The 62233-nt window shown below is 43.2% G+C and overlaps 2 protein-coding genes across 4 annotated transcripts; one reads left to right on the forward strand and one right to left on the reverse strand.

The window, feature by feature from the left end:
- Positions 1–7845: 7845 nt before the first annotated feature.
- On the forward strand, positions 7846–31810 carry LOC139374264 (placenta growth factor-like). Its single transcript, XM_071115294.1, has 7 exons — positions 7846–8464; positions 27343–27379; positions 28818–29014; positions 29171–29250; positions 29390–29419; positions 29611–29673; positions 29801–31810. The coding sequence occupies exons 1-7, from the start codon at positions 8396–8398 to the stop codon at positions 29820–29822; spliced, it is 498 nt and encodes a 165-aa protein (XP_070971395.1). The 5' UTR covers positions 7846–8395; the 3' UTR covers positions 29823–31810.
- Positions 31811–39138: 7328 nt separating this feature from the next.
- Positions 39139–60678, reverse strand: LOC139375208 (NACHT, LRR and PYD domains-containing protein 3-like). 3 transcript variants are annotated; one of them, XM_071116791.1, is made up of 18 exons: positions 60489–60659; positions 57831–57967; positions 57568–57684; positions 57336–57449; positions 57104–57217; positions 56878–56991; positions 56646–56759; positions 56414–56527; positions 56182–56295; positions 55950–56063; positions 55724–55831; positions 50015–50099; positions 49267–49495; positions 41579–43385; positions 41112–41285; positions 40805–40978; positions 40573–40619; positions 39141–40417 (listed from the first exon to the last, which is right to left on the reverse strand). In XM_071116791.1, exons 2-18 carry the CDS (start codon positions 57932–57934, stop codon positions 39879–39881), a joined length of 4182 nt encoding a protein of 1393 aa, XP_070972892.1. In that variant the 5' UTR covers positions 57935–57967; positions 60489–60659; the 3' UTR covers positions 39141–39878. The 3 variants fall into 3 exon arrangements, 2 of the variants coding, with proteins under 2 accessions (XP_070972893.1, XP_070972892.1); XR_011627764.1 differs by having other exon boundaries at positions 40338–40417; positions 40797–40978; XM_071116792.1 differs by lacking the exon at positions 55950–56063 and having other exon boundaries at positions 39139–40417; positions 60489–60678.
- Between the last annotated feature and the right edge of the window lie 1555 nt (positions 60679–62233).

Here is a 62233-nt window from a genome sequence, read left to right on the forward strand (position 1 = left end):
TAAGGTCGGGGTGTGACTAGGGTGGGTCATCTAGGTGATTATATTTCTACGTTGGCCTAGTATAGTTCCCAATCAGAGGCAGCTGTTTATCGTTGCCTCTGATTAGGGATCATATCTAGGCAGCCCCTTTGTGGTTTGTGGGATCTTGTTTTTGTGTAGTGCCTGTTTACACTTCAATTACTTCACAGTTCGTTTGTTTTCTGTATTTGTTTTGGTGATTTTTTTTTTATTAAAACATGTGGAACTCTATGCATGCTGCGCCTTGGTCAAATCATTCTAACAATCGTGACAAGAGTTGAAGTCGGAAGTTTACATACACCTTAGCCAAATACATTTAAACTCAGTTTTTCACAATTCCTGACATTTAATCCTAGTAAAAATGCCATGTCTTACGTCAGTTAGAATCACCACTTTATTTTTTTTTTAAGTGAAATGTCAGAATAATGGTAGAGAGAATGATTTATTTCAGCTTTTCTTTCTTTCGTTCATCACATTTTCAGTGGGTCAGAACATTACATACACTCAATTAGTATTTGGTAGCATTGCCTTTAAATCGTTTAACTTGGGTCAAACGTTTCGGGTAGTCTTCCACAAGCTTCCCACAATAAGTTGGATGAATTTTGGCCCGTTCCTCCTGACAGAGCTGGTGTAACTGAGTCAGGTTTGAAGGCCTCCTTGCTCGCACACGCTTCTTCAGTTCTGCCCACATATTTTCTATAGGATTGAGGTCAGGGCCTGGTAATGGCCACTCCAATACTTTGACTTTGTTGTTCTTTAGCCATTTCGCCACAACTTTGGAAGTATGCTTGGGGTCATTGTCCATTTGGAAGACCCATTTGCGACCAAGCTTTAACTTCCTGACTGATGTCTTGAGATGTTGCTTCAATATATCCACATAATTTCCTACCTCATGATGCCATCTATTTTGTGAAGTGCACCAGCCCCTCCTGCAGCAAAGCACCCCCACAACATGATGCTGTCACCCTTGTGCTTCACAGTTGGGATAGTGGTCTTAAGCTTGCAAGCCTCCCACTTTTTCCTCCAAACATAAAGATGGCCACACAGTTGGCCACACACATTATGGCCACACAGTTCTATTTTTGTTTCATCAGACCAGAGGACATTTCTCCAAAAAGTACGATCTTTGACCCCATGTGCAGTTGCAAACCTGTAGTCTGGCTTTTTTATGGCGGTTTTGGAGCAGTGGCTTCTTCCTTGCTGAGCGGTCTTTCAGGTTATGTCGATATAGGACTTGTTTTACTGTGGACATAGATACTTTTGTTCCTGTTTCCTCCAGCATCTTCACAAGGACCTTTGCTGTTGTTCTGGGATTGATTTGCACTTTTCGCATCAAAGTACGTTCATCACTATGAGACAGAACGAGTCTCCTTCCTGAGCAGGTTTAAATTTATCCCCAGGGGGAGGATAAACTCATTTGAGGTAAACCCAATTGCTGCCCAGGAAAAATAAACATCAGTGGTCTAGTGGGGCTGCGGTCTACTAAATCTAACTGCTCCTTGATTCCATGTTTTTTTAAGTGTCTCTCACATTTAGAAATAAAACTAATCTCATAGACAATCAACGCAAATATAATCACCCGTACCAAAAATATCACTCCCTCATCTCAAGACATTCAAAAGCTACTGCCAAAAAAACATACCTCCATTTAAGTTATGGAGCTCATATTCTATATTCCTCAGTACACCTGGTGTTGTACAAACAACACTGTATATACAGTTGAAGTTGGAAGTTTACATACACTTAGGTTGGAGTAATTAAAACTTGTTTTTCAACCACTCCATAAATATCTTGCTAACAAACTATAGTTTTGGCAAGTCGGTTAGAACATCTACTTTGTGCATGACATAAGTCATTTTTCCAACAATTTTTTACAGACAGATTATTTCATTTATAATTCACTGTATCACTATTCCATAGCTTGGAAATTCCAGAAAATGATGTAATGGCTTTAGAAGCTTCTGATAGGATAATTGACACAATTTGAGTCAATTGGAGGTGTACCTGTGGATGTATTTCAAGGCCTAGCTTCAAACTCAGTGCCTCTTTTCTTGACATCATGGGAAAATCAAATGAAATCAGCCAAGGCCTCAGAAAGAAAATTGTAGACCTCCATAAGTCTGGTTCATCCTTGGAATCAATTTCCAAATGCCTGAAGGTAGCACGTTCATCTGTACAAACAACAGTACACAAGTATAAACACCATGGGACCACGCAGCCGTCATACCGCTCAGGAAGGAGACGAGTTCTGTCTCCTAGAGATGAACATATTTTGGTGCGAAAAGTGCAAATCAATCCCAGAACAACCCCAAACGACCTTGTGAAGATGCTGGTGGAAACAGGTACAAGGGTATCTATATCTACAGTAAAACAAGTCCAATATTGACATAACCTGAACGGCCACTCACCAACAATCTCAAGACACCAGTTAAAGCTTGGTCGCAAATGAGTCTTCCAAATTGACAATGACCCCAAGCACACTTCCAAAGTTGTGGCAAAATGGCTTAAGGACAACAAAGTCAAGGTATTGGAGTGGCCATCACAAAGCCCTGACCTCAAGCCTATAGAACATTTGAGGGCAGAACTGAAAAAGTGTGTGCGAGCAAGGAGGCCTACAAACCTGACTCAGTTACACCAGCTCTGTCAGGAGGAATGGACCAAAATTCACCCAACTTTTTGTAGGAAGCTTGGGGAAGGCTACCCGAAACGTTTGACCCAAGTTAAACAATTTAAAGGCAATACTACCAAATAATAATTGTGTATGTAAACTTCTGACCCACTGGGAATGTGATGAAATAAATAAAAGCTGAAATAAATCATTCTCTCTACTATTATTCTAACATTTCACATTCTTAAAATGAAGTGGTGATCCTAACTGACCTAAGGCAAGGAATTTTACTAGGATTAAATGTCAGGAATTGTGAAAAACTGAGTTTAAATGTACTTAGCTAAGGTGTACGTAAACGTCCGACTTCAACTGTACAACGTCTATATATTTTGCACCTGGTGTTTTATTACTCCACACCCTGATCTTTTTCACCTGTCCTTGTGATTGTCTCCACCCCCCTCCAGATGTCACCCATCTTCCCCATTATCCCCTGTGTGTTTATATCTGTGTTCTCTGTTTGTCCATTGCCAGTTCGTCTTGTTTGTCGAGTCAACCAGCGTTTTTGTTCTCAGCTCCTGCTTTTCCCAGTCTCTCTTTTTCTCACTCTCCTGGTTTTGACCCTTGCCTGTCCTGACTCTGAGCCTGCCTGCCTGACCACTCTGCCTGCACCTGACCCTGAGCCTGCCTACTGACCTGTACCTTTGTTCCACCTCTGGATTATTGAAACAGAAGAATGATGTTAAGAACATCTCATTTACTCAGCAGCGGCCCCTGCCCAGTCTGTTCTGGACATGTGTTACCTCTTAATGGAGTTGAGCATATCATCATGGCCGTGATGAGTTATAACCTGCTTTTTGACTGTGGGAGACTAGGATTGCTTCCACAACTATTCACCACTGGCTCCTCATTTACAAACGGCTTTTACCACTCGCATCAACACAATCCAAGATAACTCACTTTTAATGCTGTTTTTCCTACTCTGGCTGACCAACCGCATGCTGCTTCCTTCCCCATGGCTGGCTGGTGCAGGTCATGAAACTATATCTTAGAAAAACACTTGGGATTCCCTCTGAAAGTGTCTCTGCTACGCTGCAGCTCCTCATCAAGCGTAGCTTGAGAGAACAGCCTCGTGAGGAGAGAAGGGCCTGCTGGAGAGGAGAGGGCTATCTGAGGAAATGCTCATATTGGACTATATGATTGTTGCCAGCGTCCCCCACCAGTAGTGGTAGTTCAGCAAAGACATTGCACTCTGCTGCAGGTCACTAGAATAACTTCTCAGATGAACAATGAACAGAGACAATACTTCTATGGACATTTCCAGAATTACTGAACATTTCCCCTCTTGGCTTGTGTGGACTGTGGATGATTGGATCAGTGTTGTCCAATTCAGAGCTAACAATCCTCATGTTAAAGTTTATCCCGGTTTGTATTTTTCTATTCGGACATAACAATAACACTGTATAACACCTTATGACTAAAATAGCTTCCTACTGACTGTACAAGTGTTGTGCCGGACTTCCTTATGAAGGCAACAATGCTCAGACAGAACAGACCACTAATGAAAACAGGATGACACCTGACAACCTTGAAGACGTGACAATGTCGGTCTCTGCTGAGACAAAAGTGGGACAATGTGTGGCGCGGAAGTGTAAAGAGGATTTGACGTGGTTCAAATGAAAGAGCTAATTGTGATATAATGGTAATCACATAAAGCAACAATAAGCAGCGTTTTACTCAGGACTGGAGCATTTCCCTCCTGCCACTATTTATCATGGTTTACCAACAGTGTGTGGGGGACAAAATATGTCAAGAGTGTCTGGGCCAATTAATGACAGGAAGATGGCATCTGGTGATGGCATGATGTCACATCCTGTTGAGGTGCTGTCCAGGTGGTCAAGTGTTTGCCCGTTCAGGTAACTCAAGCCATAGAAATATGATACAACTCTGAATCATCAGTCTTGTGTAACCATTCCCCTGATTGTGCTTCTCTTTATAATTCATAATTTGTACTGAAGAACACATTTACCCAGAACTTCAGTGCACCATACTATAATATGGGATTCCTCAACCTTTTGTTATCATCAACAAAAGGCCACAATCTACCATACCATAGAAGTTACTGTAATGACTTACCAATAATTGATCCCATATCTCAGGAGCGGAGGAGCTCTCTGTACTCTTAATCAATCCCCTGAAATGGCAGTAGGGGTTTCTCTGGCTAACTCCCCCCTAAAGGGCCCACCGTGGAGGAAACCAGATCTGCCCACAATGATGAATGGACATCATTAATGTTGTTCATCTGTTTACCTTTTTCTCTGCAATCTGGGAAAATGAGGGGTCACCAGCGAGAGGGAAATGTGCTTACTTTGGCACCCCAGTTCCTGCGAGCCACCCATTTGGTCCTCAGAACATCAATAGCCACTGTGGAGTGTGCTGGGGACTCATTTACTACAAGTTGACCTGACGACCTTCCGCACTACTTTCTACTGGAGCACTCTTCACAACGGCCATTGTTTTGGCGTTTTGGTTAGGATTGTTTTGTATCACTATTCCAAATTCCTTCACAAAATAAACATGGACTTATTACATTGGCTTTCTGCTCTTAATGGTCTCCTAGATTATCTATCACTCATCCACACAGAATGGAGGAACCAGCTCATTTTCCACTCACTACTCCGCTTAAATGTCATGTGATGGAAAAGGTCATTGGGACAGTGTTCTTAATGAAGGAATAATGTAACATTAAGCCAAGGGCACTTACCAATACTGGCACATATTAGGTAATGAGCAAAATAATTATAAAACGGTTTGGATGGTTATAGATTCAGTAAGATGTTTTAGGTCCATTGTGGCAATTTTACAGGTTTATCACCGAAATCTAACATTTGAATGTTTATTACTTGAAATGTAAACGTGGCTTAATAAATGTTTTGTCCTAACAGATAATCCTTGAATTCTATTCATTCTTTGAATCGTTTTTGGAACAAAAAAACAGTTCTATCTTACTTAAACGAAACATGTGATCAGAGCAGGAATTTGACTTCCTCTTGTCTAAACACATGGACAAGCGTCAGAATATTTGACATGGGACTAGAGAGCACAAGGATAACATTGAACCTCCAGCACTACGGTTTGAGCAAAATCACTGCAGGACCCAGGGTTGTTTCAGGGGACGACCGACAGTGCAAAGATTCATCTGCCTTTAGAGCCCAGTCACTCTCAACAGGTTTGCTTGACCTGTTAGCATATATTTATACTGCAAACTGATTGAGGGAGCTAATTAGCTCTTATCAGACAGTGCACCTTTAAAAACAGACCTAAATCACTGGACAGATGGTGAGGCAGCAGAGGCATAGCTCTGTACTGAGTGTCTGCGTCGGTCCTCTGAACAAACACAGCCCATGGCCACTGTTGTTGTCATAGGGGATGACCACTGTTGGTTTTAGCCCTCCATTTTCACAAGTTTTTACTTATTTTTCTTTCCGTTTATGCAAAACTGTGAAAACACACAACGTCCACAGTCATGGCTGATGATGCTGATATGTGTCAGTGTGATTGCCTTGGATGACTTTAGGACGTTGATGAGTTATATATTTGTTCCCATCCCTCCACACGTTGTCTGGAATACACTTTATCAAATTTGTCACCAATATGACATTCATGCTTCAAATTTTGAATGCATGAATAGTTAGTTTACCTTTATTTAACTAGGCAAGTCAGTTAAGAACAAATTCTTATTTTCAATGACGGCCTAGGAACAGTGGGTTAACTGCCTGTTCAGGGGCAGAACGACAGATTTGTACCTTGTCAGCTCGGGGATTTGAACTTGCAACCTTTCGGTTACTAGCCCAACACTCTAACCACTAGGCTACCCTGCCACCCCCAATAATAGAGAAGCACAAAGAATCTTTGAGTTAAACCGTTCCATAGTCGTGTTTTGGCTGAAGTGTACGTGTGATGTAGGACACTGGGGATATATCCTGTCCAGTGTGCTGTTTTGGTAAAAAAAGTGAGGATATTTGGATGACTAGATATAAAGATGAATATTGCTATGAAGAAAGAATCTGACAGCCCAAACAGGAGTGGCTCGTGGTGGTCCTTAGGGTGGACATGATTATATACATCTGTGTTGTAATTCTATGGCATTCTTTGAGGAGGAGTTGTTTATCATCCATGTCCATTTGCACTGACCCATGGTCCGTTGAGCTGGGGTGGGCATGTAGGTGGTGGTAGGGTGGGATTGCTGGGTCTCCTCAGAGTGTCTAAAATGTTTACAAACACCATCATCCTAAGTGTGGTCTGTACAATAGCGGACAGCGGTGGAATCATTCAGCGCTGCTGGAGGAATGTGTGGAAGACAAGTGAAGAATCTTTGCATTCCTGTGCTACTGCAAACACAGGAGTCCCATACAGAAGATTAACTCTTTGTGTCAACAGTCAAGGAATCTCCCTCTCCCAGACCCAACTAAATATAAAAGCCCATCTCTCTTAAAGAGAAAATCTCCATGCATCCTGGATCCTGAACCCATGGAGAAGGGTATTAAATGTTCCTGTTAAAAGGGAATATACATGTTTGCTTTGCTCCAATGAATCTGTACATCCTGAGTACTTTCAGTGACACTTTCTCAGCCAGAGGATGTCATGGTTGGAAACAAGAACCTTCTGTATCTCACAGAAGTACCAGGATTCTCATACCCAAGAGACTGAAAATGGAAACATCAACAATAACATACTCTCACAAAAGCTGCCTTGGTGGTACACTATTTCTTTTTTGTTGCATTGTGGGACTAATCAGTCTCCATGAAATCAGACTATGGAGTGGGTTGGGGTGGGGAGAGAGGATATATAGTTTGACAGTGACATAGAACATGGTGTCCTTTCTAATGAAAATGTGACACTCATTCTGTATGTTGGCAAATTTGTAATGTCTACATCCTAACAGCCTGACAATTAGGGATCATTTTAGTCTTCCTAAACAGTGACATATGGTTGAGAAGAGCCTGAACTCTCCAACAAATGTCAAAGGTTTCATACAATTATCAAGAAGTTGGGGCTATGAATGGAAAACTCTACCCCATAAGAAAACAGCATATACTGTACCTTCACAAGTTCTATTAAGTATTTCCAAGGAGGAGAGAAGGAGGAGTGTATCAAGGCTAGAGGGAGATGGAGGGAAACTGGAGGGGAGGGGATTTCAATGGGCAACATGTTGAGAGGCAGTGAGAGGCAATTAATAGCAAGTATGTCACTTTACCAGGAAATGAACAGAGCAAGAAGACAGTTCAAATTGACCAGGTTACAAAGTGTGACAGCTGGCTCATCGTGCACTTTTTGAATGTATATATAATTGCAACTTTTGGAAAGATATTTATAGATTGTTGGACTTGCTGATTTGGTAGACAGTTCTGCTTAACATATATTTTGTTTTTGTAAGCTACTTTAAAAAGGCAACAATATTACTGTATTTTTTTTTGTGTCCATTAGTTTTTTGTTTTTGCATATTAAATTACACAAATGCATATCAACTTACTTTCTGAGAGCATTTTTCTGTAGCCTGGTCAACTCGTCAGGTTACACTTATCCCGCATGACGACGCGCTCATTGCCTCACGATTATTGAAGAAGGAACGAGCGAGAAGTGTCTCCTCTGCAATTTCTTCTCTGGACTGGAGGGTCATTACCAGAATATCTACGCGGCTTATATGCACTTTGGTGGATTTCGCTTGCATTGTAAAACTTCATCATCTTGCCTTCTGACAAGAAACACGAAATGAAACCCTTTGCTTCGTTCGTCATCCAGATTGCGGTGACGTTCCAACTTCAGCTTTCACCTGCTCAGGTATGTTATGCTTCAATATGCTGTACAGAACTCAAAACAAATGTTATAATCATTTTAATTTTTATTCAAGATACGATTCATAGCCCAGGCTATCCAGTTTATTGCGATATATCAATGCGGCACATGATTGGCCCATATATTTGAGGATAGGCCTAATAAATTATTATTTGTATGATTATAATGACAATTATGATTATAGTTTTTCATACTATTAACAGGATAATATTAAAAATGTCTATATATGTTTTTATTACACTGGTATTGACATATCAGATTAGCCTATCTATGAACTTGACGAACACTTCTTTCTAACAGGCTCAGCAGAAGCCTTTCAGACCACTATGTGTGATGGCTCATTGTGTCTTGATACTATGATCCCTTTTTGAACGCGTGCCATGCTGAAACAGTTGAGTCATGAGGTGGAACGTGACAAACTGCATCCCTCTCTGCCTCAGACATTAGAGGTTTTCACAGGGGTTCCAGGCTAATTGAAAGACTTTATGAATGATATGCAGTAATGGATATCTTCAGTATGTTCACTGATTTCTTTATGAACGGTTCAGATGAAACTCTGCCTGCCTCTGACCACTCTCTCTGTCCCTCAGCCTAATTAATTTCATCTACCAATTTCAGAGTTAGAAAAGAAAACCATTGTCTTCAAATGTCCACCTCCAGGAAGGCAGGGGAGGTATGAGTATCAGAGCCTGGTATTTCTGTTAGATGTTTAGAGACTTGGCAATGTCACTCTGGTCAAAATGGCATGAAAGTGCAGTAACAAGAAATTCACCTCTCTGCACTTTTCACCTCACCTGCTACAAGCTGTAATTGTCTCTCCATCTTTCCTCTCAGCTTGATAACCGGAGAATGCACAATAATGTCTTCTGTGACTATACAGTATACTTATTATCACATACTGTGTTTTCTGCCTTGGCGTTGCCCGACTTTAGCCTTAGTCCCAAAATGTATGGCAATACATTTTCCCGGAACTGATAGTGAGGCCCCATTCAAAGTCTTGTGCCATGCTGCAATAACACTTATAAGTGGACGTGCCACCGGACATTGGCAGATGTGTTCCTGCATCAGAGAGCCCATTCAGTCTCTCTCTTCCTCTTAAGGTGAGCAATTGCTGGCTCTGTCTACACTGGCCTCTCATGTTTAATGCAGAGCAGGCCCATTCACTACCATTGTCTCACTGTTCATAGACTGACTCTGCCTATTGGTCTGAATGGCACTGCAGTGGCTGCCCTGTGCCAGCAGGCGTTGTGTGAATGAGGATACTTGAGTTTCATTGCACTGAGACTCAGCTGCGCTTGAAGCATCGGGCGACCAGAGCTGCACGTCCCTCTGGGTTTTCCATGCAGAACAGAGCCCTGGGTCAGAACTCAGAGGGAGAGACTGGCTGGCTGGCTACTACAGTAACAGGAGTCAGTAGGAGAGTGGGAGTCTGGGAGGCAAGAAGAGAGGCAGAGGCAGGGGCAGAGGAGAGACAGAGGAGAGGCAGGGGCAGAGGAGAGGCAGGGGCAGAGGAGAGACAGAGGAGAGACAGAGGAGAGGCAGAGGAGAGGCAGGGGCAGAGGAGAGGCAGATGAGAGGCAGGGGCAGAGGAGAGGCAGGGGCAGGGGAGAGGCAGGGGCAGAGGAGAGGCAGAGGAGAGACAGGGGCAGAGGAGAGGCAGGGGCAGAGGAAAGGAAGAGGCAGAAGAGAGGCAGGGGCACAGGCAGAGGAGAGGCAGAGGCAGAGACAGAAGAGAGGCAGAGGCAGGTGCACCGGAGAGGCAGAGGCAGGGGCAGAGGAGAGGCAGGGGCAGAGGAGAGGCAGAGGAGAGACAGGGGCAGAGGAGAGGCAGGGGCAGAGGAAAGGAAGAGGCAGAAGAGAGGCAGGGGCACAGGCAGAGGAGAGGCAGAGGCAGGGACAGAAGAGAGGCAGAGGCAGGTGCACCGGAGAGGCAGGGGCAGAGGAGAGGCAGGGGCAGAGGCAGAAGAGAGGCAGGGGCACAGGCAGAGGAGAAGCAGAGGCAGGGGCAGAAGAGAGGCAGAGGCAGGTGCACCGGAGAGGCAGGGGCAGAGGAGAGGCAGGGGCTTGCGGGGAGGCAGGGACAGGGGCAAAGGCAGGGACCGCCACATCATAAATACTAATCCACATGGTCAGCTCATGGCCTGCTTAGTCAAAACATGAGGGGTGAGAAAATCCAGCTCTCTTAACATGTATCAGGTTAAGCTGGTGTCCCCAGTTTGGAAACAGATGGGGAATGTAAACTACACAACCATGAGATACAACATACAGTAAAGGAAGCCTTTAGAATAAACACTGAAAACATATATAAATGCAACATGTAAGGTGTTGGTCCCATGTTTCATTAGCTGAAATAAAAGTTCCCAGAAATGTTCCATATGCACAAAAATATTATTTCTCTCAAATTTTGCGAACAAATTTGTTTACATCCCTGTTAATGAGCATTTATACTTTGCCAAGATAATCCATCCACCTGTCAGAAGTGGCATATCAAGAAGCTGATTAAACAGCATGATCATTACACTGGTGTATCTTATGCTGGGGACAATTAAAGGCCACTCTAAAAGGTGCAGTTTTGTCACACAGCACAATGCCACATATATCTAAAGTTTTGAGGGAGCGTGGAATTGGCATGCTGACCACAGAAATATCCACCAGAGCTGTTGCCAGAGGATTGAATGTTAATTTCTCTACCATAAGCCGCCTCAAACAGCGTTTTAGAGAATTTGGCAGTACGTTCAACTGGCCTCACAGCAGTTTGCTGATGTCAACGTAGTGAACAGAGTGCCCCATGGTGGAGGTGGGGTTATGTTTTGGGCAGGCATAAGCTCTGGACAACGAACACAATTGGATTTTATCTATGGCAATTTGAATGCGAAGAGATAGCGTGACGAGATCCTGAGGCCCATTGTCGTGCCATTCATCTGCCACCATCACCTCATGTTTCAGTATGATTCATTATGTTGCGTTTATATTTTTGTTCAGTGTATACTGTATCTCACTTCTCAATGTCACCTTGCTACACTGTACTACATTAAAACAGTGCTTTTCTGGGAGAGGGCCTGGCTGGAATGCTTGTGTTAAACTTCTGCCCTGCTAATGCTGAATACAGTCAATGCTGTTATAGGGACTTCCGGGTAAATCCTGAGTGTTTATCCACAGTGCTGTAGTGTTGGTCCAGTTTATGTTTCCAGATTACCGCAAAATTGTCAGATGAGTGTAAAACCGTCTTCCTGCAGTTATTCCAAGATAAGGCATTTTACTTACCCTTTTAGGAGTTGTGATATGCTGCTTTGACATGTAGCAATAAATTATTTCCAGACGTCTCACACAGTAGCCAAAGGAGGATTATCAGGATTTTCTCCTTCTTCCCCATCCCACACACTTCATGATGAATTCATCATATGCAGCATTCCTGGGGAACTCCCTGCGTTAATCTCTGAGGATAACAATCAGATCATAATGTGTCTTTTTGCACGTCTTCATCTAACCAGAAACATTAAATCTTACTGAATGTGACGTGTCACTTGAGTACCATGTCTGGATGGACTCTGGGTAATGGCCTATTTGAGCAAGCTTAAACAAGGTACCGAAACTTAAACAAAGTGCTTATGCTTTGGACACAGTGTGCTGTTTGAGGTCATCCTCAATAGGGTTAGCCTAGGATACACTGAGTGGACAGAGTCATTCTGCTTATGTGAAGAGGAGGTCTGGGATGTAGGTATCTACCCTGCTGGGCCCACAGTAAACCATTCTTCAGGCAGGCCAACTAAAATGGAAAAGCAAACATTGGCCATGTGGTTGGGGAGACCATGTATAAATGTCCCTCTCCTGCTCTGGCTCTTTCAGGCTGGAGTGTTTCTCCTCTCTGAAAAATACACTCTTAATTGATGATGATGGTTTCTCGTCAGTGTCGTGGCTGCCACTGTTGACAAAGTTTTTTTTATGACACTCACTGTGACTCCTGTCCAATATGAGAGTTCAGGCTGACTGGGCCATGAAGAGAAGTGTTTACAAACCTGGGCCGATTACTCATCCTGCTCCTTTCATATGAACAAAGGTGCACCTAAAAAGGAACTTGTGCCATGCTTGACTGTGTAAACGGTATGAAATGGCTAGCTAGTTAGCAGTACTTGCTAGTAGCGTTCAATCGGTGACGTCACTCGATCTGAGACCTTGTAGTAATTTTTTCCTTCGCTTTTGTGGAGTGATCATTAATGATGCTTCGTGGAGGACCATTGTTGATGTGTTCAGAGCGGGGCAAAGAGAGGGACTGAAGCAAACCTCTCACAGGTGCTGGTGTGAATGAATGTGTGTCTGTCTGTGCTTCTCTGTGTGTGCATATGTTTAAGTGTGTACTTTTGTCAGCGATCCATTTATTAGAGCCAGTCAGAGTTGTAGATGGGTTATCTCAATACAGTCCGGGTGTGTTTCCCTTTTGAACAGTGGTGGCCTGGCTGTCTCACTGTCTGATGATCATCCAGTCATCAACCCCCTCTTTCATAAGGTATACATTCCCCATGTTTGCCATCTACCAGTTGTGTTGCTCACATTCCATATATTTCCTGCTCTGTCTTTCCTGTTGTATGCATTATTAGCACTTACTGCCCTGGGCACAGAGATGGAGGGTACTGACTGTGGTGAGTGTAAAATAACAACAGCAGCGCTGTGTGTGTACCAGCACTGACATCCTGTCTGCACTAGCTGCATTCACACTAAGGGCCAATGACTGCACTCCAATCGGCCCGCTGCCCTGACAGTAAAGACAGTTTTCAACACCTGCTAACAAAACCATGGGAATGGTCTCAATGATGTTGCTTTCCTTATAGCAGATTCTCTATGAGGATGGTTGGATGTGGATGAGGAAGTAAGAATTTCATGACAGCGCTTGCTTTTTCATAATGTTCTCCTCTATAGTGGATTATCTGTGCATTAAAAGCCTCTATGATGAAGGAACGGGTGCAAGACAGTTCCACTGTCTCCATTCCAAGAAGAGGGTTTGTGTTAGATGATCATTTTCCTCCTTGTTTACCTCATTTGACTCTGTGAGAGAGTGCAATCCTCTGATTTGGGGGAAGGTTTTTATCATAACATTTCACAGTTGATTCATTTCCCGAGCGTCCCTGAGCTGGAGCACAGAGGAAAGCATGGCCTCCAGTGCCCGGTGCTGTTAGTGTGTGTGAGTGAGTGAGTGAGTGAGTGAGTGAGGAGAATATTTTGTACAGGTGTTTCCTTTACATCAACACTCGGAGCAAAACAATACTTGAGTCTGACCATCTGTGTCACATACAGCCAATTACCCCGGCCGATACTGAAGAGATGCAGCCATTTATACACTGGCACTGTGGTAGCCGACACAGCCAGGCCACAAAGTAAACACCTGAGACTTCAGATTACACAGCAGACAACTCTCTCTAGGATCACAAACTCAAAATCATGCACGCAGGCATGCACATACAGTGGTGGCACACACACACACACGCAGATCAATTCCACCTTACTCTAACTCCCTCCTCATGTGATCCAGACTAAGTGAATGAGCATGCCAGACTGTTTGGACATGCAATGGCAGGGAGCTGCTGGCTGTCATGGCTGTTGTAGTTGCTACGTTGTTATAGTGACAAAGAGCCCCCCTTTACTCCTCTTTAGTTATAAATACCCGTCCCAGGGGAGAAGTGCAATCACAATCAGGAAATATGGATTTCTCCTTCCTCCTACGGAGGGGGGGGGGGGGGGGGGGGGGAGCAGTGGTGCTCAGGGCAGCAGTCCCCTCACCAGACTTTAATCTCCCATCTGGTTGTAATTTACTATGGTTTACACAGGGTGTACACCATTTACTGTAATAAGGACCAAAATTACCGCTGGTCAGCCTTATCTGAAGATGTGTGTGTGTGTGTGTGTGTGTGTGTGTGTGTGTGTGTGTGTGTGTGTGTGTGTGTGTGTGTGTGTGTGTGTGTGTGTGTGTGTGTGTGTGTGTGTGTGTGTGTGTGTGTGTGTGTGTGTTCTAGCGTAAATATGGAATGTATGGGGGAAATGAGCTCTAAAACATCATTTAATACGTTTAAATAGGCCTTTACAGCATTTAACACATTTAAATAGGCATTTACAGATGTAGGATCTTAATGTTAGCCAGTATGCTACAGCAAGAAAAACAATCCTGCAGCAACAGGAAATGTGAATTATATTATTATTATATAATTAATGGACAATTTTCTAGAGGTTGATACATTTTTCAAGGGAAACTCAAGTCTGAAATTTCAAAGTGGAAATTACAAACTTCGGAAGCCTCTTTAAACCTCAAATACTTTGCAAAACCTCCCTCCTGCAACAGGGTGATCAAATTAAGATCCTACCTTGTACCTATAGAGCTAATTGTCTTGTATGTTGCACAGAGTAAAGTACTGTACTACTGGTAAATTCCATTTGAAAGCTTTTGGTTTTCAGAGCAGTGTTCTTCCAGACAGTAATCCCACCCTTCATCAAATTAATACAAACCCATTAGCAAAACATATAGTAGGGTTTTAGGATTCTCCCTACAGATGTAGGATCTTAATTTGAGCCAGTTTGCCACAGCAGAAAAGAATCCAACAGCAACAGGAAATGTTAATTATGTGGATATGCATCATTTTTGTACGGGTTGATACATTTTACGTTCAAGTTTGGAAAGAGGAAATTACAAACTTTAGAAGACTTTTTAAATCTTGAACACACTACAAGTTTGCATTTCCTGCATAGCAGGAAAAATCTCACCAACAAAAGAGTGATCAAATGAAGATCCTACATCTGTAACTGGATGATTATGTTCCTAAAATACACCATAAACCAGCTGCTCTCAACCTCCTCCATTAATACACTTATATTTTCCATTATGACAAGCCCAAGAAGCACTACTCTTTAATGAGTTGATTTTTTTGTCTCTCCAGTTTTTTTAATGATCTTACAAGGTTTATATTTCACCTGTATCCTAAAATGCATCCTGAATATGCTGCATATACTGCTGAGATATTTCCATGTGTGTTCAGTCGGTGTTGATTTAGTGGGGTTTGGGGAATGCTCTCTGATCATGGAGTTATGATCTGACCATCCTAGAGCTCCAGCTGGACAGTGTCAGACCCACAGGGGGGCTGCTGTCATTGGGGCTGTTCACCTAATGTATACAAAACAGAGTGCTACTCTCCCTTTCAGCCAGTGGCGATGGATACGGCCTTACACCGACTCATTGATGAGCCTCGTATTTCATTTTATAGTCATGGATTTGTGGAATCCAATGTTTAAGAGGAAATGCTCATAAGGAAAAAATACCCGGTTAATAAGGGAATTATTAGTCCATTTTTTTGTTTGTCTGTCTCTTGCTTTGCTAGTGTGGTCTCAAGTTTAGAGGCAGGCTCACCATTCAGCAGGAGACCTACAACATGACACAGTTCCAGTGGTCCAGTGGCCCCTGTGTTTTGGGCCAGGGCACCCCAGGAGGGTAGCTCCTGTGCTCCACTGGACTGGGTCCTGAGGTGGGGGTGGGATGTTGGCTGGATTTTCCCTAGCCCCCCTAACCCCTACACTCACTGACCTGAAACACATCCAAGGCCTGTCAACCCACAATGGCATTGCCACAGATTCAGAGCAACTTCAATTGTGCCTGGCCTTTCCCCCTTCCCTTTCCTTGAAAAAGCTTAGGTGAAAGACATATATATATGAATATGATCCCTTCTGTCCTGTGTCTTTTCTACACTGTAATGAGACACACTATCACTGTGATATTTTGGGGCTGGTGTGTGTCTGTTGAATATCAACTGCTATTTTTGCTTTCACTCCCCTATCAAGTCTGACATGGGGGAAGATGGCCTTATTGTCCCAAGCGGGCCTGTTACTATACTATCTCTTTCTAGTTTCTAAATCTGGCTCCTCTGTCCTGTGATGTCTGGCCAGCTCACACTGTACTGTAACAGGTTGACAGTCCAACAGGAGATGAGACAGACAGACAATGTAATCAAGTTCAGTGTAACCTCCACCATTACAACCCCTCTCAGGGGAGGAAGAGGTCTTGTCTATTTGGACCTGCTGCTATGCTATTTAGTCTTTGATGTGTGTTATGAACAGGAATGTGATTTGATTTGGCAAAACTTCTTGCAGGGCTCATAAGAGGTTATACACAGGGCTGTTCCTGAACAATATTATCCCATTTCATGGGACTTTTCATCTTTTCATTTTTCAAATGTCATAGTTATTGCCAAAGTCTCCCATTAATTCCTGGACCTCTCAGTGCAAGGAATCAAAATAAGTAGTGTTTGTCTGTAGTTCAGTCATTATGTACCAAATTGTTGTGATTCATGTGGTTGTAATTATCAGTACAGTCATTGCAATAAACTAACAGGGCATCTCCGCATCTCATCTGAGACTCACATCCAAAAAGTCCTAAATGACAGTTTTTGTTTAGTCTCCATTTCATTTTATTTTTGCTCCTTAAACTTCCTCCCTGCCTCCCACAGACGGCTTGAAGAGAGAGGAGGTTAACGATGACACATCTCAGCTGTGTGGGAGTCAGGACAGAGAAGAGTTACGTAGTGTATAGAGCATGCAGCACCAGCACAGGGCACAGAGCGTGCAGCTCAGGCAGGCCCTCATGTCTGACCCAGGGAGGGAGGGAACACACAGCAGCCAGAGTTGTTTCATAACGCAGGAGGGAGGGTGAATCAGATGCAGGAGAGAGAGTGAATCATTTCAAAGTATTTGTGTGTACTCTAAAGTTGGGTATAAGGCCTGTTCTTAGCAATACCTAAGAGAAACCTAAGTTTCCAGACACATTACATTAGCAGTTACAGATACCCCTTACAGTGAAGTGCACCAGTGTCCTGTCAGAGGGAGCAGTTTAGTATAGAGTACAGTAGCACTCAGCACTTGATAAACGGATGTGAAGAGATTACCATGCAAACCTGTCCAGCAAATACAGGGCAAGGCATAGAAGGGCTGAGATGGGCTGTAGGAGCTTGAACCCTGCTACACCTTCAGCATGTAATCAGACAGTGAGAATGGCCTTTCTCTGGGAGCCCTCTGGTTCAACACCAGCCCATTGACAGACAGACAGACAGACAGACAGACAGACAGACAGACCCCCTCCAGCATCCAGCCCATTGACCGACTCCATCTACGTGTCTCACTGGGCCATGGCTCCGGCGGACTTGCTCTCACTTGGGGGTAAAGCCAGGCCACTGGTACTTTTCAGCTGTCATTTACATAACAATGGCTAACTGTGAACTTCAACACCTCACAAAATAACTGTCTTGATGATGCAGATATTGTTGATTCGGCTCGCTCCAAGTCTTTAGTGTCACACTCCTGATGAAAACATAAAAACACTAGAGCTTACATTAACATAAAACACTGCCGACCCACTGGTGCTGGGTAAGTCTTAGGTGGAAGTGCAGCACATGAGTGCTGTATTAGGCCTACTGCTTCTAAAATCCCCATGAAATTGATATAGAATTCTCTTCTGATAGCCCTATGGGACAGGTCAGCTATTCAATACCTATTACTATAGCACATAAAATGTAGGCTATGGTCTTATTCTACGTGTCACATCTGCTCCTGCAACGCCCTCTACTGCTCACCCTGTGACTCCTTGACCTCCCGCCAATCCCCCTTTACTATCTCCCTTTCCCTCTCTCTCTCTCTCTCTCTCTCTCTGTGTGTGATTGTGTGGGCGGAGACAGGTGTGCTGGAATCAGAGCAGATCCCCACCAACCTGTTCCATAATCAAGACCTCTACAAACACTCAGCCCTGGCACTTCCACGCCGCCAGATCGTAATCTCTGCTCAGTCAGTCTGTATTTCGAGCCGATTGTCTCCTATCCCACGTCTCGTCATCCTGCTACTCCTGGATTCCCCACTCTACTACTCTCTGGTCTCTCAGAGACCCTCAAGGGTGAGTTTTTGTCCAGGGATGAGCCTGATGGACTTGATGAACTCATCTCTCTCGCTATCCATATCGACAACCGTCTCCATGAGCGTCGGAGGGAGAGGGTAGGTAGGGTTGCATGTCACATAACATCTGCTTCAGTGCCTTTCCCTCCTTCTCCGACTGCCCCAGGCTCGTCCAGATCCTGAACCCATGCAGCTCGGCCGGGCCTGTCTCTCTCCAGAGGAGAGGCAATGACGAATTGGCGCTAGGAGCTGCCTATACTGTGGCCGGGTTCATCACTTTGTCTCCACTTGTTCCATGCATCCAGCAAAAGAGGGGGCTCGGAAGTAGTGGGGGACATACTGTTGAGCCAAATCGCCTGCCCATCTTCCCCCCAGACCCCTGCTTGAAAGCAACCTTGTGTGGCAGAGCCAGGCTTTTCCTCTGTCTGCCCTCATTGATTCGGGTGCCAACGAGAGCTTCCGGGACCGAGGTGTTGTTACCCGTTGGGCCTGGACACTGTTCCACTCGCTTCGCCCCTCGATGTCAACACTCTCAATGGAAAACTCCTCGCCTGTGTCTGTGAGAGAACCATCCCTGTCATCCTGCATCTCCCTGGAAATAACCAGGAAAAGATCAGTTTCCACAATCGACTGTCCTTAATCGCCCCTGGTTCTTGGCCATCCATGGTTAAAGCTACACAACCCACATATTGACTGGACCGCCGGAAAGGTAACCATTTGGAGTACATTTTGTCACAATAATTGTTTACATTCTGCCCTTTCCCCTGCCTTGTCTGTGCCCCAGTTCATTCCAGAACCTCCGGACCTGTCATCAGTTCTTCCCGAGTATCACGATCTAGCTCCTGTGTTCAGCAAGCACCACACCCTGTCGCTGCCTCCTCATCAGCCGTACAACTGTGCCACTGACCTCCAGCCTCCTCTCCCCAGTAGCCAGTTGCTTAACCTCTCTTGTCCCGCGCAAAAGGCTATGGAGAGGTACATCCAGGATTCTCTGGCTGCAGGACTTATCAAGCCATCTTCCTCCCCGATGGGTGCTGGGTTTTTCTTTGTGAAGAAGAAGGATGGGTCACTGAGGCCGTGCATAGACTTCCGTGGGTTGAATAATATCACTGTTAAGAAACAAGTACCCCTTGCCACTCATCAGCTCTGCTTTTGCCCCCCTCCATAGTGCCACGGTGTTTACCAAACTCGACCTCCGGAATGCCTACCACCTTGTCTGCATAAGAGAGGGGGATGGTTGGAAGACTGCACCACACCACTGGGTCTTACTAACGCCCCTGCTGTTTTCCAGAAATTAGTCAATGACGTGCTGAGGGATGTGATTGGATGCTTAGTTTTTGTCTATTTAGATGACATCCTGATTTTCTTTTCCAAGGACCCTGAGGCTTACCAGCAACATGTTCTTCAACGGCTGTTGGAGAATAAGCTTTTTGTAAAGCTGAAAAATGTGAGTTCCATGCTGCCAGTGTTTTTCCTGGGTTATATTATTGCACAGAGACAGTTACATATGGACCCCGCCAAGCTCATGGCAGTCAGTGGCCTGCGCCCACCAACCTGAAGCAGCTACAGCATTTCCTGGGGTTTGAATATTTTTAGACGTTTCATCCGCAACTACAGCCGTCTAGCAGCACCTCTCACCACTCTCACCTCCACCTCCACTCCGTTCCACTGCACTCCTGAGGCAGAGGCAGCTTTCCTGGAACTCAAGCATCGCTTCACCTCCGCTCTGGTCTTTACTCAGCCCGACCCAGAACTCCAGTTCATCGTGGAGGTGGACGCCTCTGACACCAGGGTAGGTGCTGTTCTGTCTCAATGTTCCCCCTCTGATCAGAAAACCTGTGCATTATTTTCCCGTAAGCTTTCACCTGCAGAGAGACATTTTTACATCGGAAACCGGGAACTCCTGGCAGTTAAGCTGGCTCTGGAGGATTGGCATCACTGGCTGGAGGGCTCTGTAACCCCCTTTATTGTGTGGACTGACCATTAAAACCTGTCCTACATCCAGACCGCCAAATGTCTGAACTCGCGGCAAGCCAGGTGGGCCTTGTTTTTCAGTAGATTCAATTTCACACTCACTTATCGCCTCGGTTCGAAGAATACCAAGCCTGATGCCCTCTCTCGCCAGTTCACCACCGACAACACAGCCAGAATGTCACGGTCATTGCAGGAAGAAGACCAAGGTGCAGCGTGGTGAGCGTACATTTTCCTTTTAATTTCAAAATGTCATCCAATAAAACAAACAAACTGAACAACCGTGAAGCTTACAGGGCTAAGTGCCACAAACAAAGTTAACTACCCACAACGACAGGTGGGAAAAAGAGCTGCCTAAGTATGGTTTCCAATCAGAGACAACAATAGACAGCTGTCCCTGATTGAGAACCATGCCCGGCAAAAAAAAACAAACCTAACAAAATAGACAAATAAAACTGCTCTCTAAGGTCAGGGCGTGACAGTACCCCCCCCTCCCCCCAAAGGTGCGGACTCCGGCCGCAAAACCCGAACCTATAGGGGAGGCATCTCTGGTGCGGGCATCTATCCGCGGTGGCGGCTCTGGTGCGGGACGTAGACCCCGCTCCACCTCTGGCTCACCCCGCTTTGGTGGCGCCTCTGGTATGAACTGGACCCTCGCCTTCCTGCATCAGCGCTTTGGTGGCCCACCATGGAAAGAGATGTCCGGGAGTTCCTTCATTTCAGCTTTGATGTCTGTCTTCTGGATATCACCCCCAGACCAACGGCCCGACCGAACGGGCCAACCAGGAGATGGAGACTGCCCTACGCTGGGTGACCTCTGTTAACCCTTCCTCCTGGAGCGCTCAGCTACCCTGGGTTGAATATGCCCACAACACCCTCACCAATGCCTCATCAGGTATGTCACCCTTCGTGTGTGCTCTGGGTTACAACCCCCCTTGTTCCCCGCCCAAGAGGTTGCGGTTCCCTCTGTCCAGGACCATCCGCGCCGTTGTCACCGTGCCTGGAGGAAGGCTCGGGCTGCCCTTTGTGCCTCCGACAGGACCCAGTCCCAAGCCAACCATAGCCGGGCCTCAGCTCCAGTCTACACCCAAAAGGTCAAAAGGTATGGCTCTCATCAAAGGACCTGCCATTTTATTTTATTTACCTTTATTTAACTATGCAAGTCAGTTAAGAACAAATTCTTATTTTCAATGACAGCCTAGGAACAGTGGGTTAACTGCCTGTTCAGGAGCAGAACGACAGATTTGTACCTTGTCAGCTCTGGGATTTGAACTTGCAACCTTTCGGTTACTTCAATGGCTACCCTGCCGCCCCAGGGTAGCCATTGAAGGTGGCATTGAAAACTTCCCCCCCGCCTCATTGGTCCCTTTGAAATTGACTATGTCATCAACCCCTTGGTGGTGCGCCTGAAACTCCCAGCCTCTCTTAGGATTCATTCTACATTCAATGCATTGCTGATTATACCTATCTGCTCCAATCCCCTGTCTCTTCTTGCAGCAGCTCATCTATGACCATCCTGCCTATACTGTCCGGCGGCTTCTGGACGTGCGCCGTCGAGGTTGTGGCTAGCAGTACTTGGTGGACTGGGAGGGATACAGGCCTGAGGACCGCTGCTGGGTGCCCCGCCATCACATTCTGGACCCCCTCTTACGGGATTTCTATTCCTCACACCCAGATAAGCCTGGTCGAGTACTGTCATATATACTCCTGCAACACTCTCTACTGCTGTCTCTTGACCTGCCGCCTCTCTGTCTGTGTGGGTGGAGACAGGTGTGCTGGAGTCAGAGCAGATCCCCACCAGTTGCAACTTGTTCCATAATCAAGACCTCTACAAATACTCAGCCCTCCAATGAATACCTTGGTTACTTCATCCCCGTCTGCTCTTGGGTTCCCCTGTTTCACTCCGTGTAACACTACGCCAGGGGGGTCAATTTATATGCCTCAGACAAGCTGTGGGAATGAGACACACAGTAGATATTTAGAAGCTGTGGTAATCCCAAAGTGAGACAAGACTAAGAATAGTTTCCCAGTTTATACTAAGTAACTTTGCAATCTGACAAGGGCTAGTATTTTTTAAACCTGAATCATCTCCCAAACTCTTCTCACATCATCAGACACACACACGAAGTAAGGAGTTGCTACGTGAGGATCCTCATGCAGTCCTGCTAATCTGCCAAACATTTGTGGGCAGCTTGCGCTCCTGCTCACAGCCACAGATGGTGCCGAGAAGCACTGGTGGACTTACCATAAAGCAAAATATGCAATTGCATCAGGCCTCACATAATCACATTTTATTGGTCACATAGACATATTTAACAGATGTTATTGCGGATGTAGTGAAATGCTTGTGTTCCTAGCTCCAACAGTGCAGTAGTATATCACAATTCACACCAATACACACATCTAAAAGTAAAAGAATGGGGCCTCGTGAGCTGGGCGTACATAGCGTCCGAACGGTTTGTGCTACACACTAATATGATGACCCCTCTATGGAAAGATGAGACTCTCACAAACACGATGGTGCTCTATGACGCTCGTGTCACGGGACTCGTCTGAAGGTAATCCGGTACCGTGCCAAATTCTTTTTGGGAAGTGAATAGGGCGTTTCCATGTAAAAGTTATACAGGTATTTCCATCTCTCAGATATAGAACACTTAAACAAATGTCCTTTTGTTTACACGTATGAATCTGTTATTCAATGCAATTCTATGGGTGAATAGCAGTAAGACCAAATTGAATGTTTTATCCATCCCCCCAAAATCTATTTTCTTTATACCTACAGGGGTCATACCATTTTAAATCAAACAGTTAAATGATCCTTGGTATGACCATCTTAAAACAATTCCATATGTTAGCTTACTAGAAACCCAGCCCCAGGCCCTTAAAATCTAGGAGGATACAATACGCATTTCTTTCGTAAAAAGACAGGTGCTGCTGATAATACTGCCATCTTCGTAGAGACAGAGGACACGTATGTGTAGCCCGTGTAGCTGATGCTGTCTGGTCAAAAATATGGTGTGTCAAACTCTTTTTGGCCAGATAGCATCAGATACATGGCCCACATACAGTATGGTAAGACAAAAGGGCCGATGTTTCGCTGACTCTGATGCTTTCTCCGGTGAGATAATTTCAGCCACTTACAAATTGAAGGAAAGTTGGCGGGCACACAGGTCGCTGTTCGGATCCTGGAATTATTATAGATGAACGTGCGAAGGTAACCTACTTTTTGAAGTGATTTGCTTGACAATTAGACAAAAATATGATGACTGGTTGTGTTCATGGCACATTAAAAGGTCATCCATTTTTATTTGGAGACCCCTCGAGGCCCCTGTGCCTGCGGCCTCCAAACCTCTAAATCTGCGCCTGCCAAGAGGCTGCCTTATTGTGTCCAGACTCAAGGCTTTACCCCAGGCTCGGAAAATCCACAGCAAATCCTCCCAGCCCCACCACACACCAAAAGGCAAGCCAGCCCTGGGCCAAAAAGCCCTTGTGAAGTGGTGGAGTGGAACCCCTCCCAAACCACATGAAAACCCAAGCAAAAGAAAGGCCCAAATCATATGCCAATTAACTCTGGGAAAGGATTTATAGAATGACCTTGGCATTTGGTGGACAGGGTATAAAGACATTAATCAATGCCCAACTGAGTGGGAAATGACTTAACAATAATGCTGGTGAACTGATGCTCTGTGGTTAACTGATGTTGGATGTAAACCTTCATAGAGGAGAGTAGTGCAGCAGTTTGACAGACAACACACAAAAGCCACCCACTTGCAGACCCACAGGCCTACAGGGGGCCTACCCATGGACCCACAGGGGGACTACCCACAAGCCTACCCACGGGTTCAACAGGAGGCTACCGAAGGGCCTATAGGGAGGCTACCCAAGGGCCTACCCACGGGCCCACAGGGGGGCTATCCACGGGCCTACCCACGGGCCCACAGGGGGGATATCCACGGGCCTATCCACGGGACCACAGGGGGGCTATCCACGGGCCCACAGGAAGGGATATCCATGGGCCTACCCACGGGACCACAGGGGGGCTACCCACGAGCCTATGTTGGGGGAAAGTGGTTAACCCAAGGATCAGTAACAACCAGGTGTTCCCCGGTGGTTGTGTGCAGAATATCAGGAGATACTGGGAGAACTACCAGGTTTGAGGGTTTCTGTGGTTTCTGTGCTCCCTGCTTGTGACTTTGTAATATCTCTTATACTGTATCTCTAATGTCTCCTGATGTTGAGCAGAGATCCTGAACCCTCCACCTACAGCTCAGGTCTGGCTGCCACAGGAAACTAAGAGGCACTTAGGAGGAAGTGTGCGTGTCAGGCATCTGCTGTCACGATAACAGATGGATTATCATTATGAAAGCTGGACAGGCATTCCTCTTCCTTCACATTGTTTGGACATATTTGACTGATGGCAGCAAACCCCTGACAGCTACTATCCTCACTATCTGACTTATTCTGGTCCACAACAGGAAGGAAGGCATTTCTGTGATGATCAGTTTGTGTCAAAAACAGACCTCATGGCATTATTCCATCCGACTGTGTGTCTTTTTGTTGTGTGCCATTTTTTTCCTTTGTAGGCTATGGTAACTGTTGGACCAGCATTGTAACACACACAGTAGTTGGGTGGATACTCAGTGTATCAAAAATACAGTGCCTTGCGAAAGTATTCGGCCCCCTTGAACTTTGCGACCTTTTGCCACATTTCAGGCTTCAAACATAAAGATATAAAACTGTATTTTTTTGTGAAGAATCAACAACAAGTGGGACACAATCATGAAGTGGAACGACATTTATTGGATATTTCAAACTTTTTTAACAAATCAAAAACTGAAAAATTGGGTGTGCAAAATTATTCAGCCCCCTTAAGTTAATACTTTGTAGCGCCACCTTTTGCTGCGATTACAGCTGTAAGTCGCTTGGGGTATGTCTCTATCAGTTTTGCACATCGAGAGACTGACATTTTTTCCCATTCCTCCTTGCAAAACAGCTTGAGCTCAGTGAGGTTGGATGGAGAGCTTTTGTGAACAGCAGTTTTCAGTTCTTTCCACAGATTCTCGATTGGATTCAGGTCTGGACTTTGACTTGGCCATTCTAACACCTGGATATGTTTATTTTTGAACCATTCCATTGTAGATTTTGCTTTATGTTTTGGATCATTGTCTTGTTGGAAGACAAATCTCCGTCCCAGTCTCAGGTCTTTTGCAGACTCCATCAGGTTTTCTTCCAGAATGGTCCTGTATTTGGCTCCATCCATCTTCCCATCAATTTTAACCATCTTCCCTGTCCCTGCTGAAGAAAAGCAGGCCCAAACCATGATGCTGCCACCACCATGTTTGACAGTGGGGATGGTGTGTTCAGGGTGTTGAGCTGTGTTGCTTTTACGCCAAACATAACGTCTTGCATTGTTGCCAAAAAGTTCCATTTTGGTTTCATCTGACCAGAGCACCTTCTTCCACATGTTTGGTGTGTCTCCCAGGTGGTTTGTGGCAAACTTTAAACAACACTTTTTATGGATATCTTTAAGAAATGGCTTTCTTCTTGCCACTCTTCCATAAAGGCCAGATTTGTGCAATATACGACTGATTGTTGTCCTATGGACAGAGTCTCCCACCTCAGCTGTAGATCTCTGCAGTTCATCCAGAGTGATCATGGGCCTCTTGGCTGCATCTCTGATCAGTCTTTTCCTTGTATGAGCTGAAAGTTTAGAGGGACGGCCAGGTCTTGGTAGATTTTCAGTGGTCTGATACTCCTTCCATTTCAATATTATCGCTTGCACAGTGCTCCTTGGGATGTTTAAAGCTTGGGAAATCTTTTTGTATCCAAATCCGGCTTTAAACTTCTTCACAACAGTATCTCGGACCTGCCTGGTGTGTTCCTTGTTCTTCATGATGCTCTCTGCGCTTTTAACGGACCTCTGAGACTATCACAGTGCAGGTGCATTTATACGGAGACTTGATTACACACAGGTGGATTGTATTTATCATCATTAGTCATTTAGGTCAACATTGGATCATTCAGAGATTCTCACTGAACTTCTGGAGAGAGTTTGCTGCACTGAAAGTAAAGGGGCTGAATAATTTTGCACGCCCAATTTTTCAGTTTTTGATTTGTTAAAAAAGTTTGAAATATCCAATAAATGTCGTTCCACTTCATGATTGTGTCCCACTTGTTGTTGATTCTTCACAAAAAAATACAGTTTTATATCTTTATGTTTGAAGCCTGAAATGTGGCAAAAGGTCGCAAAGTTCAAGGGGGCCGAATACTTTCGCAAGGCACTGTAATTTTCATCAGGTACTCATCACAGATAACCAGCCTGTGAAACTTAACACTGGTGTAGATGACAAATTGAGGAAGCAGGTTGTTGGTCGCCTGTCTGTCCAGTGGTCCTGCTGGAGGATATTTGACCAAATGGAGATTTCTCTTCCTGAGCTCATAAGATGGAGTCACCCAGAGGTTTTGTGTTATTGCAACCCTATGAGAAATGCATACTGTTTATCATTGGATGATGGGAAAAATGAAGACAGAGGGGGAAGCCGCCAATGGGAAAATAAATAGAGAGCTGAATCTTACACCACAGGAAACAAGTTTTTAACTTGAACAGTTGGATGTGCTGTATAAGAGACTGGATCTGGTTCTTGCCAAACAGAGTTTCCCATTGAAGGAATCATGAAAAAGCTGCTACATCTGCAAGCAGTCCCCGTCTCCTTGTATTTCCAATCTTAACCACTAGAGGACATAGCTGTACTGCAGTACAGTCAGGCCAATACATTGGGGTGTTACTGTATGAAACGCTTTCCAGAACTGTAACTATCAAAGACAAGCATAATGTTTATGTGTAGCTTCTGGCAGCACAGTAGATCTTCCAAGTCCCTATATATTGTCTGTGATGACTGGAAAGTTTTATTTGTGAAATAAATTATAGTGTCCAGGTGCTTTTTTAAAACCCTTAAATCGTTGTCTGTTTTGTTTTACAGATTACGCCCTCATCCAGCTCAAACAGCACAACTGGAGGTAAGAATTTTCTCTGCATTTGTACTACACAAATTAGATAATGGTGATCATATATTTCAAAGCAACGTCTTCCCTTGCTGCATAGCCATTTAGTACAGTGAGAGATGTCAATGCTGAAAGACACAAAGTACCACAACACTCTCTGTAGCTTGTCTTCTCTCAAACCCCTGAATCAGAATCGATTCACCTATTAGCAGTGTACATATAGGTATTGTTGAACGGCGTTAAGAAATGCACCTTGATTATGGTGGAGTAAGTCAGGTCACTTAATCAGCTCTGAGGTTTGAGAGTTCAGGGTTGAGTTCAGGGTTGAGGGGGTAAGTGAGGACAAGCAGCTAGGGATTACCCAAGGTCACTGTGTTCCCCCAGCTGTCAGAAGGGGTAATGCAGGGGCTGATGAATGAGGTACTGGGGACACCCCTTTCACACGCTTCCTCACGCCCTCTCTCCCCCACTATACTGTAAATCGTTGCACTTATAGTCTGTTAGGAGGATAGAGGAAAACAGCAGGGAAAAATCAAGACAAGATACTGACAGAGAAGTGTGGGGAAGTTATGGTTAGACCAATGATGGGCCTTTAGAGCTGTATGACGCCACCATAACCCCGTCTCTCTCCCCACCTCCTCACCACATCTCCTTCACCCCTCCCTGGCCTGTCTGCTTTTATAAACAGCTGTTGTGGTGCCGGGCTCCATGCGGTGACCCCAGGGTCAGCCAAATCCCAGAGGTGCCTGGGGGCAGCTCAGCTCTTCTCCAGGCAGGTTCTGTTCATAGACATTTTTCCACCGTTTGTTTTCTCTTTCCTCTCTGTTTGTTCTGGCAGAGTTGGACCCTGTTTTTCTTTCCTGACGATGCTATGGGGACACTTTCACACATATGCTCCCACAGGAAAGCTTGTATTACACAAACAATTTTTCTTACAAATGATAACAGGATACACACCAGGCATATGACATTTAAAAAAAAATAATGTTTCAGCAGCAAAATTTGATGAGTGTCCTGAATCTATTTTAAACGATCTGAAGATGGCTCTGTTTTTGCCCTAGTGGTTGCAAAAACATAGACAAAATATAAAGGAAGCTGAAAACACACACACATAACTCAGCCAGTTGGTGTGAAAACTCTGCTCGTTGAATTGAACAATGTTATATGAGACCGGGCTAATGAGGCACACTGTAATTGTGCAAGTGTGCGTCTGTCCCGCCTGAAGAGTGTTGAAACTGGTAATCCCCTCTACGTGCAGGTTCAGCACCAGCCATCTCTTCTCTGGTCCAGATCCATCCGGCTGTGGAGCTGCCAGGAGGCAGGCGTGGATGTGGTTGGGCCATCCAGGACTCTGTACAATGGCTTTATGAGCTTATCACCTCTATTCATATGACCTGTGATGGACAACTGTCTCACCATCTCTCCTCTGTCCTCTCTCTCTCCTCTCCCCCAGTGTTAATGTTCCAGGAGGTGTGGGGTCGTAGTTTCTGCCGGACCATCGAGAAGCTGGTGGAGGTGGTCCAGGAGTACCCCGGGGAGGTGGAGCACATCTATAGTCCCTCCTGTGTGCCCCTGGTGCGCTGCGCTGGTTGCTGTGGCGATGAGAATCTGGAGTGCCATCCTACTCAGACCTCTAATGTCTCCATGCAGGTAATAGCATGATCTCACAACGGGCCGTCCCTTCTGAGGATGGCTGCCATGTTGTGAGATCATCAGTGTATTATATTTGCATGCCAGGACAAAACATTTTTATTTTTTTTTACTTTTCCGCCCGCAACATGTTCAACAATTTGTCTTAATTCTCAGTTGTTGAAAATCAAGCCAGGGGAACAGGGTCAAGAATACGTTGAGATGTCTTTTGTGGAGCACCAGACATGTGAATGTAGGTAAGAGACAAAAAGACTTCCTGCTTTGGTAATAATAATTTTGTTCATGTAAATCAGTTGCATTGTAATAGGATCTTATGTGAAATGATATGACTGAGTTTTATATAATTAATCTGTGTTGTTCATATTTCATTCTCAGAATCAGGAAGGCTGTGGTGAAAAGTGAAAGGTGGGCATAGCAATTGTCATAATGTCCATTGTAGAGTTTGAGAGTGGGACAGAAATCTTGCTGTCTCTATAACAGTTGAGACAAGCATTTCGCTACACTCGCAATAACACCTGCTAACCATGTGTATGTGACCAATAAAATTTGATTTGATGTGATTTAGTTGAGCTCATATTTCTGATGTCTTTCTGCAGGAGGAGACAAAGAGGAAGAGGAAGAAAAAGAAAGGAGAGACAGAGAGTGAAAGATTGTGACAGGTGAGTACTGATGTCTGGAAAATTAAGAAATAAATCTGTCCATCGACCACACATTACCCCTTCTACTTCCATGTACAGTAATAATGCCCAACATTTTAATGTGTCATCTATCTTGTTTGTGTCCCAGGTGTCAGCCCCCTCGCAGGTAACTGCAGTAGCAGCCCTACACCTGTTGCAACCGGCATCTCTATTTATTCTCTGCCCAGCGCTAACAGTATCAAGAGTCTTCTAAACACAGTACTGTGTCTCTCTGCACCTAGAGACTCAATCAGCTGGGTTGTTATGGTGACTGACAGGCTCTCCAGCCTAGGGGAGTTTTTCTGACTTAAGTTCTACAGGAAGCACATGTTGCTGGGTGAAAAAAACACCTTGGTGACAACTGACCTGACAGGTGTTTCTGTGAAGCAGTGCAATGGAGGACCAAACTTTTTAAGGTTTTATACTAACAATCATGATGGATATGTTTGGCATTATTACATGATTATTATTGTTTAGTGTTGTTTTTTATTGCTGTGGTTGTTTTTGCTGGTGATCCCATTTAAAAATAATAGGTCTACTTATGAATAAATGTTCTATTCATGAAATTGCAATGTTGTTTTAATAAATCTTTAGGACTAACCGACTAACCAAGTACTTGTGGTCCTCTCACGGCACGTAGGTTCCTAAGTAGACTAGCAACTCATTTTCCCAACTGAATGAGTCATATTTAACTTTTTGTCTTGTGATATAAAACTTTGTAAAATCATACATGGACTATGGATTAGTACAGTTAGTGCTATCCTTCAGGGTTGGGTAAGTTACTTTCTCATTGTAATCTGTTACAGTTACTAGTTACTGGTCCAAATTTGTAATCAGTAACGTAACTTTTGGATTACCCAAACTCAGTAACGTAATCTGCTTCCCATTAAGAGGCATTAGAAGAAGACCAAAAGAATCCGTCAAACGCATTTGGCGTGTCATCATAGTGGTCTCTGACTTGTAGACCGACTCGCTCAGGTGGAACAAACTTAAACTTGCACCTTTTTTCAATTTTGAATTGAATGTCATTGAGAAAACAGAAAGGTGCAATTTACATATTCACAAACATCCTTTCTGAATTTAAAGTAATCCAAGAAGTAATCATCTAGTTTTTCAAAAGTATCTGTAATTGGATTACAATATTTTTGCTGGTAGCTGATTACAGGTAAAAAAAATGTGTAATTGGACTGCGTGTAATCAGTTACTCCCCAACCCTACAAGCCTTAGGTGGAGACCTGGATGTACTGAGCGCTCAGTAGACACTGCAGCAGTAACAGGACTATACTAGTAGAATATCTCCCTCCAGTGGTTACAGAGGGAATGTATTTACATAAAAGACAAAGGTTTGTTTAGGTTTAGTATTAAGTCACAGGAGGCTGCTGAGGGGAGGACGGCTCATATGGCTGGAATGGAATGGTATCAAACACATGGAAAACGTGTTTGATGTGTCCGATACCATTCCATTGATGACTTTTCAGCCCGTCCTCTCCAATTAAGGTGCCACCGACCGCCTGTGGATTAAGTATATAATGATATTATTGATATAATAGGTACAGTTATATGTCTATTGTCTTTTTTCCCATAGGACAATGTGTTGGTATGCCCCTGTGAGTTTGTACTTTTAGGGAATTAAATAGTGACATCATAAAAGGACTATGAAATCAACATACATGTAAGGCTATGCAATATACTGTAACATATCGTATCATTCATCTTAGTGTTAAAAAACCTGGCACCAAGTCATTGACCATGTAGGATAATAATGAATAACTCCAAAGCAAGTAGACCTATACTCCAGTATCAATGTAAGGAGCTGCATTAGAACAAGCTACGTTAAACCAATTTAAGCAACTGACTAGTTGCTGTGAAAAGGGCCTACTGGACCATATCAACTCTGTTAATATTTTAACCTGCTGATCAAGACCCTCAGAGTAGGTGGGCTCCTTGTTTCTCTATTTCATTTATAGGCCTGTAACTTCTGCTGTCGTTATTCCTTGACTTATGGCGTCATTGTGCCTTTTCAGACTAGTCTGTCATTAAGAAATGCAGTATGTCAAAATACAATGGATGTTTCTGATTGTCTCACAGCTGAACCAAAGAATAAAATGAGTTGCTGCTCTTGGGGTTTCAATGTTTTCTATTCCCCTCTCATCCTCTCACCTCTCTATCAAATATCATTTTACAGTCACACTAATCCAGTACACTATCACATCGCCCTCCACTGTGGTAGGTCTGTCTTTAACATGACTTTCATTCTGGCCTTTTTGTGTATTGTTCATTGAATAAAGAAGTGGCACGTGTGTGGGTTGATGTGTACATGTACAGGACTATGAATGACGTTGAACATTTGGGAGAGGACAATTATTTTATCCTTTGTGCTTGTTGTGTATTTTTGTAAACCACTTGAGGACTAAGATCTCCAATGTCATGAAATATGACCAAGAACAAATTTGCTCCTGAGAAGTGTACTGAACGCCTATCCATTTTATCTCAAAATAAAATCTGTGATGTTGTAATCAATCATGAAAAAGAATATGCCCAAACATCTGAGTGAATATTATATATTGTAAATAGATATAGATATATTATAACTGTGAAGCGTGTGCAACAGTTAATAAAGAAATATAGAATTGTCTTATGGGGCTAAAATATCATTTTTTGGGGTCGTTGTGATAAACCCTTTGTTGGGAGGGTGGAGCGTGTGTGTGAGTGGGCGTGTGTTTGAGAGAGAGAGATGGAGATATAGAGAGATGTTGATCACAGCTCAATCTGTTTTGAAGTATTGGACACACCTACTCATTCAAGGGTTTTTATTTCTTTTTTACTATTTTCTACAATGTAGAATAATAGTGAAGACATCAAAACTATAAAATAACACATGTGGAATCATGTAGTAACCAAAAAAGTGTTAAACAAATCAAACTATATTTTATATTTGAGATTCTTCAAAGTAGCCACCCTTTGCAAAGTGTATTACTATTTGTATTTATTAAGGATCCCCATTGCCAAGGCAGCAGCTACTCTTCCTGGGGTCCAGCAACATCAAGGCAGATATATACACAATTTGCAATATTACATGACACTACATTTCATAACACTTTTCACAAAACATTAAGTGTGTTCCCTCAGGCCACTACTCTACTACCACATATCTACAATACAAAACCCATGTGTACGTGTGTGTAGAGTGCTTGTCTTATCATGTGTGTCTGTGCCTGTGTGTGTCTCTTCACAGTCCCCACTGTTCTGTAAGGTGTATTCTTTATCTGTTTTTTAAATCTTATTCTACTACTTGCATCAGTTATCTGATGTGGAATAGAGATCCATGTAGCCATGGCTCTACGTAGTACTGTACGCCTCCCATAGTCTGTTTTTGACTTGAGGACTGTGAAGAGACCTTTGGTGGCATGTCTTGTGGGGTTTGCATGGGTGTCTGAGCTGTCTGCTGGTAGTTTAAACAGACACCTCGGTGCATTCAGCATATTAACACTTCTTACAAAAACAAGTAGTGATGAAGTCCATCTCTCCTCCACTTTGAGCCATGCGAGATTTACATGCATATTAATCATGTTAAATGTAAACGGTGAGCTAAGTCCCCCTTTGTGGCACCTGACCACACGGCTGAACAGTAGTCCAGGTGTGAAAAAACTAGGGTCTGTAGGACCTGCCTTGTTGATAGTGTTGTTAAAAAGGCAGAGCTATGCTCCCCATTTTAGCTACTGTTGTGTCAACATGTTTTGACAATGACCTCAACTTGCTCAATTTCCACATTATTTATTGCAAGATTTAGTCGAGGATAAGAGTTTAGTGAATGATATTTCCCAGATACAACACTTTTATTTTTTGAAATATTTAGAACTAACTTATTCCATGCCACCCATTCTGAAACTAACTGCAGCTCTTTGTTAAGTGTTGCAGTGATTTCACTCGCTGTAGTAGCTGACGGGTATAGTGTTGAGTCATCTGCATACACAGACACTCAAAGCCAGTGGCATTTCATGAGTAAAGATTGAAAATAAGTAAGGGGACTAGACAGCTGTCCTGGGGAATTCCTGATTCTACCTGGATTATGTTGGAAAGGCTTCCATTACAGAACACCCTCTGTGTTCTGTTAGACAAGTAACTCTTTATCCACAATATAGCAGAGGGAGTAAAGTCCAACAAAACAGCTCACACAATATGTTTTATAATCAATTTCTCTCAGCAAATCATCAGTAATTTGTGTAAGTGCTTGTTGAATGTCCTTCCATATTTTTATTTATTTTACCTTTATTTAACTAGGCAAGTCAGTTAAGAACAAATTCTTATTTTCAATGACGGCCTAGGAACAGTGGGTTAACTGCCTGTTCAGAGGCAGAACGACAAATTTGTACCTTGTCAGCTCGGGGGTTTGAACCTTCCGGTTACTAGTCCAACACTCTAACCACTAGGCTACGCTGCCGCCCCATATAAGCGTGCTGAAAGTCTGTTGTCAATTTATTTACCGTAAAATAGCATTGTATCTGGTCAAACACACATTTTTCCAAAAGTTTACTAAGGGTTGGTAACAGGCTGATTGGTCAGCTATTTGAGCCAGTGAAGGGGGCTTTACTATTTTTGGGTAGCGGAATTACTTTTGCTTCCCTTTCTAGTAGGCTTAAATTGAAGATATGGCAAAAATGGAGTGCAATATCGTCCGCTATTATCCACTGAAAAAAGCATCTAAGTACTTGGCAATATGAGTGGGTTTTGTGATGAATGAGCCATCTGATTCAATGAATTATGGAGATGAGTTTGCCTTTTTGCCCAAAATTTCATTTAACTTTTTACTATCATTCTTCATATAATTTATCTTTGTTTCATAGTAGTTTCTTCTTCCTTTTATTCAGTTTAGTCACATGATTTCTCAATTTGCAGTAAGTTTGCCAATCGGTTGTGCAGCCAGACTTGTTTTCCATTCCTTTTGCCTTGTCCCTCTCAACTATACAATCTTTCAATTCCTCATCAATCCAAGGGGTTTTATCCGTTTTTACAGTCATTTTCTTAATGGGTGCGTGCTTATTAGTACCTGGAATAAGCAATTTCATAAATGGGTCAAGTGCAGCATTTGGTTGCTCCTCATTACACACTACAGAGCAACAAATATTACTTACATCAACAACATTGGAATCACCACAAAACGTATTGTATGACCTCTTATACACATTGGTTTTCCTAGATGTGGCTACTATATTGTGATCACTACATCAATGGATCTGGATACTGCTTTAAAGAAAATGTCTGCAGCATCAGTAAAGATGTGATCAATACTTGTTGATGTTTTAATTCCTGTGCTGGTTGTAACTACCCAGGTAGGTTGACTGAAAACCTGAACCAGGTTGCAGGCACTGGTTACAGTTTGAAGCTTTTTCTTGAGTGGGCAGCTTGTAACTAACTTGTAACTAACTAGTAACTAAAGAAATTGTCACTTTATGGCAATGATAATCATTTTTGGGACCAAATTATAAAGATTGTCTAAGTACACCAGACATTAGAGTTGTGTATATTTTAAATAGTTTTAAATACATTAACCAATGAGAAGCGATTGGGAAGAACTCTTAGATTTCATTGGTGTTCTTATTTAATCAGACAATATTTTAGCTAGCCTAGCAGTATGTCCTCCAGTATTTGTCAGTCTACTAGATCAGGGTAAGATTGTATATTACTCACTGTGATACTTCAGAGGGCTGTACATAAAGCTTTTGTATTTATCTTATTATAATGTACATCTAGTGAAATAAGGCTTCGTTGTTGATGATGCTATTTATTTTTAACCTAGCTTTGAATTATGACAAAATCAAGAACTGAATCGAGTGAAGTTAATCACATACAGTTGAAGTTGGAAGTTTACATACACCTTAGCCAAATACATTTAAACTACATTTTTTACAATTCCTGACATTTAATCCTAGTAAACATTCCCTGTCTTAGGTCGGTTAGGATCACCACTTTATTTTAAGAATGTGAAATGTCCGAATAATAGTAGAGAGAACGATTTATTTCTGCTTTTATTTCTTTCATCACAATTCCAGCGGGTCAGAAGTTTACATACACTCAATTAGTATTTGGTAGCATTGCCTTTAAACGGTTTAACTTGGATCAAACATTTTGGGTAGCCTTCCACAAGCTTCCCACAAAAAGTTGGGTGAATTTTGGCCCATTCCTCCTGACAGAGCTGGTGTAACTGAGTCAGGTTTGTAGACCTCCTTGCTCGCACACGCTTCTTCAGTTCTGCCCACAGATTTTCTATTTTCTAACAGTTCTATTTTTGGTTCATCAGATCAGAGGACATTTCTCCAAAAAGTATGATCTTCGTCCCCATGTGCAGTTGCAAACCGTAGTCTGGCTTTTTTTATGGTGGTTTTGGAGCAGTGGCTTCTTCCTTGCTGAGAGGCCTTTCAGGTTATGTTGATATAGGTCTCGTTTTACTGTGGATATAGATACTTTTGTACCTGTTTCCTCCAGCATCTTCACAAGGTCCTTTGCTGTTGTTCTGGGATTGATTTGCACTTTTCGCAACAAAGTATGTTCATCTCTAGGAGACAGAATGTGTCTCCTCCTGAGCGGTATGACGGCTGCGTGGTCCCATGGTGTTTATACTTGTGTACTATTGTTTGTACAGATGAACGTGGTACCTTCAGGCGTTTGGAAATTGCTCCCAAGGATGAACCAGACTTGTGGAGATGCTGGAGGAAAACATGTACAAAAGTACGGTAAAACGAGTCCTATATCGACATAACCTGAAAGGCCGCTCAGCAAGGAAGAAGCCACTGCTCCAAAACAGCCATAAAAAGACAGACTACAGTTGGCAACTGCAAATGGGGACGGAGATTGTACTTTTTGGAGAAATGTCCTCTGATCTGATGAAACATAAATAGACCAGTTTGGCCATAATGACTATCGTTATGTTTGGAGGAAAAATGGGGGAGGCTTGCAAGCCGACTGTGAAGCGTGGGGGTGGCAGCATCATGTTGTGGGGGTGCTTTGCTGCAGGATGGGCTGGTGCACTTCGTGCGTTTCCGTCGGTAGATTAGTGGGGTTCCGTGTGGTAGAGGGGACCAATCCAATTGGCAAAATAGATACAGTTATAGTGACCCAAGAAAATTGTCCGATACACCTATTCAGATAGCAGCCGATAAGACAGCTAACAATTAGTGGGCCGCAGATGGGCGTTTGGGTAACGTCGGACGGAGGGGCCAGTTGGATAACTCCCTCGGGCAGATAACGTCGGTAGTCCAGTTGTGAAGCCCGGTGGAGCTCTGCGTAGGCAGTAAAACGGGTCCGGATAGGTGATTGTAGCCCAGTGTGGAGTGCCATTGAGGGCTTTCACCATTTTGAAGTAGTCAACTAGGTGGGACTTGCTATGAGTTAAGGAAGAATCACAGAATTCAGCAGGAGGGGTCAGACAATGAAAAATATACTCCTGAGCAAACATTCCATAATTGCAGATGGCAGTAAAAGTTTATTTCTGTTCAAACTATATAAACTCCAGCACAGTAGGTGGTTGTATGCACATTTTCAGTTTACTTACAAACTGCCAATACACTCATAAAAGTAAACAAAGAAGAAATTGACTACTTTAAAATGGATATAGCATCAATGGTGCTGCCCATGCTGTCACAGAAGCAGCCATTGCAAAGGTAAGAGATGAGCTCTCTAGTACATCTGTATGCACAGCAGCCTTCTATAAAACAAAACGTTACTCGTCACATACTCAGTTAACAGCAGTGAAATGGATGTGTGCTAGCTCCCTCAACAGTATTACTGAGATTGAAAACTATTTTCATATCTGTCACATGATTCAACTGTATAATTATTGTCACTTAAAGTAATTGGTTGTCTATTTCAGGAGAGGAAGGACATGCATGACTTTCTTTCTGGCTCTCCTCTCTGCTAAGGCCGATCCGGCCCCTGCAGCGCAGACCTCTGCCAGCCACACCACCACTGCCCCTGAAAGCTTCTCCCTGGGCCCATGAAGACAGGAGTTTGTCCTGGACCACTGCTAGTGGACAGAGCCATTGAAAGCAGCTATTAATGGGCTACTGGCCAAGCACCACAGGAAGAAAGAGATCCATAAGCAGTTGGATCTGCTCTGCTATTAACACCAGCCAAGAGAACTCCTGGAGTCACTCAGCTCTGGCAGTTTTTCCTAGCCACCGTGCTTCTACACCTTCATTGCTTGCTGTTTGGGGTTTTAGGCTGGGTTTCTGTACAGCACTTTGAGATATCAGCTGATGTACGAAGTGCTATATAAAATACATTTGATTTGATTTGATGTTACTGCAGAGAGTGAAACGGTCAGTGTCCCAGTCACGTACACTGCCATCTGCACTTACAAAACAGAAGGCCTCATCAACTCAAGGATGCCATTTGAGGATTTTGCTACCTTCCTTCAGTGGAAGCTGGAGGCCACGAAGCAGAGGGGGGCAGTGTGGAAGGAGCAAACAGAGGAAATAGAAAATCCCCAGAACAGCATCCTTCCGGCCGTCTGTCCAGGTTCTGCCACCAGACGCTGAAACAAACCCCTAACAGCCCTCACACACATACCGGCTTTCCTGGAGTGGCAGGAAAATATCTACTTGCTAGCCAAAGTGTTTTGCCTGTACCGGGCACAGGAATTGGAGGGAGCTTCAACAGTATGCCTTTTGATAGACTAGAAAGTAGAAATGGATGGTGTAGAAGGGGGAGTGACTCTAAAGACACATCAAATCAAATTATTTGGGTCAGAAACACGTTTCACAGATGTTAATGCGAGTGTAGCGAAAATGTTGTGCTTCTATTTCCGACAGATATTACTGCACTAACAAGTAATCTAACAATTCCAGACACACAAGTGCAGAAATAAATAGCTGAAAATCTATTTCCATTGAGTGAAGTGGATTGGACTCGTTTGATTTGCTTATTTCAGTTACTTTTCATTCTATTACATTACTGTGCATACATTGCCGTTTATCTATTTTGTGTAAATGTTGAACAAAGACTAACATTTTATTCTTATAGCTGTGATTAGGTCTTAAATTATAAACCAATTGCTATAGTTAGTGTGTGAATGTTTGTTGAACAAAGGATTGTGCTCCAACACTATCATAAATATGCCTTTGATTTCATCAAAGTAAACCATTCCTTTTTATGTTGTCTTTATAAGATGGACATATATACATTACGATTGTGCTCCAACATTATAAATACGCCTTTGATTTCAGTAAAGTAAATCTCAACGATTTGAGAGAAACATGGTCATGTTTCACTGATTGCCCATAAAGGAAAATGTTTCCTACATGATAGTGCTGCTTTGTTACCCAACTGATCTGGTGTCCTTTCTGTCATCCTGTGAACCCTGTTCATTGCTGCTCACAGCTATATTTCGATTCATAATATTTCTGTGGTTACAATTATGACTGAGGCATCAGAACAAACGCAGCGAAGTCAGAATCCTGAAAAGCTAGTTTTATTTACAGCAGAATATACTTTACATGAGAACAGGACTTTACATGACAAAGACAGGATATAGAATGAAACAATACACACTTTATTTCCTGTAAAACAAATTATATTTAATTACAATGTAAGATAAGTTCATATGTATGCATAGTTAGATACAGTATTTAATTTAAGTTGCTATTCCCGACATACATCACATTACTTAGTACATATGATATGCTTCAATGAATAACACACACAGTATGTAGACTACCTACATTAAAATATAAACATTTACAGAGTATTGATGCTGAACATGAGAAAGAATAAGAAATAGATACATGTATAACTTTTAAGTGGATCTCCCTCAAGATGTGGCTGTTACTCTGACTTGTAAGAACAGGAAGTTATTCTACATGGCACAGACACAGAACCATGATGCCAGACCTAAACCCTGCATAGAGGGGCTCAGCGAATTGTGCATTTACATTTAAGTCATTTAGCAGACGCTCTTATCCAGAGCGACTTACAGTTTGTACTTAAGGTAGCTAAGACAACCACATATCACAGTCATGGTAAGTAAAACTTAAAAAAAAACAGCTATCAGCAAAGTCAGTGCTGGTAAGAAAAGACAAGTGTGAGTGTTAGGCAAGCTAGATGTTTATTTTTTATTTTCAAGGGGGAGGTGTGCTGGGGACTTACTGGGCAGGGACTCTAAAGATGGGCAGGGAGAGGACTGTAGGAACAGGCTATTCTATCTGGCACAGGGACACTGCGGAATCATGACACCAAAGCCGAATTCCTAGGTAGAGTGGCTCAATGAATGTGGTGTGGAATGTGTGCAGGTGAGTCAGTGTGTCAGAGGAGACACTATAGAAGGACAGAGTGCCGGCTGACCAGTCCAGATACACTCCTACTCTGTTGGTGCTGGAAGGAGGGATAGGAATGGTAGTGGGAGTCTTATCATGCCTGGTAGTGAAGTAGTTTTTATAACAACTGAGAGCCCAGGAATTGTCATTGTATCCAAGCCCACACTCATCACCTCGTCCTTGCCTGTCAAGTCCATGGTATGCCACTCCTATGTGAGCCTCTAGGCCTCTCCACTCTACCTCCCAGTAACAGCGCCCAGTCAGACGCTCTTTGCACAGCACTTGTTTCCAGAACAGAAACCTCTCTGGGTGATAAGGATACGACTGCTCATCTTCAAGCCGTGTCACTTTCCTGTTCTTCTCAGATAGAGTCATGTCATTGTGTGCTGTGTTGGGGTCCAGGGTCAACTCACAGGCATCTGATAGAGACACAAATACGCATTTAAAGTAAGACAACAGATTTGCACCTCAAATCTGAATAGGTAGAATAAAAACTGGATGAGGTAAGGTTAAGAGTTTTGCCCAAATTTCAAGACTTCAAATATAGTCATTCTTCACTGCAACCAAGACTTACATTTCTTGAGTGCTGATTTCAAATAACACTCTTCATTATGGTCCACGCTGTGACAAAACAGAACACCACCATATTTTAGGGTGTGAGACACCATTAGAATCATAGGGTATGTTTTGTCTATTCAAAAATACAAAATATATCTTTCAATATCATACAATTGTTCGCAGTAGTTGTGTCAAAAAAGTACATTCATCAACTTAAGTTTTATGATTAACATCAATTACATTTCTACCTGAGTTTCTTCAGTCTGCAGTTTGGATCCCCTCGTACAGCAGTGAGCAGTTTCACTCCGAAATCGCCTGGGTGATTGTAGCTCAGGTCCAGCTCTTTCAGATGGGAGGGGTTTGTTCTCAGAGCTGAAGCCAATGACGCACAGCCTTCCTCTGTGACCACACAGAATGACAACCTGCAAAAAGACTTGTCACTCTTAGAAATAGACCTATTGGTTCTGTGACATCCCAAGTATTATCCATGCCATGTGAAAGGCTGCTACACATCAAGGTTATGTTAATTTATGTACAAATGGGAGAAGTACTGACCTCAGTTTCTCTAGTTTACAGTGTGGACTCTCCAGTCCAGCAGAGAGCAGCTTCACTCCAGAATCTTTCAGGTTGTTGTCAGTCAAGTCAAGCACTCTCAGCTGTGAAGAGGTTGAGCTGAGAAGTGAGGCTAATGGTTCGCAGCATCGCTCTGTAAGGTTGCATCCATTCAGCCTACACAATGGGAATACGAAAAAAACACAATATCACGCTTTTAAAGTTCCAGTCATATGTTAATATCCCCTTGCTGTGGTTTTTCAGCTATCTTAATGGAAATAATACAATGTCACTTTAAAGGAGTACTACCCTACCTACTCCTCTTGAGATCAAATGTGGTACTCAAATGTGGACCTCTATTATGTCTAGTTTACATTAAAATATCTGCCAAACAAAACTACTTTCTCAGATACCTTATGAAATCTGTCTCTATTTTAAAACAAAATATTGTTTCATAGATGTATACTTACAGAGCTGTACTGGAGGCTTTGACCACTGGCAGCAGCCTAAGAAGACCTTCCTCTGATTTGGAGTATTTCTTCAAGTCAAACACCTCCAGCTCCTCTTCTGAAGTCAGTAACACAAAAACCAGAGCTGACCACTGTGCAGGTGAGAGTTTGGCTTCTGAGAGACTTCCTGAGCTCAGGTAGCTTTGGATCTCTTCCACTAGAGAATGGTCATTCAGTTCGTTCAGACAGTGGAACAGATTGATGCACCTCTCTGGAGAGGGATTTTGCCTGATCTTCTCCTTGATGTATTTGACTGTTTCCTCATTGGTCTGTAAGCGGTTTCTTGTCTGTATCAATAGGTCTAGTAAGTGAGTGTGATTGGACTCCATTGAGAGGCCGAGAAGGAAGCGGAGGAACAGGTCCAGGTGTCCATTCCCACTCTGTAAGGCCTTGTCAACAGCACTCTTGTGGAGGATGGTTGCAGACGTGTCTTCAGACATCTGAAGTATTCTGGTAGTGGTTTCAGGTTCTGCCATTAGATTTACATTGTCATTGTTGAATGTGACAAACACATACACAGCAGCAAGAAACTCCTGGATGCTCAGATGCACAAAGCAGTACACCTTCTCCTGGTACAGCCCACTCTCCTCTCTGAAGATCTGTGTGCACACTCCCGAGTACACTGAAGCTTCTGTGACATCGATGCTACACTCTCTCAGGTCTTCCTCATAGAAGATCAGATTGCCTTTCTCCAGCTGTTGAAAGGCTAGTTTCCCCAGTTTTAGAATCATCTCTGCATCTGCTTTCATCTGTGAATCTGTCTCAGCTTTCTCTGGTCCCTCTGGATATTTCTGTGTTTTGCGCAGTATGTTGCAGATCAGGAAGTGGTTGTACATTTCAGTCAGAGTCTTGGGCATCTCTCCACTCTGTGCTTCCAACAGTTTCTCTAGAACTGTGGCAGAGATCCAACTGAAGACTGGTATGTGGCACATGATGTAGAGGCTCCTTGATGTCTTCATGTGTGTGATGATTCTGCTGGCCAGGTTCACATCACTGAATCTCTTCTTGAAGTACTCCTCCTTCTGTGGGTCACTGAACCCTCGTACCTCTGTCACCTGGTCAACATACTCAGGTGGGATCTGATTGGCAGCTGCAGGTCTGGAGGTTATCCAGAGGAGAGCAGAGGGAAGCAGATTGCCCTTGATTAGGTTTGTCAGCAGCACGTCCACTGAGGTTGATTCTGTGACATCACAACAGCCCTCGTTGTTGAAGTCTAGAGGAAGTCGACACTCATCCAGACCATCAAAGGCAAACAGAACCTTGCATTTGTCAAAGTTAGAGATTTCAGATTCTGCGGTTTCATTGAAAAAGTGATGAAGAAGTTCTATCAAGCTGTATTTCTTATCTTTCATCAAATTTAGCTCCCGAAAAGGTAGAGGAAAGATTAATTGGATATTGTGATTTGCTCTTCCTTCAGCCCAGTCCAGAATGAACTTCTGCACAGAGATTGTTTTCCCGATGCCAGCGACTCCCTTCGTCAACACAGTTCTGATATGTTTGTCTTGTCCAGGTAAGGATTCAAAGATGTCATTGCATTTGATTGCTTTTTCTTGTGCTGCTGGTCTCTTGGATGTTGTCTCAATCTGTCTCACCTCGTGTTCTTTATTGACCTCTCCACTTCCACCCTCTGTGATGTAGAGCTCTGTGTAGATCTTGTTGAGAAGAGTTGGGTTTCCTTGTTTAGCTATCCCCTCAAACACACATTCACATTTCCTCTTCAGATTGGATTTGAGTTTATTTTGACACACAGCAAGCTCACCTAGAAGACCTGAAAATGCAGACATCACTCATGTGTTACCTTAGTAAAGGGTTGAGAATCAAGTGGACATTTATGATAACCTATTCTCTTCATTGAGAAAAACATGTAAAAAGAAAATGGAGTATTAAAAGGGGAAGTTCACCCGAAAACACTTCTGGGCCCTTTTGCCACCCCCCCATCCCATGACTGCAATAGTCATTTTAATGACTTTCTCTACATCATGTTTCTGCTAACTTATTTCAGTAGGCAAATATTTGACAATTTATTTTGTTATTTTTGTATTGAAATCCAGGAAGTAGATTAATGAGTCGGGACCTAGGTCAGGACTGCTTATTAGTATTATATAAGTAATGGAAAAGGGACTTTCATCACAAAGCAAAGAACAAAAAAAAACAGTCAGTCGGACAGGATAACGTTACAGTAGCAAGCCAAATACATCACAAGCTACAGTAGCTCGCCGAATGGAAAACAAATAACGTTATAAATGACATTGTAGTGACTACAGGTGTTAGCAATTTAGCTTGCTAGCAACCTACTGTACCTTGAATGGTTGCATATTTTCCATCCATAGTGGAAAGACGGTAAACCCCCCCAAAAAAATGCTGGGTTAAAAACAACCCATTTTGGATTATTCGGTAACCCAGTGCTGGGTAAATATTGGACAGAACACAGAACATGGCCAAGATGTTCAAATGTTCATAAATGACCAGCATGGACAAATAATAATAATCACAGGCAGAACAGTTGTTTTGACCTAGCCAGTTGGGTTGTGTGAACAACCAAGCATGTTGGGTTGTTTGGATTACCCAAACATGGGTTAATTTAATAACCTCTTAAGGATCAGACACTTTTTTTCAATTTTCATTAGTTGGTTTATTTTTAACAATCAGCTGTATTCCTTAGGTTCTTTTCAGGAGGTGTGGCCTATTAGGGAGGTGGCTTTCAGATCATTATTTTTGGCCACCAGTTAAAGTCATTCCTGTTCATCATGTTATGTATATACACTGCAAATTTCTATTTTCTTTTAATATTTTTTTGCATATTATAATATAAAATTCACAACATGAATATTTGCATATCCCAACATAGTTTTTAAACTTTAATGAGCCTTAAACAAGTGTATCAGTGTTCAACCTTAACAATACAACAGAACAGATAACAGAACAGATTAACTGGAATGACATCTACTCTCACGGGTGGTCAAAAATAACTATACAATCCATATCTCAATAACCCAGCATCAATAGCCAAGCTGTTTAAATTTTTTTTTATTAATGACCCAATGCCTGCAACCCAGCTGTTGGGTCAACCAAACAACCCAGCATTTTTTAGTGTGTGAACAGAACCCGGTTTCAACCAGTCCCAAAATAATCAATAACCTTTTTACATTAAAAAACATACTTTTTTGGCAATTCAATCCCGAGACACCAATCGTTGTTTATGCAACAATAAATACACATAGCTTTTAATGCATTTTAGGTCATTTCGGAAATGTACCATCTTGATATAAAAACACAGAAAACTATATACCAAAGCAATGGACCTGTGGTGGGGGGTAAGTTGAGCCAAAGGGGGAAGTTGAGACACCCTTGTTTCTAGGAAACCATATGCAAAAATGAATAATTTGACCAAATATTTAGGGAAGATTTCATGGAGTCTGTGATAATTTCAGTCTGTGAATATTATCTGCTTGTAGTCATAGCAGATAATATTCTAATTTTTGTTGACTTTAATATTCAAAATGAAAAGTCCACAGACCCACTCCAAAAGGCTTTCGGCGCCATCATCGACTCAGTGGGTTTTGTCCAACATGTCTCTGGACCTACTCACCGTCACAGTCATGCTCTGGACCTAGTTTTGTCCCATGGAATAAATGTTGTGGATCTTAATGTTTTTCCTCATAATCCTGGACTATCGGACCACCATTTTATTAAGTTTGCAATTGCAACAAATAATCTGCTCAGACCCCAACCAAGGAACATCAAAAGTCGTGCTATAAATTCACAGGCAACAAAGATTCCTTGATGTCCTTCCAGACTGCCTCTGTCTACCCAAGGACGTCAGAGGACAAAAATCAGTTAACCACCTAAGATGAAGTTGCACCCCTAAAAACTAAAAACCTTTCTCATAAGAAACTAGCTCCCTGGTATACAGAAAAACCCAAGCTCTGAAGCAAGCTTCCAGAAAATTGGAACGGAAATGGCGCCACACCAAACTGGAAGTCTTCCGACTAGCTTGGAAAGATAGTGCACTGTACTATCGAAGAGCCCTTACTGCTGCTCGATCATCCTATTTTTCCAACATAATTGTTGAAAATAAGAACAATCCGAAATTCCTTTTTGATACTGTCGCAAAGCTAACTAAAAAGCAGCATTCCCCAAGAGAGGATGGCTTTCACTTCAGCAGTAATAAATTCATGAACTTCTTTGAGGAAAAGATCATGATTATTAGAAAGCAAATTATGGACTCCTCTTTAAATCTGCGTATTCCTTCAAAGCTCAGTTGTCCTGAGTCTGCACAACTCTGCCAGGACCTAGGATCAAGAGAGACAAGTGTTTTAGTACTATATTTCTTGACACAATGTTGAAAATAATAATGGCCTCTAAACCTTCAAGCTGCATACTGGCCACTATTGCAACTAAACTACTGAAAGAGCTGCTTCCTGTGCTTGGCCCTCCTATGTTGAACATAATAAACGGCTCTCTATCCACCGGACGTGTACCAAACTCACTAAAAGTGGCAGTAATAAAGCCTCTCTTGAAAAAGCCAAAGCTTGACCCAGAAAATATAAAAAACTATCGGCCTATATCGAATCTCAAAGATTTTAGAAAAGGCTGTTGCGCAGCAACTCACTGCCTTCCTGAAGACAAACAATGTATATGAAATGCTTCAGTCTGGTTTTAGACCCCATCATAGCACTGAGACTGCACTTGTGAAGGTGGTTAATGACCTTTTAATGGCATCAGACCGAGGCTTTGCATCTGTCCTCGTGCTCCTAGACCTTAGTGCTTCTTTTGATACCATCGATCACCACATTCTTTTGGAGAGATTGGAAACCCAAATTGGTGTACACGGACAAGTTCTGGCCTGGTTTAGATATTATCTGCTGGAAAGATATCAGTTTGTCTCTGTGAATGGTTTGTCCTCTGACAAATCAACTGTAAATGTTGGTGTTCCTCAAGGTTCCATTGTAGGACCACTATTGTTTTCACTATATATTTTACCTCTTGGGGATGTCATTCGAAAACATAATGTTAACTTTCACTGCTATGCGGATGACACACAGCTGTACATTTCAATGAAACATGGTGAAGCCCCAAAATTGCCCTCTCTAGAAGCCTGTGTTTCAGACATAAGGAAGTGGATGGCTGCAAACTTCTACTTTTAAACTCGGACAAACTAGGTCCCAAGAAACAAAGAGATTTTCTGTTGAATCTGACAATTAATCTTAATGGTTGTACAGTCGTCTCAAATAAAACTGAAGGACCTCGGCGTTACTCTGGACCCTGATCTCTCTTTTGACGAACATATCAAGACTGTTTCAAGGACAGCTTTTTTCCATCTACGTAACATTGCAAAAATCTGAAACTTTCTGTCCAGAAATTATGCAGAAAAATTCATCCATGCTTTTGTTACTTATAGGTTAGACTACTGCAATGCTCTACTTTCCGGCTACCTGGATAAAGCACTAAATCAACTTCAGTTAGTGCTAAATACGGCTGATAGAACCCTGACTAGAACCAGTTTTTTTAATCATATTACTCCAGTGCTAGCCTCTCTACACTGGCTTCCTGTCAAAGCAAGGGCTGATTTCAAGGTTTTACTGCTAACCTACAAAGCATTACATGGGCTTGCTCCTACCTATCTCTCTGATTTGGTCCTGCCGTACATACCTACACGTACGCTACGGTCACAAGACGCAGGCCTCCTAATTGTCCCTAGAATTTCTAGGCAAACAGCTGGAGGCAGGGCTTTCTCCTATAGAGCTCCATTTTTATGGAATGGTCTGCCTACCCATGTGAGAGACACAAACTCGGTCTCATCCTTTAAGTCTTTACTGAAGACTTATCTCTTCAGTGGGTCATATGATTGAGTGTAGTCTGGCCCAGGAGTGTGAAGGTGAACGGAAAGGCTCTGGAGCAATGAACTGCCCTTGCTGTCTCTGCCTGGCCGGTTCCCCTCTTTCCACTGGGATTCTCTGCCTCTAACCCTATTACAGGGGCTGAGTCACTGGCTTACTGGTGCCCTTTCATGCCGTCCCTAGGAGGGGTGCGTCACTTGAGTGGGTTGAGTCACTGATGTGATCTTCCTGTCTGGGTTGGCGCCCCCCCCCCCTTGGGTTGTGCCGTGGCGGAGATCTTTGTGGGCTATACTCGGCCTTGTCTCAGGATGGTAAGTTGGTGGTTGAATATATCCCTCTAGAGGTGTGGGGGCTGTGCTTTGGCAAAGTGGGTGGGGTTATATCCTTCCTGTTTGGCCCTGTCCGGGGGTATCATCGGATGGGGCCACAGTGTCTCCTGACCCCTCCTGTCTCAGCCTCCAGTATTTATGCTTCAGTAGTTTGTGTCAGGGGGCTAGGGTCAGTTTGTTATATCTGGAGTACTTCTCCTGTCTTATCCGGTGTCCTGTGTGAATTTAAGTATGCTCTCTCTAATTCTCTCTCTCTCTTTCTTTCTCTCTCTCGGAGGACCTGAGCCCTAGGACCATGCCTCAGGACTACCTGGCATGATGACTCCTTGCTGTCCCCAGTCCACCTGGCCGTGCTGCTGCTCCAGTTTCAACTGTTCTGCCTGTGATTATTATTATTTGACCATGCTGGTCATTTATGAACATTTGAACATCTTGGCCATGTTCTGTTATAATCTCCACCCGGCACAGCCAGAAGAGGACTGGCCACCCCTCATAGCCTGGTTCCTCTCTAGGTTTCTTCCTAGGTTTTGGCCTTTCTAGAGAGTTTTTCCTAGCTACCGTGCTTCTACACCTGCATTGCTTGCTGTTTGGGGTTTTAGGCTGGGTTTCTGTACAGCACTTTGAGATATCAGCTGATGTACGAAGGGCTATATAAATAAATTTGATTTGATTTGTGAAGGAAGAAACCACATGGAAAAAGTGGTAAGCAAGTTAGGTGATTTGAAAAAAAATCACCAAGTCAATTGAATTTATTGCGTTAGAGGTTTCCTGATGCTTGCATCTAAAACAAAGTAGATAATTTTAAAATTGTTCTATACATCAGTTGGAGTCTCTATAAGCTTCAATATGCGGTCTTACACCTAACATGAAAGTGCACCGTTGTAGCTGTATGGGGCTAATATAGTCAAAATGTATGCCTTAGTGTAAGTTGAGCCAATGGCCATGCAATGTATTATCACTGGGATATGATGTAACAACAGGACCTGGCCTATGTTAAAAGTGTTTTTTTTAAAGTACCAAATGTTTGTGAGGTGTTAAGCATGTTTTGAAATATGCTTAAAATTATTAAAAAGACAAAAAAGCAATTGTGTTTCAGAAATAAAGATACACATGGTTTTTAAAAGGTTCTGGCAATATTCCATTCAGTACAGAAATGTGTAGGAGCTTAACTTACCCTGTCCCGTGGATCAACTTACCCCATACCCAGAGATCACTTTTTTTGGACAAGCTATGTTTTCAGAACTGTAATGTTTAAATTAATTTTGATTATTTCCAGGGATACACACAATCCTGAAATATATGTATATCTCTTTATTATAAATAATACTATATTTCCCTCGACAGAGTGATGTTGAATAAATAAAAAAATGCTCAACCCCACTCTCCCCTACTGACAAACAGCCAGGCAATCATTATAAATGGTCCAGAAGTATTTTGGGGTGAACTTCCCCTTTAAGGAATAAAGCCAGGAACCTCTTACTGTTCTCCAGTGTGTCAGCAAGCTCCTTCTGGTTCATTTTCCTCAGAATGTGCAGTGTGATCTTCAGTGCCCCCTCTCTGGGAATGCTCTCCTGCTCCACATCTTCAGCGTCCACCAATTCCTTATCCTCTGTCTGACTCTCAAAGCATTCTCTGAGATCTGGACACAGAATCTTCTTGAACTTCTTCAGCTCCCGTTTTACCAAAGCAATGGCATTTTTTTCAACCAACTGAAATGGATCAAAGGGTGTGAAAACCAATACAGTATGTATATGAATACAAAGATATAATACAAAATACTGAGGTTGGGAAAGTAAGGGAAATTGTAAGTAAGCATTTCACGGTAAGGTTGTATTCGGCGCATGTGACAAATCAAATTTGATATGCAACCAAAAATACATTATATGTTAATGAGATACTTTGGGATTTTGGCAATGAAGCCCTTTTATGTCTCTGCATCCAGTATGAAGGAAGTTAGAGGTAGTTTTGCGAGCCAATGCTAACTAGTATTAGCGCAATGACGAAGTCTATGGTATCTACTAGCATGCTAGCAGTTACCACAGACTTCCAGCCATTGCGCTAACACTAGTTAGCAATTGCGCTAACACTAGTTAGCAATTGCGCTAACGTTAGCAACTTCCTTCAAACTGCATGCCGAGACATAAAAATGGTATCCACGAGTTCATCTGACTCTGGGGAAGTAGATTAAACACTGCCGAATAACACATGTGAGACATAAGCCAGCCCACCCTGAATATGGAAGACAGTTCTGTTTGATGATTCTGGGAAGACTGACCACTGGGAACTTCTGACTCTGATCTCTCCTTTTTGTCTCTGTGGACAAAACATAAGATTTCACTTTACAACAACTGAAGGAAGGCCAGCTACAGGGAGGGGGTGGCACAGAGATGCCCCCGGCACCTCTCCGCCACCAATAGATGTACAAGGAGAAAAGTATTGAGCAGTGTTGGTTCCCTGGCTGATGACCATAGATGTCCAGAAGGAAATCACCCACCCGGTACAAATCATTTTTGTGTTACATAAATAGTCCACCCACCAAAAAAGGCTACAGAAAAGGTGTTTTATAGTCCAGGAAGCAAAACATGTCAACATCATTATGTAGATAATTTTATTAAGATGAATAGTTTGACCTTCAACTTGTAAAAGCTGCACATGAATTAAAATGTACATATTTGAAATTGTTTTGGATTATTTCCCATAGCAACGTTAATTAGGTTGCCATGTTACATCTTGGTTACAATTGTTACACATGTTCCGTTGTCCATGCTTGCAGAAAGCAGCGCATGTACAATCTGTCCAATCAAAGATGGCGTAGCAGTGCAGACGTGGTTTGTCGTCCTCTCGTGTACTTTTTTTTTCTTCGTATTATTTGTATATATTTCAATTTATTTTCAATCTCTTTTCCATTTTTAAATTAAATATACCTTCCGGTAACCCGCCTCACCTAATGTGACACGGATCCGCTCATTTTTAGACCTTATAGCCAGAACCTCCATCAGAAGCTAGCCATCAGAAGCTAACCAGTTAGCCATCAGCTAACCAGCTAATTAGCTACTAGCTATTTAGTCAATGTTAGCCACTGCTAGCGGCCTTTACCTTCTGCACAGACACCAGACGTTTTTTAAGCCTGAATAATACTTGCCAGGCTGCCAGTATCGGACTGTTTTCTCCACTACAATGCCGGATTCCTGCCGTAAACCCTGGACCATTACTCCTGATCATCACAGCTAGCTAGCTGCCACCGAGTGACCCAGCCCCGAAGCTAGCCCTGTGCCAGGCCCACCTCCCGGACTACTCTGTGATCACTCGGCTACACAGCCGATGCCTCCCGGACTCTACCCCAACACGGCTAGAATCCACTACTCCACCGGATCCTTGCCATAAGCTTTGCATCGGATCATCGCTGCTAGCTAGCTGCTACCGAGTGGCTATAGTGGCTAACGCCCCTGCCCCGAAGCTAGCTTACTACAACTACAATACCTCTTTCGCCATCTGGCCTGGACCCTTTGTCGACACGGCGCCCCGCCATACCACCATGATTGGTCCGCCGACGTAACTCCATCCGCTGTGCCCTCAACCGGCCTTTGCCGGATGTCGGAGCAAGAACAGATATAGCCCTTGGTTCACTACAGACCTGACTTCCCTTGACCAGCACAAAAACATCCTGTGGCGGACTCCACTAGCATCGAATAGTCCCCGCGATATGCAACTTTTCAGGGAAGTCAGGAACCAAAGTCAGTCAGGAAAGCAAAGGTTAGCTTTTTCAAACAGAAATTTGCTTCCTGTTGCTCTAACTCCAAAAGCCCGAATCATATCTCTATGACTGGCCATGCTTTCCTCCTGGCTACCCCAACTCCTGGCACCCCCCCTCAGCTACTTGCCCAAGCCTCCCCAGCTTCTCCTTCACCAAAATCCAGATAACAGATGTTCTGAAAGAGCTACAAAACCTGGACCCGTACAAATCAGCTGGGCTAGACAATCTGGACCATCTCTTTCTGAAATTATCCACCGCCATTGTTGCAACCCCTATTAACAGTCTGTTCAACCTCTCTTTCGTATCGTCCGAGATCCCCAAAGATTGAAAAGCTGCCGCGGTCATCCCCCTATTCAAAGGGGGTGACACTCTAGACCAAATTTGTAATAGACCTATATCCATCCTGCCCTGCCTTTCTAAAGTCTTTGAAACCCAAGTTAATAAACAGATCACTGACCATCTTGAATCCCACCGTACAGTCTCCGCTGTGCAATCTGGTTTCCGAGCTGGTCACGGGTGCACCTCAGCCATGCTCAAGGTACTAAACGATATCATAACTACCAGTGATAAAAGACAGTACTGTGCAGCCATCTTCATCAACCTGGCCAAGGCTTTCGACTCTGTCAATCACCGTATTCTTATCGGCAGACTCAACAGCATTAGATTCTCAAATGACTGCCTCGCCTGGTTCACCAACTACTTCTCTGATAAGAGTTTAGTGTGTCAAATCGGAGGGCCTGTTGTCCGGGCCTCTGGCAGTCTCTATGGGGTTGCCACAGGATTCAATTCTTGGGCCGACTCTCTTCTCTGTATATATCAATGATGTCGCTCTTGCTGCGGGTGATTCCCTGATCCACCTCTATGCAGACGACCATTCTGTATACATCTGGCCCTTCTTTGGACACTGGGTTAACTAACTTCGAAATGAGCTTCAATGCCATACAACACTCCTTCCGTGGCCTCCAACTGCTCTTAAGCGCTAGTAAAACCATTTGCTGCCCGCACCCGCCCTACCAACTAGCATCACTACTCTGGACGGTTCTGACTTAGAATATGTGGACAACTACAAATACAGTGCCTTGCGAAAGTATTCGGCCCCCTTGAACTTTGCGACCTTTTGCCACATTTCAGGCTTCAAACATAAAGATATAAAACTGTATTTTTTTTGTGAAGAATCAACAACAAGTGGGACACAATCATGAAGTGGAACGACATTTATTGGATATTTCAAACTTTTTTAACAAATCAAAAACTGAAAAATTGGGCGTGCAAAATTATTCAGCCCCTTTACTTTCAGTGCAGCAAACTCTCTCCAGAAGTTCAGTGAGGATCTCTGAATGATCCAATGTTGACCTAAATGACTAATGATGATAAATACAATCCACCTGTGTGTAATCAAGTCTCCGTATAAATGCACCTGCACTGTGATAGTCTCAGAGGTCCGTTAAAAGCGCAGAGAGCATCATGAAGAACAAGGAACACACCAGGCAGGTCCGAGATACTGTTGTGAAGAAGTTTAAAGCCGGATTTGGATACAAAAAGATTTCCCAAGCTTTAAACATCCCAAGGAGCACTGTGCAAGCGATAATATTGAAATGGAAGGAGTATCAGACCACTGCAAATCTACCAAGACCTGGCCGTCCCTCTAAACTTTCAGCTCATACAAGGAGAAGACTGATCAGAGATGCAGCCAAGAGGCCCATGATCACTCTGGATGAACTGCAGAGATCTACAGCTGAGGTGGGAGACTCTTTCCATAGGACAACAATCAGTCGTATATTGCACAAATCTGGCCTTTATGGAAGAGTGGCAAGAAGAAAGCCATTTCTTAAAGATATCCATAAAAAGTGTCGTTTAAAGTTTGCCACAAGCCACCTGGGAGACACACCAAACATGTGGAAGAAGGTGCTCTGGTCAGATGAAACCAAAATTGAACTTTTTGGCAACAATGCAAAACGTTATGTTTGGCGTAAAAGCAACACAGCTGAACACACCATCCCCACTGTCAAACATGGTGGTGGCAGCATCATGGTTTGGGCCTGCTTTTCTTCAGCAGGGACAGGGAAGATGGTTAAAATTGATGGGAAGATGGATGGAGCCAAATACAGGACCATTCTGGAAGAAAACCTGATGGAGTCTGCAAAAGACCTGAGACTGGGACGGAGATTTGTCTTCCAACAAGACAATGATCCAAAACATAAAGCAAAATCTACAATGGAATGGTTCAAAAATAAACATATCCAGGTGTTAGAATGGCCAAGTCAAAGTCCAGACCTGAATCCAATCGAGAATCTGTGGAAAGAACTGAAAACTGCTGTTCACAAAAGCTCTCCATCCACCCTCACTGAGCTCAAGCTGTTTTGCAAGGAGGAATGGGAAAAAATGTCAGTCTCTCGATGTGCAAAACTGATAGAGACATACCCCAAGCGACTTACAGCTGTAATCGCAGCAAAAGGTGGCGCTGCAAAGTATTAACTTAAGGGGGCTGAATAATTTTGCACACCCAATTTTTCAGTTTTTGATTTGTTAAAAAAGTTTGAAATATCCAATAAATGTCGTTCCACTTCATGATTGTGTCCCACTTGTTGTTGATTCTTCACAAAAAAATACAGTTTTATATCTTTATGTTTGAAGCCTGAAATGTGGCAAAAGGTCGCCGAATACTTTCGCAAGGCACTGTACCTAGGTGTCTAGCTAGACTGTAAATTCTCCTTCCAGACTCATATCAAACATCTACAATCCAAAATGAAATCTAAAATCGGCTTCCTATTTCGCAACAAAGCTTCCTTTACTCACACCGCCAAACATACCCTCATAAAACTGACTATCCTACTGATCCTTGACTTCGGCGATGTCATTTACAAAATAGCCTCCAACACTCTACTCAGCAAACTGGATGCAGTCTATCACAGTGCCATCCGTTTTGTCACCAAAGCCCCATATACCGCCAACCACTGCGACCTGTATGCTCTTGCCGGCTGGCCCTCGCTACATATTCATCGCCAGAATCACTGGCTCCAAGTTATCTATAAGTCTATGATTGGTAAAGATCCGACTTATCTCAGCTCACTGGTCACGATAACAACACCCACCCGTAGCACGCGCTCCAGCTGGTATATTGCACGGGTCATCCCCAAAGCCAACACCTCATTTGGCCACCTTTCCTTCCAGTTCTCTGCTAGCAATGACTGGAACAAATTGCAAAAATCGCTGAAGCTGGAGACTTATATTTCCCTCACTAACTTTAAACATCAGCTATCTGAGGAGCTAACCGATCGCTGCAGCTGTACATAGCCCATCTGTAAATAGCCCACCCAATCTACCTACCTCATCCCCATATTGTTTTTATTTACTTTTCTGCTCTTTTGCACAACAGTATTTCCACTTGCACATCATCATCTGCTCATCTATCACTCCAGTGTTAATTTGTTAAATTGTAATTACTTCGCTACTATGGTCTATTTATTACCTTACCTCCTCACGCCATTTGCACACACTGGAGTGTTGTTTTTTTATATTGTGTTATCGACTGTACGCTTGTTTATTCCATGTGTAACTCTGTGTTATTGTTTTTGTCGCACTGCTTTGCTTTATCTTGGCCAGGTCGCAGTTGTAAATGAGAACTTGTTCTCAACTAGCCTACCTGGTTAAATAAAGGTAAAAAAATATATAAATAAATGTGACCGAAGGAATCCTGAAATAATACAAGATAAGAAGCTGTTGAAACATGCTAAATATTTTTTTTCCTCAGATGCCAGAACAGCGCTTTATTTAGCTTGCCAGGAGCTTGATTGTTTTGAGAGCTGGTCTAGCAAACGTTGTGCTGTCATTATACAAAAGTAGGCAAAAAGCAATACAGCCCTTAAAGGCTAAATACAGCTGCAAAAACATATTATAGTAACTGAGAATATCATGATAAATCATGTTTATTCATTGCGAGGTTCCTCCTGATCAGTGAAGGTAAGATGTTGGTTCTTGAGCAGATGCAAGGACAAAGTTCTGTGCACCAGTGTGAAACAAAAGTAAGGTGAAACACGGGAAATTACCCAAGATGTGCAACTTTTACATGTTTTGAATCACATATTGTTCATGTTAATAAAATTATCTATATAATGATGTTGACATTTTCAGTTTACGCTTCCTGGACCACCGAACACCACAACAGGTCTCTGAGATCACTTACCGTTGTCTTATGGTGATGTCTCTGAACTCTATTGGATGACCGATAGACTTGACACTCTTCATGGACAGACAGCTGGGTGTAGAGGAGTCTGGTCTCTCCATCTGGTTCCTGTTGAAAGGAACACAGTAATCAGAGCTGTTAAAACTATGTTCAGAATAAGTACATATTCTGCTAGTTTCACAACATGGTAAAAAGGAGAGGGTCGAGGAAATCATCAAACACAAACTTGTGATCAGTAGAAACATCTCTCCTCTGGAACTCTATGGGATGCCCCATTGACTTGTCACTCTTCATGGACAGACAGCTGGGTGTAGAGGAGTCTGGTCTCTCCATCTGGTTCCTGTTGAAAGGAACACAGTAATCAGAGCTGTTAAAACTATGTTCAGAATAAGTACATATTCTGCTAGTTTCACAACATGGTAAAAAGGAGAGGGTCGAGGAAATCATCAAACACAAACTTGTGATCAGTAGAAACATCTCTCCTCTGGAACTCTATGGGATGCCCCATTGACTTGTCACTCTTCATGGACAGACAGCTGGGTGTAGAGGAGTCTGGTCTCTCCATCTGGTTCCTGTTGAAAGGAACACAGTAATCAGAGCTGTTAAAACTATGTTCAGAATAAGTACATATTCTGCTAGTTTCACAACATGGTAAAAAGGAGAGGGTCGAGGAAATCATCAAACACAAACTTGTGATCAGTAGAAACATCTCTCCTCTGGAACTCTATGGGATGCCCCATTGACTTGTCACTCTTCATGGACAGACAGCTGGGTGTAGAGGAGTCTGGTCTCTCCATCTGGTTCCTGTTGAAAGGAACACAGTAATCAGAGCTGTTAAAACTATGTTCAGAATAAGTACATATTCTGCTAGTTTCACAACATGGTAAAAAAGAGAGGGTCGAGGAAATCATCAAACACAAACTTGTGATCAGTAGAAACATCTCTCCTCTGGAACTCTATGGGATGCCCCATTGACTTGTCACTCTTCATGGACAGACAGCTGGGTGTAGAGGAGTCTGGTCTCTCCATCTGGTTCCTGTTGAAAGGAACACAGTAATCAGAGCTGTTAAAACTATGTTCAGAATAAGTACATATTCTGCTAGTTTCACAACATGGTAAAAAGGAGAGGGTCGAGGAAATCATCAAACACAAACTTGTGATCAGTAGAAACATCTCTCCTCTGGAACTCTATGGGATGCCCCATTGACTTGTCACTCTTCATGGACAGACAGCTGGGTGTAGAGGAGTCTGGTCTCTCCATCTGGTTCCTGTTGAAAGGAACACAGTAATCAGAGCTGTTAAAACTATGTTCAGAATAAGTACATATTCTGCTAGTTTCACAACATGGTAAAAAGGTCGAGGAAATCATCAAACACAAACTTGTGATCAGTAGAAACATCTCTCCTCTGGAACTCTATGGGATGCCCCATTGACTTGTCACTCTTCATGGACAGACAGCTGGGTGTAGAGGAGTCTGGTCTCTCCATCTGGTTCCTGTTGAAAGGAACACAGTAATCAGAGCTGTTAAAACTATGTTCAGAATAAGTACATATTCTGCTAGTTTCACAACATGGTAAAAAAGAGAGGGTCGAGGAAATCATCAAACACAAACTTGTGATCAGTAGAAACATCTCTCCTCTGGAACTCTATGGGATGCCCCATTGACTTGTCACTCTTCATGGACAGACAGCTGGGTGTAGAGGAGTCTGGTCTCTCCATCTGGTTCCTGTTGAAAGGAACACAGTAATCAGAGCTGTTAAAACTATGTTCAGAATAAGTACATATTCTGCTAGTTTCACAACATGGTAAAAAGGAGAGGGTCGAGGAAATCATCAAACACAAACTTGTGATCAGTAGAAACATCTCTCCTCTGGAACTCTATGGGATGCCCCATTGACTTGTCACTCTTCATGGACAGACAGCTGGGTACAGGGGAGACTGGTCTCTCCTTCTGGATTGGGCTTTAACACAACAAAGACAGATCTTCAGACAAGCTAGTTTAGCACACTCTGAAAAATACAGGCTAATTTAATTTCCATCCCTGCATATTATCACTGCTGAGCTTTGAGATGGATACACAAGATAACACCATCTCTTTTTTACTCACCTTTCTGTTACATTGGTGGAGGCAGTGGCCCCCTCCTCTCTGTCCCCAGAAATACTCCTTTTAGAAGCAGTGTCACTCCTCTCTTTCTCCCCAGAGAAACTCATTTTACAGGCAGTGCTCCCCTCCTCTCTGTTTTACTGTAGAAAAAGAAAGGGAACAAGTAAGATGAGATTCAGGGCAGCCTGGAAAATAAATCAAGAAAACTTGTACTGAGAGTGTTCTGACTGGGTGCATTACAGTATGTTTGGTATGGCAAATAACTGTAGCTTACACCACCTTAAGGCTTACACAAAGGAATGTGAAAACAGCACAGAAAATCACTGCAACAGAGCTGCTATGCATAAATGACCTTTTCACCAATCACTGTCACAGCAAGGCACTCGTTCTGTATAGCTTAGTTAAGGACGGCCATTCTCGTTGTATTGTTGTGGCAGAGCCCCACCTGTTTAGCTACACATATACACATACATTGTGGTATCCCGGGAGGTCACCCTCTTGGTGATAGAGGGGAGGTACATGCCGCAACGCTGGCTCCCTCTGCTGGGAGTACATGGGCTGGGTACCCCGACACTGATGGCTCCAAGTAGAGGTAATTAGGGGAGTGTGCAGGCCACATAAAGGGAGCACCGTGGCACACCGCAAGGAAAAACAGAGACAGACACGGAGCAGACCCTGAGAAGAACGACCGAGCCAAACCTACGTTATTTTGTTATGTTTATTTTGTTGCCTAGTCAAGTCGTGTTTTCTGACTAGAACCTCCCTGTCTCTGTGTTAATCTTTGCACGCTCAACCCAACACCCCACGGATTACCACATATGGTGGAGAATGCGGGCATCTCAGTAGCTTTGGGTGCCATGCGGTTGAGAGTACAGAGATTACCATGGAGGAACTGGTGGCTCAGTTTATCCTCAGCGAGCAGAAGCAACAGGCTCTCCAGGAGCGAGCACTGGAGGAACAACACCAACAAAAACTCAGACTGGAAGCAGATGTAGCCCAGATGAAGGATGGGATGGCTGAGGAGTCTAGCCCAAATTAGTTCCTGGTTAAGTTAATGGAGGAAGATGATGTGGAGATGTATTTGTGCACCTTCGAGGGGACGGCGCAGATGGAAGGATGGCCCTCCCATATGAGATGAAGTCGGAGAGCATGCAGAACCCCCAGAGCCTGGAGGAATTGCTGACAGTGGTGAAAACCCACCAGAACACCCAGGACCTGCTGAAAGGGGCCCGGGATGAGAGAGTGGACACGGGGATGGGGAAGAAAAGCACAGAGAGAGGCGAGGGGCTGAAGGGGGCCCGGACGGAACCAGCCGAGGCTGTGAAGCGGGAGGGCGACCTGAACCGACGCCGACATCCGCTGCTGGACCTAGATCAGAGGCGCTGCTATGAGTGTGCCATGCCGGGACACCTTGCGTGGAGCTTCCCGGGCCGGGAGGAGTCCATGCCCTCTGCATCCCCCCAGCTCCGGGGTAACCCGAATGGCGAGTTAAGTCACCTCCTGTTGGGCACACACAGACAGCCCCTCTGGTGGTTCCTGTACGAATCAATGGCGTCGATGCCAGCGCTCTGCTGGACTCTGGCAGCATGGTGACCCTGGCCCAACCGCAGTGGCTCACAAGAGAGGGGAAAGACAAACCGGGAGATGAGGAGGTGACAGTGTCCTGTGTACATGAAGAGGTACCCAGCTGTGCCAGTGTGGATAACCGCTCCAAGGGGGGAGTGCCAGATGCGCACAGGGGCTGTTCCTAAACTGCCCATGCCCATTCTCTGCAGTAGAGATTGCCCTCTCTTCCAGGCATGCGCGTGAGGTAGAAAGGAGAGGAAAAAGGATGGCCGCCTGCACAATCCCCGACCTGCTGTGGGAGGTGTCCACTTCCGGTTCTGACTTGGTGTACAGGGAGAACACTGTAAGACCATGTTCTGAATTCTGTCGCTGTATATTTCAAAAGGGCTAAACAAATAGTTATTGAGTAACGTTACGTCCGTCCTAGCTCGCTCATTAATGTCTTAATCGAAATTACGGACATTTTTATCCGACTCTTATCCGCTTGTCGTCCCCTTATGCCATAGTTTGTACATCTCAATTGTCATTAGAAACCACATTTGTTTAGGCAAGTCAACCATATCAGCTATGTTAAAAAAAAAGGAGTAAATGAGGATGAATGAACTGTTTCGCTGCCAGACAAGGCTCCGCATATAGCCAGGTGTTGCAGTGCTAAGATGTTGGGACAGCTTTATGTAGGCCCTAACAGTTCGTGGGCACCGTTATACTGCAATTAATGTGGTGTAGTGGCTTTGCTGGCATGCATCCCACTGTTTTGCCCCACCAAGATTTACATGCTAAAATAGCAACTGCAGATGTATAACTCCCATTTATATTTGGATTTGGTCATCGTCCAAAAAGTTATTACAGCTTTAAGACCAAGTGATATTCGCTGTTATTTTAGAAATGGACATCTACAAAATGACTTCGACAGTCTATATTAGCCATATATATAACTCAAAAGAGAAGTCGTTTTACAATCGGAGTTATTTGTATCTCTTCTTGTCATGCACTGAATGTAAATTATCTGTCCATATAAACCCCACACCCCTAGAGTGCAGTTCTGCAGCAAAAAACATTGACGGTTTTAATATTAAAACGTATTTTAAAGCCTACCTTTCATCGATCTAATGCGTGTTCGAGTGAAGTTTCACTTTCCAAATGAATGTGTTTCTATGGGCGCACGTCATCAAACATAGGCGCTAGTGGAATGGAACATTTAAAAAATTGTCAGAGGCTGCGGATTGTAGTTAGTAACCCTAACCATTTTACATTTCAACCATGAATGCTAATTCTTCAATTTTTACTGGTGAACCGTCCCAACCTGGACTCAGGGGTAGACGTAACATAGTAAAGTAAATCTGGAACAATCCAATTAGTATGTTACATTTTGTATGGTATATATTCATTTGTGGATTTCCATCATCCATTTCATATGCCATGTTATGAATTGCAATTCGTAGAATATGTTCAGAATTTGCTAAACTTATTTCTTACGAATTTCAATTTGTTGTGGGTAATGTTAGCTAGGGGTTAAGTGTTAAGGTTAGGTTTATTAGGGGAAGGTTTAGCTAACATGCTCTATACTAGAGCTTTTGTCAAATTAAATCAAATTGTATGTCACATGCACCTAATACAACAGGTGTAGTAGACCTTACCGTGAAATGCCTACTTACAAGCCCTTAACTAAATAAACTAAAGTTTTTTTTTTTTATCAAATCAAAAAGTAACAAGAAAAGTACATAACAACAGCGAGGCTATATACAGTGTCAATGTGTCGAGTCAATGTGCGCGGGTACAGGTTAGGTCATTTGTAATTTGACTATGGATAGATAGAAAGGGAAAGTTCACCCTAGCTCTACCACTGCATATATATAGTCATTACTACATTACGTGTTTGTCATGAACATCAAAATTACACCACAAGCTAGACCACAAGCTAGAACGAACGCAATTGAATTTTACTGGTACAATAATAATAATAGTATTCTACATAACATAACCGAAAATATAGTAGCACCGCCTAACGGCGTCAGCATACTTCCGTTCTGTTTGTCCATTTTGAGAAGCCGTAGCCAGTATATGCTTCCTCGATTAGTCAGCATTAATCTAAAATAACTCAAGACATCTGTTATTCATTTTCATGTTTTTGGCAAGGAGATATTAGTCGCGCAATTTTAAATCAAACTACGATGTTTGGTGCATCATTTCTAAATGAAAACGAGTCGTCTCTCGTTGAATGATAACAAACACTTTATTGAAGAATTACTACAGTTGACCAATCGCTTACGAAGGGGCGTAGACTCCCGATCTTCCGCTGGCATGGAGAAAAAAATGTGTGTCCGAACAGCCGAAAAAAAACCTTACCGATGTCTAAAACGTCTCAAAACTCCCCCGAACTGTTTCGGTTGGGAAGAATGCAGCAACTAAAAAAAACAACGATTTTCTTATGAGATTTTAGGATGATTATGTGAATGGTCACATTTCTCTCATGATGCCACAACTCAACAACACGTGCCACTAGGCAAATATGTGCTGTCAATTAAACAAAACACAGGTAGTCTATGATACAGTTAACACTGTCTGCTCACTGTATAATTCGAAACAACACTGTACATAACTAAGAAGATCTAAATGCATATTCCATGAAACTGATTGTGATCAAATGGTTGGCATGCAGATGCTGCATAGACGTTCAGCCTGGTCTCAAGTATTTCTAGCCATGGCCATCTTCTCTAGGGTACACATAGTTTTTTGTCTGCACAAGTCGCAAAGCGCATGTTTGTCAAAATTATTCTCCAACAGGTGGCGATGATGCTTCTTCAAACTCCCTGAGTGTGGCAGTGGTCTAAGCATTAACA

This window comes from Oncorhynchus clarkii, chromosome 19 (genome assembly GCF_045791955.1).
Source record: "Oncorhynchus clarkii lewisi isolate Uvic-CL-2024 chromosome 19, UVic_Ocla_1.0, whole genome shotgun sequence".
In the NCBI taxonomy this organism is placed as follows: Eukaryota; Metazoa; Chordata; class Actinopteri; order Salmoniformes; family Salmonidae; genus Oncorhynchus; species Oncorhynchus clarkii.

Excerpts from the sequence above, each read along its gene's own strand:
- LOC139375208 (XM_071116791.1), bottom strand. The coding sequence starts at position 57,934 with ATGAGTTTCTCTGGGGAGAAAGAGAGGAGTGACACTGCTTCTAAAAGG. Across the intron at positions 57,450-57,567 it reads GATGTTTCTACTGATCACAA|GAACCAGATGGAGAGACCAG; the intron begins GTTTGTGTTTGA and ends TCCTTTCAACAG. Across the intron at positions 56,760-56,877 it reads GATGTTTCTACTGATCACAA|GAACCAGATGGAGAGACCAG; the intron begins GTTTGTGTTTGA and ends TCCTTTCAACAG.
- LOC139374264 (XM_071115294.1), top strand. The coding sequence starts at position 8,396 with ATGAAACCCTTTGCTTCGTTCGTCATCCAGATTGCGGTGACGTTCCAA. Across the intron at positions 29,420-29,610 it reads GCTGTGGTGAAAAGTGAAAG|GAGGAGACAAAGAGGAAGAG; the intron begins GTGGGCATAGCA and ends GTCTTTCTGCAG. Across the intron at positions 29,674-29,800 it reads AGAGTGAAAGATTGTGACAG|GTGTCAGCCCCCTCGCAGGT; the intron begins GTGAGTACTGAT and ends TTTGTGTCCCAG.